The following is a 72,089-nucleotide window of genomic DNA, read 5'->3' as shown; positions in this document are numbered from 1 at the left end:
TTATAACAATGTATCATACACTGCAGTACATCTAGCTTATCTTGACTTCAGCCACTAAAAGCCAGTAGTGCCTCCCAATTATCATGACAAACAAGTTTCACCCAGCTGGGCCTGGTGGCTCACACCTACAATCCCAGCACTTTGGGAGGCTGAGGCAGGTGGATTGCTTGAAGTCAGGAGTTCGAGACCAGCCTGGCCAACATGGTGAAACCCTGTCTCTACTAAAAGTATAAAAATTAGCTGGACCTGGTGGTGTACATCTGTAGGTCCAACTACTCAGGAGGCTGAGGCGGGAGAATCGCTTGAACCTGGGAGGCAAAGGTTGCAGTGAGCCGAGATCGTACCACTGTACTCCAGCTTGGGTGACACAGGGATACTCTATCTCAGAAAAAAAAAACAACCAACCAACCAACAAACAAAAAAACAGTTTCACCCACAATTCTAAAATATCCCACTAACCTAGAGAAACTCTTAAACATATCCACCAGGAGATATGGACAAGAATGTTCAGAATGGGATTTCATAACAGCAAAATATTAAAAAATGACTCAAGTAACCATCAATAGAAGAATACATGCAAGTCTTACAAAGGAATGTTATCCAGCAGTGACGATGAATGGATATGAACTACATCATCAAGATGGATAAAACTAAAGAATAGGTTGGGCACAGTGGCTCACATCTGTGATCCTAGCACTTTGGGAGGGGGAGGCTGGTGGACTGCTTGAGCCCAGGGGTTTGAGACCAGCTGGGGCAACATGGCAAAAACCCATCTCTACAAAAAAGTACAAAAAATAGCCAGGCATGATGGCATGCCCCTGTAGTCCCACCTACTGGGAAGGTTGAGGTGGAAGGATGATTTTATCCCAGGAGACTGAGGCTGCAGTGAGTTGAAACTGTGCCACTGCACTCCAGCCTGGGTGACAGAACAAGACCATCTCAAAAAAATAAAATAAAATAAGTATATACAGTTAAACAAAAAATAAGTTAAAGAAAGATCCATACAATTTGGTATAAATTATTTAGTGCTTTGAAATACACAAAACAATATTGTTTGGGGCTAAACATAATGATATGTAATTATAAAGACATTCATGAGAGTGGTATCAATTTTAAGAAATAGGGGCTATCTCTAGGAGGAGAGAGTCAAGAAGAGAATGAGATCAGGGAAGAATCTGCAAGGGTGTCAACTTTATTCTTAATGCTTTGTACCATCAGCTGGGCAACGGGAGCATGAGTGTTCAATGCATAATACCTTAAATTTTGTATGTTTAAATATTTTTAAGCAAACAAAGATTCATGAGATTTCTGCTTCCAGAGAGATCTGATTTTGAATCCTGGGTCTATTACTTACAAGCTTGTAAGTTGAACAAATCACTGAACTCCTCAAAATGTTAGCTTTTCTGTAAAACGGGGATGAAAATAGAAGCCACAATAAGGGGATGCTCTAGGATATTCAAATGACAGAACACATCTAAAGGTCTCAGCACAGCACCTTCTTCTAGAATAAGAACACCTGGTACCAAGGAGGAATAACCCCTATTCAAACACACCTTACATAGTCTTCATGATTTTCAATTAACAACAATATCCTACCTTCTGTCTGATCGGTTGTCAAAATGTGTGTACCAGCCCTTAATGGAAACACTGAATAGATGTATTCTAGTTATTTGTCAGATAAGTCTCCGTTGTCCAAATCCTATCAAAACCCCATTTATGAGAATAGATATTTATGGAGGATTGTCCAAAGGACATGCTATTCATCTACTTTCTAGAAATGATGAATTTTACCCTTGGATCAGAGCACACCATCTGAGAGCTGTGTATCTGGATGGCATCACTCTGACTGTTGTCAGATTTACTTGACATAATGGAGCTTTGCTGTTCCAATATTGGCTTGCATTGAGGGATGCTGCACGAAGCAACCAAGCAAACTTTGCTCTTCTTGTATTTATTGCTGGGATGGAAGCCAGGAAGATATTCTGTGAATCAAAAAGTGGTTTTTCATGTGAAGACCCAAGGGAGAAGTCTTTTCTCAGCTCAGTAGGATGAAAACCTTAAACAAGTGGGTTGTCTTTTCCTTCTGGACAATATGGGTTTTTTAACTGAACACATTTCCCTACTCACTTTGGCCTCCAGAAAATATACAGCTCAATCTCCTGTATCTCTATAAAATAATCTGGAATACATTCCTGAGGGGTAGGTAAATTTACCCCTGGATTGTTTTGGGTTTTTTTTTTTTTTCTCATATTATCTCTTTGTCCAAATATTTTTAATGATTTATTTTATGAGTAACTTTGGAAGCTGATTCAAATCATTTATAAAACAAGATAGAAGAAAGGGGGAAAAATGAGGGTAGAATCAAGAAAACTGTAGTGTAAATAAGTAACAGATAAAGTAAGTAAAACAATGTCTTTTTTTACCTTTGTATTCCCCAGAACACTTTGCACTGACTTTTACAACTAGTATATGGTTAGTAAATGTTCATTATAGTAAAAAAAATGATTTAAAAAACCTCTCACTCTCCAGAATACCCTTTTTCCTGCTTGTGCATGGCTATAAGGTTGGACTGGAAGTGAAAAAGGCCTAATGGACTCCTGAGAAGCAAAACTAGAATATTTAAATACTTTTTTAGTGACGTTCAACATTTCTAAAGGAATGTCCCAACTACTCTCCAAGGCTCACTCAAATGCCATCTACTTTTATGAAAACACCCCTAGTTGTGAACAAAGACCTCTCCCTCCTCCAAACTCCTTCAGAACTTACTGCCTCTAAGCAGTCATTTAGAATTTGTTTTATGATAACTTACCTTGAGCTGTACATATAAAGACAGATAGAAAGATAGATAGATAGATAGATAGATAGATAGATAGATAGATAGATAGATGATAGATAAATAGACAGATAGATAATTTGGAATGGAAAAAGACCATGATTATGGATACTTATTTGTGTTTATTGAACTTATTGAAATTATGACCAAGCATATTAATGGTCATAATTTTAATAAGTTCAATAAATATTTTTAAATTAGTAAATGAACATCTTTTTCATTGATTGATCTCTTAACTAAACTTGAATTAAAACCTGCTCACATGCAACAATGTGGATGACTCTCAAATGCATTATGCTAAATGAAAGAAGACTGCCTCAAAAGGCTACAGGCTTTAATTACGTTTATATAACATTCTTGCAAAGCAAAACTATAAAGGTAGAAAGCAAATTAGTGTTACCAAGGGCTTGAGGTGAAGGGAGGAGCTGCCTACAAAAGTGTAAGGGGGAATTTGGGGGATAACAAAATTCTTCTGTATCTTGACTGCATGATGGTGGTTACACAACTGTGTGTGTTGTCAAAACTCTCAGAATGCTATCCTAAAAAGTGTAGATTTCACTGTTGGTAAATTATGTATAAGTTAAAAAGAACGAGGGAAAACCCATCATTCAGCAAACCGAAAATACTGAGTAGAGTTTCCAATTTTGTTACTCTAGTAAGTTAACCCATCTCCGAGGCCCAGGACAACAGGATAAGATCTGTATATGTGCTGCCTCTCCTCCCTATTCCCAAAATAGATACTGCTCATCAATCATGCCATTTTTTTTTTTTTTTTTATTGTACGGCAAGACAGGACTTTAAACAAAATCTTCAACAAAACACTCTAGACAGCTACCAATAATATTCTGGAATTGGCATGAAATAAAGCCTATTTTCTGACTGGGACCCATGTTATCCCAAATAGGCAAGACCATTTGCTTCGTTATACCTACCCTAAGTGTAGGAATAATGCTTACGAAGAGTTCATTTAATTTCACATAATTTTGTCTACTTTATCTCAATGTAGTATATTTTTTTCAAAAAAAAATAAGGAAAACATAAATATCAGCACAGGATCTCATTCTGGAAACTACATCCATACAACAATTTTCAGAAGTCAGTCTCTAGCCATACAAGTAAATCAGATGATCCCAGAATGTGACTACAGCACAAGGCAGGAGATTTGGAGCCAGAGCACATGGATGCAACTGCCAGCTAGGACCCTTTAATCGGTGTGTAAGGAGAGAACATGAGGATGGACATAAAAGATTAAAGATGGAAACTGTAACAGATCTCATTTTGAGTCAGACACTATGCTGGGCATAGAATGATGAGCAAAAGAGATGAATTTCCTACCCCATAGATCTTATAATCCAGTGGAAGTAACAGAGATAAAAGAACTAATCTCACAAATAAGTAGACACAAACCATCGTACATGTGATGAAGGAAAGGTACAGGAAAAGAGTAACACAGAGGAATTAACTGAGATACACAGAGGGGGTCCCGGCAAAACCCCTTTTGAAGAAGTGGCTTTTATTCTGAAGGCCAGAGGAAGAAAAGGTGCTGCTCAAGTGACACGAACAAGCATATCACTGGCAGAACCCTGTGCTTAGATCTTGAACTGGGACAAAATATAGAGCCTTCTCCAACTGAAAGACCACTAGTGTTGTAGGAAAACATCGTCCTGGGAGCAGTGTGACTCCAGCTCAGGCAGGGGAGGTGGGCAGGGTAAGGTCCCACAGGCCCCAGTAGCCTACTCTGAAGATTTTAAATATACCCCAAGAGCACTGGAAAGCCGTGAAGTCAGGTCATATCATCATTCATACTCTGGACCAACAGCCATGAAAAAACTTCAAGAAAAAAACATATAAGCTCTAAGATACTCTCAAAAATGAAATAAAATCCAAAACTTAACAGCTTGCATAGCATTTTATGCTTATCACTGAGTGTCACTTGCCACACTATATCAAGATCTGTCTTCTCTACTAGATCAAGGGCTTCTGAAGATCAGCAACCACACATTATGGATTATTTTATGTCCAGGGTTTGATGCATAATAGGTGCTCAATAAATATCTGTTGAAATAAATTAAGCAAAATTTCTAAGCATGCAAATATATAGCATTCCGAAGCCAATTTCATACATGAGTTTCATGTTATGTCCAAAAGTGGTTTCTGCTCTGAGGCTGGAAGCCATGTGTACTGAGAGATGCAAAATTACAGATGCATCTGCCTAAGAATAAAATAACCTTTATAGGCCTGCCATGAATGTATGCTGATCAAAATTACTCTGAAAATTTTCTGTCATGGTTCCAGCAATGTGGAGCAAAACAAAAGACAACGTGGAGATAAAAATTACAGGTTAGGAAGAATTATTTTTGGAATTTGTTCAAAAACCAAGACAAATGCAGCAAGAGCATGAGAACAGCCAGCTAGTGACAGAATTTCCCCTCAACGGATCAAGAAAGAGTCAGAGAAAGTAACGACAGCCCAAGAACAGAGACTAAATCGAGCCAAACTTCTAAAAAAAAAAAAAAGGAAAGGTGTGTGGAGCAGCCTCACAAAGAATTTGAAAATTTCTCAAACCAAAGAGCACTGGCAAAGAGCAAGATGGGACAGAACCAGCAGCAGAGAGAAGTTACTGACAAGCTAATTGTTACAGATTGAATTGTGTCTTCTCTACCAAAATTCTTATTTTGAAGTTCCAACCTTCCCCCATCTCATAATGTGACCTTACGTGGAGATAGGATCTTTACAGAGGCACTAAATTTTAAAATGAGGTCATTAGAATGGACCCTAATCCAATACGACTCAGGTGCTTTTCAAAAGATACAAGTTTTACACAGTGAGATGCAGAGAGGAAAGACACTGGGTGACAAGACATAGAAGATGAGGAGAGAGGCACAGAAGAGGTTTCTCTCTCACAGCTCTCAGAAGGACCAACTCTGCTGACACCTTGGTCTTGGACTTCTAGCTTCCAGAACTATGGGAAAATGCATTTCTGTCATTGAAGCCACTGAGTTTGTGGTACTTTGTTACAGCAGCCCTAGCAAACCAATACAGTAATCAATCTGAAAAATCCTCATTTACCACTGGATTAAAAAAATTAAAGGGGAAAAGCTGGTCACAGTGGCTCATGCCTGTAATCCCAGCACTTTGGGAGGCAGAGGCAGGTGGATCACTGGAGGCCAGGAGTTCAAGACAAGCCTGGCCAACATGGTGAAATCCCGTCTCTACTAAAAATATAAAAGTTAGCCAGGTATGGTGGCATGCGCCTGTAATCCCAGCTGCTCAGGAGGCTGAGGCAGGAGAATCACTTGAAACTGGGAAGTGGAAGCTACAATGAGCCTAGTTCATGCCACTGCACTCCACCTAGGGCGACAAGAGCGAAACTCTGCCTCAAAAAATAAATAAAATAAAAAATTTTTAAAAAGTAAGGGGGTAAAAATATAAACAAGTTAGTAAGTCAAGGGGATAAAAGAGGTCTCCGTGGGCTCATATTTGTATGAAATAGGTGACTTTTGCAGAAACCCATTCACCAGGAACTACTGTACAAGACTGGAATGATAATATCAAACCTGGAATGATAATATCAACTAATAATAATAAATAATAATAATAGGTCTTAACATGTGCCCACCACAGGATCATGTGTTTTACATAAACAATTTTACTTGATCCTTATAAAAATAAGTTTAATTATTTTACCAATAAGAATACTGAGTCTCAGCGAAGTTTAGTTACTTGCCTAAGGTCAGACAGCTAAAGGTGTAGAGGAAGGATTTAAACCATGATGCCTTCCCTCCCTCCTGTCTCCTGCCTTCAGTCCCAGAGAGTCTGGGGGATACCAGGAAGCTTTGATATCACAGAGAGAGCAGGTACACTCTCTCAAGCATCAGATTAATGAAAACTGGAAAGGGTGAATACCAGCATCTCTTTCACAGCCAGTAAATTCTATGTATGAGAGTTAGGCTTTCTCTTTTTCTCCTTCTCCTTTGTCCTCTTCTCTATTTCTCTCTCTATGTCTTTCAACTGCCAAAAACAGAGCCAAAAATAACCCACAGGTTTCTAGATTTCTCTGGATAGCAAACTGATCTATATGAAAAAGTTTCTTCTTTATATGTGAAGGTTTGCAGTCTCACGCCTGTAATCCCAGCACTTTGGGAGGCCGAGGTGGGCGGGTCACCTGAGGTCAGGAGTTCGAGACAGAGAAACCCCGTTTCTTAAAAATAAAAGAAAAAATTAGCTGGGCATGGTGGGGCATGCCCGTAATCCCAGCTACTCAGGAGGCTGAAGCAGAAGAATCGCTTGAACCCAGAAGGTGGAGGTTACAGTGAGCTGAGATCGTGCCATTGAGCTCCAGCCTAGGCAGCAGAGCAAGACTCCATCTAAAAAAATAATAATAATAAAATAAATGAAATAAAATAACAGAGCAAAAAAAAATATTTGACGTAATAATGCCTGACAATTTTTCAAACTTAATGACTTGCACCGAGCAAAACATCCAACAAGCTCAGAGGACACCAAGCAAGATAAGTAAAAAATCTACACTTAGGCATGTTATGTTCAAACTTCAGAAAACCAGAGTCAAAGAGAAAATTTAGAAAGCATCTAGATCTTCATTGTAAAAGAAAGCATTGGAGAAGAAATAAGTGAAGGTAAAATAAAATGTTACCTTTTTCTTATTTTTAATTAGTCTAAAGGCTTTTTAAAGTAATCATATTAAATGTAGTGAGTAACTACAAATATGGAGAAGTGAACTGAATGGCAGCAATATCATAGGGAAGGACAGAAGGAATTGGGAATACTCTGCTATAAGGTAGCCAAACCACATGTTGAGTGGCATAGTGTTATTTGAAGGTAAATTTAGTTCAGTGGAGATTAATTCTGCTCTATCAATAAGCATTTTAAATGTGAATGTTCTAAATACAGGATTACACGCCTGTAATCCCAGCACTTTGGGAGGCTGAGGAGGGTGGATCACGAGGTCAGGAGTTCAAGACCATTCTCGCCAAGATGGTGAAACTTGTCTCTACTGAAAATACAAAAATTAGCCAAGCGTGGTGACAGGCGCCTGTAATCCCAGCTACTCGGGAGGCTGAGGCAGAGTATTCCTTGAACCCAGGAGGTGGAAGTTGCAGTGAGCCATGATCGCGCCACTGCACTCCAGCCTGGGTGACAGAGCAAGACTTCATTTCAAAAAGAAAAGAAAAGGAAGAAATATATACTCTAAATAGGTCCATATTTATTAATGAAATAAAATCAATAATAACTTTTCAGAAAAGAAAGTATCATGCCTAAATGATTTTACTGTTTAATTCATGCAAACACTTAAAAAAAGAATTGATATCAATTATCCACAATCTGTTCCAGGAAGTAGAAGCAGAAGGAACAATTCCTAACTCATTCTATGAGGCTAGAATTACCCTAATACCAAAAGAAGATAAGGACATTACAAGAAAGAAAAAATTAGACAAATATTTCTCATGAAAATGGATTAAAAAATCCTCAAAAATATTATCAAATCCATCCAACCACATAAAAAGAATTATACACCACAATCAAGTGGGATTTCTTGCAAGTATGCAATGCTGGAACATTTGTAAAAAGCGATCAATACAATTCAGCACATCAACAAGCTAAAGGAGAACAAAATCACATAATAATATCAATGGATTCAAAAAAGCTTTTGACAAAATTCAGCACCTATTCATGTTAAAACAAAACTAAACTAATCTAAATCTCTTAGCGAACAAGCAATGGAGGAAAACTTTCTCAATTTCTCAAAGAACATCTACAAAAGAAACTTACAGCTATCATACTTCATGTTGAAAAACTGAATGTTTCTCCCCTAAGACTAAATACAAAGCAAGGATGTCCTCTTTCACCACTCCTATTTAACATCATACTGGAAGTCATAGTTCAAAAGGATAAGAAAAGGACATAAAATGTAGACCGATTGGGAAAGAAGAAATAAAACTGTGTTTGTTCACAGATTAAATAATGTCTATGTGAAAAATCTCAAAGAATTGACAAAATTCTCCTGGAACTAGTAAGGCAGTATATACAGCAAGATCACAGGATGAAATATTATTATATAAAAGTACATTGCATCCATATATAACAGCAACAAACAACTAAAATTTGAAATTAAAAATCATCATAGAATTTACAATAGCACTGAAAAAGGAAATATTTACATGTAAATCTGACAAAATTGTGTTCAGGATTTATATACAGAAACTACAAAACTCTGATTAAAAAAAAAAAAAAAACAAAGATCAAATAAACAGAGAGATATTCCATGTTCATGGATTGGAGGACTCCATTGTTCCAAACTTGATCTGTAGATTCAACACAATCCCAGTCAGAATCCCTGGATTTATGTTCAGTATTGTAACATTGGGCAATACTCTCAGTTGACAAAGAAGAGGTGGAAACACATTTCAAGATCAAAAAGGAAGATTAAGATTTATTCCTAAACATGACCTGTGATAATAATTTACACAACATTAAAACTAGTACAACATAATCCTCACAACAATCATATGACGAAGACTCACACTTTCACCAACAAATCCTACCCCCGAAGCTTCTTTGGTCAAGGACAACAGTAATCTCCACTCCAATGGTCGGTTCTCAGCCCTCATCTTAACTTGCCCCATCTGTAGTGTTTGACACAGTATATCATTCCTCCTCCTTAAAACACTCCTTTACATAGCTACTAGGATATCTCACTTGTCAGTCTTAGCTGATTCTTTCTCTTCTTCCTACCTTTTCCATATCAGAAAGTTCCAGAACTCAGTATGTGATCCTCCTCTCTTCTCTATCTGTTCCCACTGCCTTATTGGGTTCTTAGCATTCCTATGCTTTAAAAACACTTCTATAGTTAATCCCAAATTTATATCTCCAGCCAAGACTTCTCTTCTGAACTCCAAATCCAACACATCCTCACTGTTCCCACTTGGATATTTAATACACATCTCAAATTTAACATGTCCTAAACTGAACTGCTGATCTTCCTCTCGAAGCCTGCTCTATTCACAAACCAGTTCCTAATTTTAATATATAGTAGCCATATCCTTTCAATCTCACAGTCCAAAAACTCCACTGGACTCCATTCCTCCCTGACTCCGTTCTCTGAAATCCAGTGTTCTATCCCTCTACCAGTAACGCTCTTGCCCAAGATAATAATTTAGCTAATTCCCTCTCTTTCTTCAAGTCCTTACTCAAATCACATTCCCAATGAGGCCCACCCCGATTAGCCCTATGTAACATTACGACCTGCTCTCTCACTTTCCCTTGCACTCTTGGCCTCTCCTGGACTACTCTTTTCCTTTGTTCCTTGACACTGTGGCCTACCAGCACACACACAACTTACTCCTTTAATTATTTTCACAGTCTGTCTCTGCTGGACAGAGATCTTCACCCCTTTGTTCACTGATATCCCAAACCCATTAGAAGGCAACTGGTACCTAAGAAGCACTACACAATTATTTGTGAATGTCATTAATATGTGAATGTGATTATTTCTGTTTTATAAGTGAGGTGATGAAACTGCAGGTGTGGCTAATAAATGATGGAATAGAGTCCCAGATATGCTTAACTTCCAAATATCGGTGCTTTCTATCATTATGTTATTTTTCTCCTCTCTTTAGATGCAGTGCATGCTAAAGCTGGCTACACAGCAAAATCATCTGAGAAATTTGAATATAACTAGACCCCTCCGTCAGAGGTGGGGGCCTGTGTGTCTGTATTTTCACTCCCCTAAGTGATTCTGGTGAACATCCAGGTTTGTGGATCACAGCCGTAGATCCCACTCTCTTCTGAGGGCATGTTTCCTTTCTGGAATGCTTAAATAATAAGAAGGGTGTGTATGGAAATCATTAGTTCGCCAATACAGCAGTGGTTACAGAGCATCATAAAGGAATAAGCTGCCTCATATTCATTAACTTCTCATAAAATAGAAGTTTCGCCTTTTAAACACCAAAGTGTTTTTAAGTCATCTGAGATCCAAATCTTTCTGAAATGTAATACCCTTTTCTTTAAAAATAGTGTGTTAAGAGTGGGTGCGGTGGCTCACACCTGTAATCCCAGCACTTTGGGAGGCCGAGATGGGCAGATCATTTGAGTTCAGGAGTTCGAGACCAGCCTGGTGAAACCCCATCTCTACTAAACAAAACAAAACAAAAAAGATAGCTGGGCGTGGTGGTGTGCACCTGCTACTTGGGAGGCTGAGGCAGGAGAATCACTTGAACCCAGGAGACAGAGCTTGCAGTGAGCCAAGATCATGCCACTGCACTCCAGCCTGAGTGACACAGTGAGACTCTGTCTCAAGAAAATGGAAAAAAGTGTGTTAAATAAATTTTAATTTATTTTTATCTAGGTTCTTCCTTCTTCCTGGAATACACCTGGACAATTCCCACTCATTCTTTATGATTAGCCCAAGTGATTCCTCATCTTGGGATTACTTCTCCAAATCTCTCAGATTGGGTGAGGTCCCCCCTTCCCCAGCTACAGATTCCAAGGCACTTCTGCACACGTGTATTATCACGATATGTTATAATAAGTGATCAATTCATCTTGCTCTCATTTTACTCTAGTAAGAACTGTTTTTGTTTCAACAGACAAAAACCCATATTTAATTGCCCTAGGGGAAAAACAGATAATTTATTAGTAATTGAAACACTCATGGGGAGATTTGGCATAATTGGATCTAGGTGCTCATATGATGCATTAAGAAATCTGTTCTCCTCTGTTGTGGCTTCATTCTCAAGCAGTCTCTTCTCGAATAGCAACAAGGATGGCCCCTGAATCTCTAGGCTTTCCTCCTGCCTCTTAGAAACACTGGTAGAAGGCAAAAACTCCCCAGTCCCAAGAGCTCTTGTAAAAATGATGCAATAGAGCAGATGAAATGATGGAGTAGATCCAGGACTGACTCTTTCTGAGACTGAGATGGGTCATGTTCCCTCTCTGAATCAGTCATGACGGCTAGGAAAAAGGTAAAATTTGTTGGACTGTACTCTAATGGCTAGACCTGGCTCATCTGCCCAGCCCTTGAGCCAGGAAATAGAATAAGTTCTTTCCTTCACATCTCTGTGGATAGAAAATGAGAAAGGAGGGTCCCTCGGGAAGAGATTAAGGTGTAATTATCAGATAAGGAGAAACAGATGTTACTCAAGTCACAAACATACTGGACGCCTTGAGAGAAAGAGCCTGCCCCCTTACTCATCCACATATCTTCATCTCCTAACCTAGTACCTAGCATGCATAAGGCAGCTCGTGGTTAGTGAATTCATCATCGAACAAATGAATGCAGTCAGGGTTATCATTAAAATTACCTTGTGTCACAATGCAGGATGTCCTCAGATTAGAGACATGGCATTCCTCTCTACTACTCAGTGCCTGCCGTCTGATGGATGTGGACTACATTGCTACATGGAACACACGCCTCTAGGACAGATCCAAAGATGCTATTTGTTATTTCACAGAGATACAATTCCTAGCGCCAAGTATGACTATTGGTAAAAGCACTGTTGGCCTTTTAATTAGGTATCCCAGGAGATCAGTCTCAAGGTGTTGCAGGAAGACAAAGACAACAAAGAAGGAAGTGGAAATGTCACCCTCGTTAGTGTGGCCATTCATGGGAGGAAGGGCCCTGGTGAGTGTCAGAGGGCAGGTTCCCGCCAAGAGCCCGAAATGAGTGTCAGAGAGAGCAGCTGCAGAGTTTTGGGGTGGAGTGGGGGTGGGGGACTTGTTGAATTCAGATGATAAGGCAGAGGGAGCAAGAACATCTCTAGGGCTGACTCCAGCTCCACCTCCCTCCACAGCTCCCTGGGGATCCTGAGGACTTTCTTTCAAGGTGATTCTGAAATGTGAATGTTGTGGTTATTGCTTATTTATTTCCATTTATATTAATGTACCCTTATTATGGGAAACTTCTAACTATTAAGAAATGGGCCCTCTGACCAAGCAAAAGGGCAAATGAAGGTGCTTTCTGAAGTGTTCCCTGCTATCCCCAAAGTTCTGCCAACTCCCTCCACCCTACTCTGTGCACACACACACCAGCCAACCCACACTGCAGGAGGACAGACTTGATGAGTGCTAACCCATGGACCCTCTCACTGCTCCTGTCACAAACCTGACTGGCCAGGCTGTTGCCAGGATGCTGAAGCTGAGGAAGCTGTGGGTTGTAGGAGAGCAGTGGACTAAAAAAGTCCTGAGTTCAAGTCAAGTCATAGAAACTTGGGCAGGTTGACCCATGTATCTGCTTTTCCTTCCTTCCTTCCTTCCTTCCTTCCTTCCTTCCTTCCTTCCTTCCTTCCTTCCTTCCTTCCTTCCTTCCTTCCTTCCTTTCTTTTTCTCTTTCTTTCTTTCTTTCTTTCTTTCTTTCTTTCTTTCTTTCTTTCTTTCTTTCTTTCTGTCTCTCTCCTTCCTTCCTTCCTTCCTTCCTTCCTTCCTTCCTTCTTTTTTGAGACGGAGTTTCACTCTTGTAACCCAGGCTGGAGTGCAATGGCATAATCTCAGCTCACTGCAACTTCTGCCTCCTGGGTTCAAGCGATTCTTCTGCCTCAGCCTCCCAAGTAGCTGGGATTACAGGTGCCTGCCACCAAGCCCAGCTAATTTTTGTATTGTTGCTGTTGTTGTTGTTGTTTTAGTATAGATGGGGCTTCGCCATGTTGGCCAGGCTGGTCTTGAACGCCTGACCTCAGGTGATCTACCTGCCTCAGCTTCCCGAAGTGCTGGGATTATAGGCATGAGCCACCGCGCCCAGCCTCTTTTGTTTTCTTTTCTTTTTTTTTTCTTTTTTTCTTTTTTTTTTTTTTTTTTTTTTTTGAGACAGGGTCTTGCACTTTTGCCCAGGCTGGAGTGCAGTGGTGCAATCTTAGCTTGATGCAACCTTTACCTCCCAGGCTCAAGCCATCCTCCTACCTCAGCCTCCTGAGTAGCTGAAACCATAGGTGCATGCTACACCAAGCTATTTTTCTTCTTTTGTATTTTTTGTAGAGACAGGGTTTCACCATGTTGCCCAGGCTTCTCTTAAACTCCTGGGCTCAAGCGATCTGCCCACCTGGGCCTCCCTAAATGTTGGGATTACAGGCATGAGTCACCGTGCCTGGCCAGTCCACAGATCTCTTCAATTTCTTCTTCTGTTAAAAATAAAGACAAAAGCAACCACATGGAGGATTCTGTGATCTCTAAAGTCCCTGCCCTGGAATTAATAAAAACTTCAGTAAAAAAATATACACTCCTGCCAACAAGAAATTTAGTTCTGACTAAGTTAAGTATAAAGGATCTCGAGGTTGTATAGCACTGAAGAGAGATTGCTGAGCCAGCCTAGGAACCAAAGCAGATCTAGAAGAAGGCACCTGGGCAACACACTTGTCCCATATTCTGGCTAGGACCTGGCCACTGGGGTTCCCTGGAATGCTGGCCATGCCAAGAGCCATGTCAGGTGTAGGAATCACCTAGCTGGCCAAGGCTGGATCATGGGATGACTGGACCCTGATGACATTTCCATAAGACTGTATCAGAGAAGGAGGAAACAGTGCCTCAAGGGGAATCAGAGGACCCTTTAGAGCAGAAATAGATGTTAAGCATCCAGAAAACATTAGTGAAAGAGGAGAGTCAAATGCTGCCACTGCATCCACAAGTCTAGAATCCTGATAGCCCAGGACATGTGCACCCACGGAGAGCATTCCAGGCCACAGAGGCTCACTCGACCACCAAACAATGGTTCTAATTCTATCTGATTCTCCACTGTCCTTTGCAATTTTTCCATGATGACCAAGAAACCATCCCCCTAGTCATTAGTCCGCCTATCAAGTAACTTAAGTATAAATCTACTGCCTATTTAATGAGCTTAGCCAAGCAGACATCACAGGTAATATTGTCACGGCAAGTGGGCTGCCAAATTTCATTTACAAATAATACGTTAAAATGGTGATCCCTATGAACTCGCAACAATCCCTCTGAAATTTGCAGAATGGGTGTGAGGTGTAATATCAGAGACTAAAATCTGAGTCCCCATTGGCAGTCCTTTGCTTCCTAGCACCCACGCTAGGCAGCAGTTCTGTCTTGTCTTCCCTGTGACTGTACCACACTCTCCACCCCCATCCCTCATTCCTTGCCAGCCCCCCACCAATGTACCTTCACCTTCCACAATATTTTTCAGCCTCTTGGCTTGAATGCAGCATCAGTCCCTGAGGCTGAGCCAAGGACCTACATCTCAGGTTGATGAGAACAAGTTCTCCCCACCTCCCCCTCCCCAACCCCTGGTCTCTGAGGCTGCCTATAGGCCCCACAGGTTAACCAAAGAGGAGATCAGAAATTACCTAAATCACAACAATTCCCTGGCAGCTTTTGTACGATTGCAGAGTCTGGTGAACTAAACTGTCCAGCTGGGTAATTGAAGGAAACATATTTATTGAAATGTTCATGCTTACAGTTATACTTAGCCCCTGGATATCAGCAAAGCTGACCTGAAAGAGAATTAAAAAACCCTTGCAGCATTGCAAGTAATCATTCAGTACAGGCCCTTTGGAGTTTAACTCTCTGGTGGCAAGAGAGAGCTTTGATTTTCCACAGCCCTGGTGCCTCTCGGCTGCTGACAGCAGCCAGTGGGGTTGCCAGGACTGGAGCAGGACATAAAAATGGGACCCACAGATGTTAACACTCCCCCCCATAAAAGGCTTTGCCCAAGAGGTGTCAGCAACATGGCCTTGCTTTTCAAATTTCATTCTATGCTTAGAAAGAGGAGGGCTTTGATCAGCCAGTGAGTTCACTCTGAGTGACAGCTGCAGTTAGTAGCAGATGGGTTTCTAGAATAAGCACCTACAAGCCTACCTGGGCAGGTCACCCTGGGTCCTATGTAGCTTCACTGAGACAAGCTGTAAAAAATACCACATTAAAGCAAAGCATGCTATGTATTACACGTAAATATGTATGTTCCCTTTTAATATAACTAACAGTGATGTTGCTCCCCACCTAGTATGGAATCAAAGTCCTTAAAATGCAAAGAAATGTCCAAGGTCATCAGACTCTGTCTTCTGCCAGATGTTGGAAGCCTTTTCCTAAGCCCCCATGATCTTCACCAGGGTTTTACTTAGGTTTCAATTCAGAAGCCCATCCATAATCAGTGAGGCATCCTACAGTTGAAGTTTGCGAGCCCATATTTGAGTTCATCAAGAATGTCATACGATGTTTGACAAGGGCTCTGGTGGGAACAGCAGCAGCATCTGGGCGAGGCATTTGCTACCTCTGAGCTCAAGTGTCAGCAGTGTTACTGGTAATGAAACCTCATTCTGCTAAATAGGCCTGGCCCCTGTAGCTTAAGGGGTGACATATGACAGGCAGAAACCGGCCTGAATGGAGAATTGTGATGGCTTCATTGGCACCTTGGCCAGCAACTTGTAAGTGGGGAATGAGACACTTCAAATCCAACCACCAGAAGTGTATTGGCAAAGGTTGATGTTGGACCTGTGCCCCAAAGTGGGAGATATTTTTCCTTGGCAATCCTATGCAATAATCTCACCTTTTATTGTTTGTTTGTTTGTTTGTTTGTTTTTTGAGATAGAGTCTGGAGTGCAGTGGCACGATCTTGGCTCACTTTAACCTCCACCTCCCAGGTTCAAGTGATTCTCCTGCCTCAGCCTCCTAGATATTTTATCTCGGACTACAGGCGCACACCACCACACCCGGCTAATTTTTGTATTTTTAGTAGAGACGGGATTTCTCCACGTTGGCCACTATGGTCTGGATCTCTTGACCTCGTGATCCGCCTGCCTTGGCCTCCCAAAATGCTGGAATTACATGTGTGAGCCACTGCACCAGGCCTAGTGTTGGTTTTTTAAAGCACCTTTAGGTATATTATAGCATCCAACTCTAAGCACTGGAAATATCCAGACAGGCCCAAAATCTTGGTACTGAGACTTCTTCCTGCATTCATGCATAATCCCTAATAATAAGCAACAAAAGCTAACACAAATGCTGAAATGACACAAATCCTACTTAATGGGAAAATGGTGAAAGTCAGTATGTGTCATCAAGAGTAACGCAGGCTAGAATCACTAGATAGGCCATCTGTACATAAGGAAGTGTAAAATGTTCTGAAGGAGGAACAGGACCAAATCCCCAAACATAAAAAAGAAGAGAATTAATTACTGGCCAGAGGAGGCTAGACTTCATGGGCACTCAGGCTGTGTCTCCAGCCCTGTGCCTGGGAAGTGAAGAGATCACGTGGATTGCTGTTTGAAATTACACCTAAACTTTGTTGATCAGTTCTCAGTTCAGAGAATGCTTTTGCATTCCCTGCAACAAAAGGGTTCCTGAAGTAAAATACATTGCCTAAATCCTAGTTAAGGGAATTACAAGAACATACTGATTTTAAGGACTTCAGCACACTAATTGTCAGAATAAATATGGATACGACAAATTACCAAGGGGATTCAGAGAGTTTCCGAAATGGTCCTCCAGGACCTTCACTCAGAAACACTTTGTCAGCAATCAGTGGTGTTGTGTGTATATGAAATTGGGTCTAAGAAGTTAATGGCTTTTTTTAAAAAAAGGTAACTCAGAGTAGCCTACTGTCCCCACCCTGGCCAACAGTGGGTTTATTCTGCTTTTAAAAATATCTAATCTAGAAAGATAACCTAGATTTATAAAAGAAGTCATATACAATAAAGAAAAAGATTTGCTGTATGCTATTCCTATGAACAGTAAGCTCTCCTACCGAATCTGAAATTTTATCTTTCCTAAAAATAGGCTTAAGAACAACTGCTTAGGAAGATGTCAGTTATATAAAGTGACTCACATCTATGAGGCAGATTTATATCAGCAAGTTCGGGACATTTTATATGCCCTCTGGTGAAACTTGCCCTGATGTGAAGACAGAGACTGTGGCATTGCGTGGGCTATGGTTGCTCCTGGTTTGCAGGGAACAGGAACTGATCTTCCTTGCTGCTAATTGGAGTGTGTTTTCCTCTGTAGGAGTATCCATTCATTTATGCATCAAGCAAGATTGTATTGAGCACCTGCTATGCACATAATATATGCACAGACATATACCTAGACATGAATATACATGAGGCATGTGGAGTGTGTAGGAAGTCAGTGCCAATCTTTGGGGATTGATAGCGGGACTTTGTTAACGTTTTTGATTGGTACCAACGTCTGCTTCCTCACAACACCCCAATTTTTTTTCCAAGGAGCCCCCCTACTTCTTGGATTCATCATGAGGGGCTGTTGTCAGGTTGCCCACCCCCTCCTGGTCAGGTATTGGGTGGGGCAGTTGGCTGCTTCCTCTCTGAACTGAACTGAAAGTGTTGGCAATTCCAGGTCATCTGTGTGCCACTGTTCTCACTGGGGTGTCCCTGTCACAAAAGGGTACCTGGGCTTCTTCTGCCTAGCCTATACTGTTGCAAGGGTATCTCTCCAGCTTTTCTTCCTTCTGTGACTCTCTGATAGTCTTTCAACAGTCCCTCTAGCAAAGTCAGCCAGAACCATTTTCTCTTGCTTATAACCAAATCACCACATGATACTAGACCTTGAGCCTTGACCCTGTGCATCAGAAACTTTCCCTAGCACAGAAGCTGAGCCTTGCTCCCTCCAGCACCTGTGCATTTTCTAACTGCTTGGAACTCACCTGCTTTGGGTGTCCTTTGCTATAGTTTTAGAGGAAATAGCATCCCTCCTTTTTGAAATTGAGCCTCCACACAGTAAGGTAGCCAGCTCATCTGCATTTGCCTGGGACTTATTGTCCAGTTTTCGCATTGAGAGTCCCATGTCCTGAGAGCTCCGTCAGTCTCAGTAAAACAGGATGCTTGGTCATCCCAACTGACAGCTTTTATCCCGTATCTTTATGCATAATAATGGAAGTTTTCCCCTCCCTCAACCAATCACGCAATATTTTGCTTGGATTACCCAACTTCCCCGCCATCCCCACTTTCTCAGAGAGCTTACAAAGTCGCCACTATAATCCACATCTCCAGTCTTAAAACTATAACCTACCTTCTCTCCAACCACCACTCCGGTCTTCAAGAAGATTTACTCTGCTGACACTTCACACCAACATATGACGAACTGCATTCATTCCCTTCTCACAAACACCAGTTCCCTGTGTGGGTGGCCACTGCCACTTTGAAGGCAACATATCTAAATGACAATATAGCCATCAAGTGAAAACCAGACAGTAAATACCAAAATGCCCCGTTTACTGTACAGAAACACTTGTACATGTGTAAATAAGCAGACACAAGGACATTCATTAGAGGATTGTTTACAATAGCAAAAAAAGAAACTACCCCCCGATATCATATTCATAGAGGGTAATGTACAAATAAACTATGGTAGATCCCTACCGTGGAATCCACACAGCAGTGAAAAATAACAATTGCTAATTTGTGTATAGCTTACTACATTGGGGCAATGTTCTAAGTTCTTAAGCATATGGAGAAAGGTCTATAAAACTACTTCTCAAAACAATGTCTTTACCTCTAATAAGGGAATTGGGTTTATCAGGAGGTAGTCAATAATAACTAATATTTTTATGTTTTACTTAGGATAATATTTGCACATATTATTTGACTAAAAAAAGTATTAAAAAAAAAAAAAAAACTAGGGCCGAGCATGGTGGCTCATGCCTGTAATCTCACCACTTTGGGAGGCTGAGGCGGGTGGATCACAAGGTCAGGAGTTCAAGACCAGCCTAGCCAAGATGGTGAAACCCTGTCTCTACTAAAAATACAAAAATTAGCCGGGTGTAGTGGTGGGCACCTGTAATCCCAGCTTCTTGGGAGGCTGAGGCAGAATTGCTCGAACCTGGGAGGCAGAGGTTGCAGTGAGCCAAAATCAAGCCACTGTACTACAGCCTGGGTGACAGAACAAGACTCTGTCTCAAAAAAAAAAAAAAAAAAAACTAACTAAATTCTCAGACTCCAATCCTCATATCTGCTAATACTGCCATTCTTATTTAATCACTCAGACTCAAATCTTAGTGTTAGTCTCTGACACTTCCCTTTCCTTTATTTCTCCTCTGTAATCAATGAGTTTTCAAGTACTATCAAATCTTTCTTGAGATCAATGTTTGGATCAATGTGCTGGAAATTGCTGTTAATAGGCAAATGTTACCTGAAAGGAATAGCAGATTAAATGTGTAAGCATGCAAATCAATAACAAATAACGAGGTCTGAATTCTTTTATCACATCTGCCCACACAGATTCAGCAATGGCATGAAGGGAAACCTGTAAGTGGGAGATGGGAAGAGTTGTGACCCCTGAGAATCTGATAAGGGGAGGGGGTGGGAATGGGGCTTCAGGAGGTTGAAGAATGAGCCATGAGACATAAGCAGAACTTCTGCTAAGCACTTAGAAAGAGAGGAGATTTATATAGAAGAGATCCTGTAGGAAACTCTCAGTAGGGTTTCTAAACCTCAGGATCGAGCAAATAGTATCTGACTAGAAAGGTTCTGGAGGCTGTCTTGTCTGACCCATCGGATGGTATGTAACTTGAAGCAAAGATCTCTTTTCTCAGCGTCTCTGACGCAGAGGCCTGGCACAGAGCAGAGGCTCAATAAATAGTGGTTGGATGGATGAAATACACAGATCGGGAAACTGAGACACAAGAGGTGTTATTGGTCTCAGCTCCTTAAGCAACAGAGGGCAGAGCCAGGAATCAGCCTTACGTTTCCTTATTCCCTGATCTTAGCTGCTCCCCAATACCATACTGATGCTCTCAGTCACTTCCTCCGGGGCTGCCAGCCTGTCTTCTACATGCAAAGCTTTGGCAGGCACAAGGCCATCCCACGTGATTTTTTCCATGCCACTGTCTTAAGATTCACTTGTAAAATATGAATGCTACTCATCCCTCTCAGTAGCCAAATACTAGACATCAGCTGCTGCACCCTGCTTCTAGCAGAGAGAAAGGGCTTCCTGTCTCTGTTACATTTTATCCTTATAACATGCAATGCTTCCAAACTCCATATCACTCCCACTGGCTGCTTGTAAGACTACCTAAGAGCCCCTGGGCAAAAGGATATTGGAAAGCATATTCATTCAAAGAAATAAAATCATTCCTCTCACCTTCCTTTGGGCTCTGATCTCCAGGTAGTAGGCAGAATAGAAGATCTGTTTCTGGATCAGAAGTCCGGGTTGCAAGGTAAGAGCTACACAGACTCCTAAACAAAACATAATGTGTTTGATCATTCTCCCTATTTCTGAACACACAACATTTCTCTCTCTTTTTTTTTTTTTTTTTTTTTTTTTTTTTTTAAGACAGAGTCTTGCTCTGTCGCCGGGGCTGGAGTGCAGTGGCCGGATCTCAGCTCACTGCAAGCTCCGCCTCCCAGGTTTACACCATTCTCCTGCCTCAGCCTCCAGAGTAGCTGGGACTACTGGCGCCCGCCACCTCGCCCGGCTAGTTTTTTTTGTATTTTTTAGTAGAGACAGGGTTTCATCGTGTTAGCCAGGATGGTCTCGATCTCCTGACCTCGTGATCAGCCCGTCTCGGCCTCCCAAAGTGCTGGGATTACAGGCTTGAGCCACCGCGCCTGGCCAACATTTCTCTTTTCTGTGAGAACCAGAAAGCTGTGAGAGCTTCCCGTTTTCTCCCTCACACCTTCTAAGAGAAGTCATCCTTGCTTCCCGTCAACGACAGATGCAACTGGTCTGTCTAGGCACTGCTGAAAAAAATGTGGCTTTTCTAGGGGTGAGACCTATGCTCCTTAGCACTAAGGGCTCCCTGTGCTACCTACTTGCATTTTTCATGAGGTGCATGTGGACGAAATTTTCAAAAATACTCTCACAGAAGCTGAGCAGAAAACGCTGTGTTATATTGAATTGTGAAGAACATAAATCACAGTGTAAAAGGCCCATTTTCTGCTTACAAATGATGACTTTGACCCAGATGGTCTTCCCTTTAGTCCCAAGAGGGCAGCTGTCACTCCTAAGGCAGAGCAAGAGAATCCAGGTCTCTCCCTAGAGCCTTCAAATCCTGCCCCATCTTTATCTTTACTTCAAGGCAGGGCTTAAGATGAGTAACGATGAAGGGGAGATGCATCTGCTCTAGGTACTACTCAGCAATGGGCGAAGGTGTCACATCAATGCTTACAACAGTCCTCCTGGTACCAGGTCACAAAATTCAGTCGTCTGGCGCTGTTTACTGAAGACAGCACCACATTTGCTCTCCTTAAGCCAACACTCCCAGCGTTTCAGCTTCACTTCTTCTGACCCCTCCAGCCTCCCAGACTCCCAGGAGAAACTCAGCCCAAGGAATACAGTCTAAGGGCACTAATTAAGAGATTTCTGTGGTGCAACAGTAGCTTGATCCTGATTTAACAAATATAATAAATATTTCAAGAATACCAGGCTTCAATATGCAAACAAACAAAAAGTAGCTTTCTTAATAACTAGAGCTGACTTTAATTTCTGGCTCTGAGCCTCCGAACTGCCCTGGAGTAGGTAAAATAATATGATCCACTCAGTTTTCATATTCAAATGTGATTTTTAAAATTAAATCTGGTTGCCGGGCACAGTGGCTCTCACCTGTAATCCCAGCACTTTGGAGGTCCGAGGCAGGTGCATCATTTGAGATCAGGAATTCGAGATCAGCCTGACCAACATGGTGCAACCCTGTCTCTAGTAAAAATACAAACAAAAAATTAGCTGGGTGTGGTGGCACATGCCTGTAGTCCTAGCTACTCTGGAGGCTGAGGCAGGAGAATCACTTGAACTTGGGAGGGGAAGTAGAAGTTGCAGTGAGCCAAAATCGCACCACTGCACTCCAGCCTAAGTGACAGAGCAAGACTCCAACTCAAAAAAAAAAAAAATTATATATATACATATATAATTTTCATGGGAAACCAGCAAATTGTCGTAGGGGAGATTAGTTCCATGGTTCTTATCAGGGCAGGCCTTCCACCAAAAGATTCTAGGGCACTTCCCGTTCTTTCCATCTGTCTTTGGCTGTATACATCTTGAATCCCCCTACAGCATACCTCTGGGGCCCACAGGGTGACAATCTTGACAGATGCTCATGCGTCCTTCCTATTCCTCAACTCAAGACTGACAAATTTGGGAAAACTTATTCTTTCACCTTTGACAAATATGCAAATCTAACAAGGAGTCTGGGTCTTAACTAAGCCTACGTGTTTCACACTACCAGGGATCCTAGGTCAAAAGCCAAGAAATAACCTGTGACCCTTGCTTATTCACAAATACTCTCTTATATCAAACAAGATCATGAGAGGCAGGGAGAAGAGTAAGCAAAGGCTGCCAATAAGGTGTCTTTATGTGAAGCTAACAAAGTTTAAGATTCAAAACCCTTCACCTACACAGGCTACATCCACATTCCTGGAGGAAACCTAGGAATATTTTTCCACACTTTGTTGTTGTGAAATTTTCAAAAATCAAATATTTTAATCTCAATTGGTCAGGACCAGTATTTCTTCTTTGACTTCTCCTCCGTCATACCTTCTTTCATATCTGGTGGCACTGGGATGGCCATGAGAATTTTGGAGATATAGTTAAAGATAAATTGAGTTGGGAATATAATTTGAAGTTAGGGAGATATATTTACATGGTTGGCAGACACTTCCATATATAACAAAGTTGTTGCTAGCTGTCCTGACAGAGTGATGGCTTCCAAGAGGAATCCTGATGTCCACTCTAACAATCATCCAGTGCCTTGACTTTGTACAACAAGGTGCAGGGCCAGAGTTGTGTCACCTGTAACCATGGCCTACAGCTCTCAGCAGAGAAAGCTCAGGGATGGTGGAAGCAAAACGACATTTCAAAGTTGATATGGTTTGGCTCTGTGTCCCCACTCAAATCTCATGTTGAATTGCAATCCCCAATATGTTAGAGGTGGAGCCTGGATGGAGGTAATTGGATCATGGGGGTAGTTACTAATGGTTTAGCACTATCGCTCTATTGCAGTCTCATGATATGGTTCTCATAAGATCTTGAGATCTGCTTGTTTAAAAGTGTGTGCCCCCCACCCCCAACTCTGTCTCTCCTGCTGGCCATGTGAAGATGTGCTTTCTTCCCCTTCCCCTTCTACTATGTAAGTTTCCTAAGGCCCCCCCAGAAGCAGAAGCCTGTATAGCCTACAGAACCATAAGCCAATTAAATCTCTTTTCATTGTAAGTTACCCAGTCTCAGGTATGTCTTTATAGCAGTGTGGGAATGGACTAATACAAAATTCTGTTTCCTACCTGACATGGCATATCTGCTGACCTTTGCACACTCACATTAAGATGGGGCCAGCCCTCCACTGACAGCAAAGGGCTAAACTTGACATTATGAGGCTCAAAGAAGACTTGAAAGTGGATGTGTTTAAGTACAGCTACTTTCACACTCCTATGGTCAAGGTCAGTGGTTCTCACTGAGGGGCAATTTTATCCCCCAGGGGACATTTGGCAATGTCTGATCTTGAGCAGGAAGTATAATATCTCTTGACACTGTCTTATCATCTGTAAACTGGGATAATATCTATCTTGCAAGGCTACTGTGAGAATTACATGAACTAATGTAGTGAAGTGTCCTGTACAGAACTTGGAACATATTAGGGGCTCCATAAACAAATGTTCTATAAACATTTATTTCTTTGATATCCATATAAGCCAAGGCAGAATTATCGTACATGTAGTCTATTTCATTTATATGCAAGTCACTTCTAAGACACAGTTTCCAAGTGTGCATTGTATCTAAAAACGGGACTTTCTGTACCATTAAATGTGGATAAATACAGTAGTCCAGTAGAATCACTGAACTATGGGGATGAACCACTGAAAAGCCTTCTAGGAATGTGGTTGAAATTCCAGACACAGGAAGAAGGAACAGAAAATTGTTCATACATTTCCTCTTATTCAGAAAAATATGAGCTAAAGCAGGAAGTTCAGCTCCTATTGTCGGGAGCAGCAGGGAATATTAGGGGCTGTGTGTGCTGAATATATATTTTTGTGTATTATCTTGTAAAGAGCGGCAAATCTGGCTTCATAACAGTGAGATCAAGCATAACAAATTTACTTAAATTCTTGGAGTGCATTACTGACTCACACAGCTTTTTTATATATTTCACCCCTAGAAAAGAATTTAATAACCTCTGTGCTGCATTCTTTGTCTGGGTAAAAAGCAAGGGAAAAGAGTATGAGTGGATTTGATAAATTACAACTCATCTTGTGCATAGGACAAAGCTCTTTTGGCTGTTGCAAACACAGAAAATTGGCATCTCCTATGGATTAAAAAAAAAGCTGATATAGCTTAGGAGAAAGGTGAGCTTGTCCTCCTGCCCTGTGAAGCCTTAAGAACCCTGCCTGTGGGTTACACCACTGTGAAAATTCCACTGGGACAGAATTTCATGGCTGCCAGTGTTCACTTGAGCAGGTGCTCACAGAACTGGAGAGTGGGGAATATTCTGTTTGACCAAAAGGAATACAGACAAATGTCTGATGCTTGAGTGTGAATGGCTGCAGGTCACATGTGGGAGCCCAGCTGAATGGCAGAGCTTCACAATTCTTTGATTCATTGGGGCTCAGAACTGGCTAGATTGTATAGGACTGTGCTGGACCCAAAAATCTTCTCTTAGCAAAATTTAACTTGCCATGACTGAGGCAGGTTCACAATTCCCAGCACATCACCTCTGACCTCTCTCCAGGTGAAGATGGGTGTAAGAATCTGTGAGTCAGAACACAGGTAACCATGGAATTCTGGCCCAGTGGAATCTTCATAGTGGTGTGCATGTGGCAGGATCCAATGCCCTGGGATTTTATTACCAAATGTTTGCTGAAGTCTCCACTCTGGCTCTTTAGGTAGCAATACTGCAATACTGTAGCCGGAGGTTGAAAGGGACCCGGAAGACAAGCCCAGACATCATTGTCCTAGTCCTTCTCGAATTTGTCCAGTCCCATAAAGGGTTATGTCAGCTTCTCCAGCAGCTGGAAGACTCCAGGATGAAAACAAATCACTTTCTATAACACTATCGACAGCTGCTCCAGATTGGCAGGATTTTTCCTTTGTGGAGGATTAGTTATTTAACTTGGTGAAGGTTAATGACTCATGGGGTTTGAGTCTGTCTGGATCAGTAGCTCACAGTCCTGACTACCCATTAGAAACTCTGGAGGAGCTTTTAAAAAATGTCAATGCCTGTGCTCCACCACTGAAGATTCTAATATAGATGGACTAGGGTGAACCCCAGGGAGCCCAAAGCTTTGAAAGCTCTCCTGGTGTTTCTGATGTGCAATAACTGGCTGGAGAAAGTGCAAAGCATAAGAGAGTGTCTTTACAAGAGACAGCAGGAAGCATTTCTCACCACACACGTAAACACCAACCCAGCAGTTCCCAAACTGCAAGGCCATGGAATATCAGTTTATTTTGCGGCTAATGAAGGATAAATAGACCTTTCCTGAAATTTTCGCTTGGAGGCCCTGATTGTCCTCAACTACTCAGAACTAACTAGTGGTACTTTAAGGGTATGACCTAAAGTAGAGGCTGGGCAAAGGGGGAGGGAATATCAGAAAGGAATGCTATAGACTTCTAGGTTGGATGATTTGGTAATAAGACCTATACCTGGTCCCACCGCTGCCCCAGCCACCTTAATGGACTCAAAATGCAAATAGTTCCTCAATTCTTACCAAGAACCCTTCCATGTTCCCATAAGCAACATGCTCCCCTATTCTTCATATAGACTGAATCAAACCTTTCCTGGTTTTCCTTTTACTCCCTTGACTGGACTTTCTCTGACTCTATTGTTTCATTCTGTTCTTTGTGGTCCTTGGTGTCCTATCCTTTACCCAGTTCTCTTCCCATTCGACCTATTGTGCTTGTGAGATCTCTCCTGCCACATGCAGCTTGCTGGCTCCCACATCCGTTGCCTCCAGCCTATACATCTCCCTGAGATGCACACCCTACCAAGCAAACTCCCTCATTGGCTATCCCACTGACATCTACATTCAATAGTGCAAAGTGGAATTCACCATCTTCCTTTCCAAACTTGTTTCTTCCTCCTGGCTTTCCTAATTTCTTGAAAGATTCACCATCCACCAATACCCAAGGCAGAAACCTGAGAGTCATCAAGGACATCTTTCTGCCTAGTTAACTACTCACTAAATCCTCTTAATTTTATCTGTCAAATGTGTCTCAAATCCAAACATTTTCACCTATGCCAATACCCTAGTTCAGGCTATCATCATCTCACCTGGAACAATTTCGATAGTCTCCTAAAACCTCCCCACATCCTGGCTGGGCGCAGTGGCTCACGCCTGTAATCCCAGCACTTTGGGAGGCCAAGGCAGGCGTATCACGAGGTGAGGAAATCAAGACCATCGTGGCTAACAGGATGAAACCCTGTCTCTACTAAAAATACACAAACAATTAGCCGGGCTTGTTGGCGGACACCTGTAGTCCCAGCTACTCGGGAGGCTGAGGCAGGAGAATGGCGTGAACCAGGGAGACGGAGCTTTCAGTGAGCCAAGATAGTGCCACAGCACTCTAGCCTGAGCGACAGAGCAAGACTCTGTCAAAAAAAAATAATAAAATAAAAAATAAAATAAATAAAAATTTAAAACCTCCCCACCTCCCAAACCTGCCTCTCTCCAACCTATTCTCCATACCAAGGGTTAGAACAATCTTTCTAAATCTGCTCAATTCACTTGTTCACTCTCTTCCTTAAAGCCCCGCAGTAGCTCCCATTGTCTTCAAGATAAAATCCAAACTATTCCACAAAGACCTATGAGGCCCTTTATTACCTGGTTTCTGCTAATCTCTGATGCCTGATCTCCTGCTCCCCATCTCCCATGATATTTCAGTCATACTGATTGCTTGTGTTTTACTTCATCTGGCTAATTCTTGCTCATTCTACTTCTCACTGTTACTAATCACCCTTATTATTTGACTGACAGTTTACTAGCGTGTCTTCCCAAGTAGACTGTGAGCTCCTTTAAGACAGATGCTTAAATGTAAGGATGTCAGTGAGCATGCCCCTCTTTCCTTCAAGGTCAGAATCAACTGAGACAAACATCAGGTGGTAACGACAACATTCAACTTATTTGTGGTAAGACACATGGGGGGAAAATGCTTAGTCCTTGGTGCATAATTACCCTCCACAATGGAAACTACCTCTGAGTTCAGCTTCTATCCCCACTCACACCACCACACATAGCAAGGAGGGAGGCAGGACAGGACTTTTACTAAATGGAGGAAATAAGAATGAGAATGCACGCAGCTAAGATCCTAAACAAAACAAGAAGGGACTAAGCTACACAGGAAAGTTTTCTTTCTCCAATGTTAGCAGTTGGGCAAGTCAACGCCTCCTCCTGGGAGAAGCAACAGCAATGGTGTTGGAAAGAAGGTTGGACTTTTTTTTCCTGTGAGGAGAAGGAGAAACTGATTCCCTTCTACAGCAGCCATTATGTCCATTGTTGTGTGCATAGAGAACTGCCCTGGGGGACACATTCAAGAAGCCCCCAGAAGTTTCTCTGGATGAATAGAAGGAGAGCATTGCTAAAGGAGTTTGCACAAGAAGGAAAGAAATTAATATTCTCCTTCACAGGACACGGTGGTCCTTTCTCTAAATGGAGAGGATGCGGTAGGCTTGTTGATGAGTAATGCAACTGATGTTTCTGAAGATGTTCCCACTAGTCAGCTGAAGTGGAGAGAACCCACCCTGCACTGTGCTTTTAGTTCAGTAGCCAGGGAAACGCAAAGGCTGCCTTCATTCAGCCCTGGCAACATCAACCTTGGGGAACTGTGGCAGCTCTTGGAACCAACATCCAATGCAATCGAGAGAAAACTGACTTTGCAGCACCCGCTGGTTGGCTTTTCAGTGTGACTGCATGACGTGGTTCTGCCGCTTTCTTCCTATTTCAAAGAAGGCATAACATTAACGAAACCCTTAATGTAGTCATTTGGGACTGTAAATTATATGGTCATTCTTAAAAGAAATGTTTCATTTTTCTGTTCATAAATCATTTCTCTGGCTTAGAATTGAAACTGCCATATAACTAAAACTATTTCTCCCCAGATGGGGGAAAAAAAAACTTTGGATTTTAACAAAAGGGAACCTGCCTAATCGACTGGTGGTAAAAATAATAGTAAAAATTCTATGCAGGCTTCCCCTCCCGCTTTCTCTGTGTTGTTTGTCATAGAAGAAAAAAGCTTGACCTATACTCATCTCATCCACAAAATGAAATAAACTTTATCACACATCTCACAAGCCTTCACATACAGGATTGATTCCTACTAAAGTCTCCTTTTTTTCTTCATTCCTTCTCTCCCTCTAACCTTTCCTGCCTTGCTTCCCTACTTCCTTTTCTTCTGTCCATTTGACAATATGTTTTGAAGCCCTACTATGAGCCAGCCACAGTGCGAAACCCAGTGATTTCACAGAGAATATTCCCTGACCTCATAAAAGTTCAGCTCACAGCCCTGAGATTCAGTTTCTCAGCAAAGTCATCAATACCTCACTGATCTCTCTTTCCTTAAAAGGGAAGATAAATTTGGAGAACAATTCCTCTTTGTGAGATCCCAACATACCCGCATTACTCAACTAGAATCCTTTTGTAAAGTTTTGTGAAGTATTTGGTGAAGACTGTGTGTAATCTTAATAAAAACTCTGAAGTTAGATACTGTCATCCTCATTCTATGATGAGGAAAACTGACATATCTAGCTCAGATTGCACAGTTGATAAATTGAAGATGTAAGAATTTTGACCTAGATTTGTGCAAATCTAAATCCCTTTCTTGTTCCAACAGCCAACTGTGCCTCCTCTAAGTAAAACTCTAAGTATAGGACTGAATTAAGGAATGAAGGGATAAAGGGAGGGAGAAAATATGTATTTTTGGAGACACTAAGATGTAAACTTTAGAAAATTTACAAACAGAGTTTCCCTTGATCCAAGAAACTAGACTCTTAGAATGAGTAAGAAGAGAATTCCTGCGGATTCTTCATGTCCACCTTCAAGTCCATCAAATGGATGTGTCGTTTGAAGTCAGAATACAAGCCAGAGGGTCCACCTGGAGTCACCTAGAGAGTGACTCTTTAGTTTTGAAGTTGTAAAGAGGGGCTGAACTCACTCAAGGAATAAGGACGAAAGAAAAAGAAGAGAGCCCGGCTTTAGTCAATAACACTGCTGTGAAGGTTCACATGGTCACATGTGTGTGTTCTTTCTATTTGATTCAACCTCCTCCTGGCTCCTGATGCGTGGAAAAGAGCCCACAGGCATGTCCACCAATGGCTGACAGAGAGTTGTGGGATGTGTGTTTACTCTCAAAATTTTCCTGGGTCGGGTAGGAGACAAAGTACTTCCCTGTATGTCTCAGGACACTGATGCTACTGGGAGAAGAGGGGAATGGTGGCCTGGCCTTGGCACCCAAACAGTGATGCAGTGCTGGGGCAGAGGAGTGCTACTGGGGTTTCTGAAAGCAGCTGAACACAGCAGAACCTCCAAAGAACAGAGATCTGCCTCTCCTGCCCTTGGAAAGGGTGAAGCTGCTGCACCAGCATGAGTGTCTGTTTTCCACCATGTACCCACACAGCCCTGTGCTCCAACACATGTGCCCCAGTGTGTGCATGTGAGCACCTCCCCTCACACTCCTACCTGGGCTCTCAGAGAACTGACAGCAAAGCCTATTGACTTGGTTCTTAAAATATATACCAAATCGGCCAGGCGCGGTGGCTCACGCCTGTAATCCCAGCACTTTGGGAGGCCAAGGAGGGTGGATCACGAAGTCAGGAGATCGAGACCATCCTGGCCAACATGGTGAAACCCCGTCTCTACTAAAAATACAAAAATTAGCTGGGCGTGGTGGCACATGCCTGTAGTCCCAGCTACTCGGGAAGCCAAGGCAGGAAGATCGCTTGAACCTGGGAGGCGGAGGTTGCAGTGAGCCAAGATCATACCAGTGCCTTCCAGCCTGGTGACAGAGTGAGATTCCATCTAAATAAATAAATAAATAAATAAATAAATAAATAAATAAATAAAATATATACCAAATCCAGCAGACATTGCCTTCCCCTCTGGCATCCAGTCTAGGTCCTCATCATTTCAGTCCCAGACCCCTGAAACAGCCTGCTCACTCAGCTCCCTGCTTCCACGCCTGCCCTCCATAGTCTATTGTCAACACCATAGCCAGAGGGATCCTTTTAAAATGGAAATCAGATCATACCTCCCCTCAGCTCTCATCCTTCAGTGGCTCCCATCATGTCTCTGCCCAAAGATCCAAAGCCTGGCCTTTGATTTCCTTTCCAGTCCCCTCTGTGCCCTCCCATCATCTCACTTCTCTCCAGCCACTCTGAGTCTTCATGCTATTCCTTGGAAGGCCAAACACACCCCCACTCAGGACCTCCAAACTTGCTCTCCCTCCTGCTGAAAAGCTCTTTCCTTGAGTACTTACAATCCTTGCTCTCTCACTTCCTCCTGATCTTTCTTAAATGACGCCTCCTCAGACTGGCCTTTCTCTTTCCTCTGCTCCATTTAAATTAATCATTTTTTGCCTTTTATCTGCCTTATTTTTCTTGAAAGCAGTTTTCAGCTCCAGATACATATTAGATGACACATCTAGTTGTTTATTGTCTGTTCATCCCTGCCTCCTCACCAGAATGTAAGCTTCAGGAAGGCAGCAGGTTCTTGACTGTTTTTCCCCTGCTGAATTCCTAAGGTCCACAAGAGTCCTGGCAGGAGTTTCATAAACACTTTGTGAATGAATGATTGAGGGAATGAATGAGAGAGTGAGTGAGTCAGTGAGTGAATAAATGAGTGAGTGAATGAAAGAGTTCGTGAGTGATGAATGAGTAAATAAGTGAATGAATGAATGCGTGAATAAATAAGTGAATGAGTGAGTGAATGGATGAGTGAATAAATAAGTGAATAAGTGAGTAGGTGTGTGAATGAATGAATGAGTGAGTAGGTGTGTGAGTGAATGAGTAAATAAATAAGTGAATAAGTGAGTGAATGAATGAGTGAATAAATAAGTAAATAAGTGAGTAGGTGAGTGAATGAGTGAATGTGTGAGTGAGTGAATACCCAGATGAATAAGTGAGTGAATGAATGAGTGAATGAGTGAGCAGGTGAGTGAATGAATGAGTGAATAAATAAGCAAATGAATGAATAGGTGAGTGAGTGAGTGGTGAGTGACTGAGTGAGTATCCTTCTGCATCATCCTTCACACCATACATTGACTCAGGGGAACAGGAAAATGGTGGATGCTGTTCTGGCATCAGACCCCAGGGAAGTGCAAGACTGCTCCACATCAGGCTGTGTGCGCTCCTTTCCCCTAACCCAAAACAAACAAAAAGACCAACTTTGCTCTCTCTTCACTTCTCTCTACCTCTGGGATGCAGGAGCCCCTCTTCTCCCAGTCACCCCAGACAGCAAGGAAGAAACTTGATACAAGGGTATGGTGCTGAAATACTGACCTGGGAAGCTGGGTGGGATCTCAGGTAGACACACAGAGTTGGAAGGACTGTGATGAAGCCATCCTGGGAATGCCCAGACCCAGAGGTCAGAGAGCAGAGTTGGCCGGATATCTGCCCATGGGCCAAACTCAGATTACAGTTGTATTTTGTTTGTCATGCCCAGCATTTTTGAAGATTTTTAATTAGTCATCAATATTTATAAAGCAGATTTCCCTGAAAATCTAGATTTCCAGCTTTTCTGGAAAACTCAGAAGATGGGTCATGTCTGGGCAGTTAACAATGGCAACGAACTGGAGGAAAGTAGACTTTGGCTCCCTGCAGGCAGACACTTGTTCTCAAGTTTGTTACAGTTCCCACCCAAGCCCTTTGCCCACTTTAGTGACCTGTGGGACCCCTGCTTGTATTTCAGCTGAACTTGAGAGCACTTTAGTCTCAACCACAGGGAGTGAGCTTATTCCTTGTGAGGAGAAGGCTAGTCATAAGTTCTTTTTTTTTTTTTTTTTTTTGAGACAGAGTCTCGCTCTGTGGCCCAGGCTGGAGCGCAGTGGCCGGATCTCAGCTCACTGCAAGCTCCGCCTCCCGGGTTCACGCCATTCTCCTGCCTCAGCCTCCCGAGGAGCTGGGATTACAGGCGCCTGCCACCTCTCCTGGCTAGTTTTTTTTGTATTTTTTAGTAGAGACGGGGTTTCACTGTGTTAGCCAGGATGGTCTCGATCTCCTGACCTCGTGATCCACCCATCTCGGCCTCCCAAAGTGCTGGGATTACAGGCTTGAGCCACCGCGCCCGGCCTAAGTTATTAATGGTAGTTAAAATGTCAATATTTGCAAGTAATTTACTTTTAAGCTGAATCAAAGCAGCACCAAAGTCATCCTTAGAATCATCCTACTCTTGGTCAATTGTATTCCAACATGTTTTCTGGAGAGAGAGAGGAAGGGGGCTGTTAAAGCCAGGATCCATCCGTGGGCATCCATGTTATGGCAAGAGAAGGGTTGAGACTTGCAGGGATAGATAGACCGGCAGCTGCTCTTCTCCCTTAGAGGGGAGAAAAATATTCCAGGAGTTCAAGACACAAAACGTGGAGGGCAGACCCAGTTGGTCTCCCTTGAGAGCACCAGGAAAGAATCCCAGCCAATCCCACCATATGATTCCAGCCCTGGAGGCCCAAAGGCTGGGTGAAGGAGCATGCTCTATCTCAGCACAGGGTCAAGTCTGCTCTTAGGTGAGTCTCACACTGGTCTGCCTGAGAAGATGCTGTGCAGCTCAGGTGAGCTTAAGAAAGAAAGTGTGGACACTTGAGAAAGCAAAATTATGAGTGTCTACAAGTTGAAGCCTAGGGCAGACACAGGTAGGGCAAAGACCTCTGTCTGGTTGTTAGCATGCAGTCAAGTCCCCACCCTGCCCAACCCATTCTGTTCATCTGGGCCAGAGCTCTTTGAGAGAAAGAGCAGACTTCCGTATCTCTCTACCTCCATCTGTTTTCCGGTCCTGTGAACATGCCTGGCTTCTGATGAGCATCATATAAATGTACCTGTGACTTTAACTAACTAAATTTAAGATAACAGGCTGGGCGTGGTGGCTTACGCCTATAATCCCAGCACTTTGGGAGGCCGAGGCAGGTGGATCATGAGGTCAGGAGATTGAGACTATCCTGGCTAACATGGTGAATCCCCGTCTCTACTAAAAATACAAAAAATTAGCCAGGCATGGTGGTGGGGGCCTGTAGTCCCAGCTACTTGGGAGGCTGAGGCAGGAGAATGGCGTGAACCCAGGAGGCGGAGCTTGCAGTGAGTGGAGATCACGCCACTGCACTCCAGCCAGGGCGACAGAGCAAGACTCCATCTCCAAAAAAAAAAAAAAGATAACCAAACTGCTGATATAATTGTTTCCAATTCCTCTTCTCTGATGGAGTTTCACTCTTTTGCCCAGGCTGGAGTGCAGTGGCACGATCTCGGGTCACAGCAACCTCTGCCTCTCGGGTTCAAGCGATACTCCTGCCTCAGCCTCCCAAGTAGTTGAGATTACAGGCACCCACCACCACGCTCAGCTAATTTTTGTAGTTTTAGTTAGTAGAGATGGGGTTTCACCATGTTGGCTAAGCTGGTCTTAAACTCCTGACTTCGTTATCTATCCTCCTTGGCCTCCCAATCCCCTTCTCTCTTAAACCTGCTCCAATTTGTCTTTTGCTTCAATTGTTCCATCAAAAGTGACCTTGTCCAGGCTATTGCTAAATCCAAAAGGGAGTGGAGAGAGTAGGCTACAGGTAGCTGGTGAGGAAGTGGGGCCAACAGGATGTTTTGCCCTGTAAGATGGAACAAGTAACAGCGTGTTACTGGAGAGGGAGAGAAATTGACACTGTGAAAAACAGCAGGGAGCATCATGTGATGTCACAGAGTAGAGAACGGATAGAACGAATGTGTAAAAACAAGATTGGCTTACTAGGGGAACACAGACAGTTCATCGAGAAAAACGGTCCAGAAGGCAGAGCATACAGTGCAGATGCCCTAAGTGGATGAATTTGGTGGAGGGAATTTGAGGAAGCCCTCTTCAGATTGCTTCATTTTCCCAGTGATACAGGCAGTAAGTCATCAGCCAATTGTGTGTGTGTGTGAGGAAGCCTGGGGGATTTCTGAGGTGACAGGAGAATGGATGAACTAGGAAATATATTACTGCTCCCAACATTACTTTTGTAGCCATGAGTCAACAAAAGAATCATCTTAGGTTTATTTTTGGTTGTCTTTTCAAGCCTTATTCAGCTGCATGGGTGCAGGCATGGAGCAGGGAGAATAAAATAGTGTGAGATGTGCAAGGCAGTTGATGGCACATACAAGGAAATAAAAATAATAGTCAGCCATGGACTTTAAACTGGATGAGGAGGGAAGCCATAACATCACGATGCACTGGGCAGGGGAATGATTGGATCAGTGGATGGACTGTCCCTGTGAGATTGGAAAATTGTTAGAGTTAGTTATTAGATATAATGAGCTAAAACATAGGAGGTGGTGGTCAAAAAGAGTTGCATAAAATAGAGATTATGAAAAGTTGCAAGTATTGATCATGATGAGTCCTGGGATAAGGCCACGGGAGTGAATGGCCAAGCTAGGGTAGAATGTAACTTCAAAGGAGGAGAGGAATTCAAGAATGAAGAAAATTATCCAAGGGTTTGTGGAAATCTTCAAGAATTAAGATGGAAGTGGTGCTGGAGACAGTGAGATGGCCTTCAAGGATGCAAAACTGTCAAGAAGTGTGAGACCTGAGTGCTTGGTCAAGAGAAATAGTACTGGAGGGTAGGGTCTGATAATATGAGAGTTCAATGGGGTTTGAATGAAGGTAGGAGAAAGCCTGGTCTGAAAGCAGAAATGAGAAACCAAGAGACTCTGAGGTATAAGGAAAAGGGATGGGAGAGAAGCTAGCCATCACTTAGAGAGTGGCAGAGAAAATTGCCCTCAATGAAAGCCAGGTCCCCATTACAGCAAGAAGAAAAAGAGTTCATCCAGGGGAAAGGTTGAAGACAGAGAATTTGGCTAATGATGGGCCAGGAATTCCTGATGTCACTGTGGATGGTTTCCATGAGATGAGGACAAATAGGAAATGCATGGGGATATGGAGTGCCTTTGGGGAGTTAATGGGCTAAGAAACATGGTAACCTAGGAATCTAGAACCTTGTGTGTAATGGACTTGAACAGAGATACAGGAGAAAATGAGATTTGTTGTGAAGAACTCAGGGCAATTAGGAGTAGTGGGGCTGAAAGTATTGAAGCACAGAGAAGGGTGCTTGTCTAGAACTGACTCTGGACTCTGTCATTGGAGGTGAGGAGGCTGGAAAAGCTCAGTCTCATTCCAAACTCCAGAGGCTCTTTCCTGATCCTTGTCAAGGCTGGATAGGTTTTCTGGGACCTGAGGTCTTAGGCCCACTGCTCGGGGTTCACTCTTGGCTCCTCTTGAGGGAAGGGCAGCCTCGCCACCATTTCCTCATATGAAAAAAGTGAGTCGTAGTTACAACTATTTTTTAAGTAAAAATTATAGCATACCTCATGGAAGAATAAGTTCAAAAATGAATGTAAGAAGCTTAGCACATTGGAAAGACTGCAATCTTTCTCTTTCCTCAACCGCAACTCCATTTAAAAAAATAAATAGACTATTAACTGATGGAAGAGTTATGTTTAGTGAGAAAAATGCAGAAATGAATGGATCATGTGCAAAATGCCTATACTTATCCTAGGTACATATTGGGAAGGTCTAACAGCTGGGCCTCCATCAGTAGGCTACTGTTCTCCCAATGGAAACTAATGCAAGTGCCCAGGAGGAATTAATCAGTCTCTCTAAGACTGGTCTAGGAGCCCACACTTTTTATGTGACATAGATTTCAACTGGTGGCTTACTAAATCTTGTTGATTGACTGGGAAGGCTGGGAGGGCTGGAGCCCAGCTGACAGCTCTATATCGATCGTGGGCTTTTAGCCAAGTTATTAAGTGGTTGGAGTAAGGGGTTGTATGGCAGAGTCCCACATTCCCTCTCTGCCCTCCCCTTCCCCGACATTTCAGCTGAAATCACAGTATTTCCCAAAAGGATATTAGCTCCCATAGACAAAGGGGCTGAATGCATTAAGCAAGACAGGCTTTATTGCACACATCAAATTTTCATGTGCTGTGAGGGGTGCCTGAGTTGTGCTCAGAACAGCTTACCACTCACTTAAAAACCTGAGAGGAGTACAGGAGCCTGTGTGGCTTAGACATTTGGGGAAAGAGCAAAGAAGTCACCTTCAGAAAGGACTCAGTGGATGTTTGGCCTTCTGTAGCAGGGAAATTAGTGTGCAAAATCCTTCACCAGTTCTAGGAATTCCCTCTTTCTAAGTCAGAAGGAAATAAATTAATCTATGGAATGTTTCCCCTGAGCAGATTCAGCTTCCATCTGCTTAGCATTGAGAAAAACAGTAAATCTATCAATAAATAAATAAATGAAAGGGCCAGTATTATTGAGTGTGAACTAAGGGTTAAGACTGGCTTGGGAATGTTCACATAGAATCCCTCAGCTTTGGTCTCTGCATTAGTCTATAATACTAAAGCAAGCTCACGTTTTTCCTCCTGTAAAACTCTCTAATCTCATTATCTTGTCCCATGAGATGGTTCTAGTTCATCTGGATATAAGAGAGCATATTCAGATCTTCTCCCATAATAACAGTGAGTCCAATATCAAGATTTATAGAGTTATTAATGCATCTTCCCCACTGAATCTCCTCTTGGGGAATAAGAATTATGCTGCAGGAAGATTCCTCTTCTACTGAGTGTAAGTATGAGGGAAAATGATGAAAATGGTGCACACAGGAGACTTAGGTGGGACCCCTCCTATATGGGAGAGGGAGCAAAGAGCACAAGCTCAAAGAAGAAGCCTTCTCTGAGTACTGGCCTGTTTCCTCCAGGTGAGCCCCTGCCTTTTACCTCTTGACCTTCAAATAAATGTAGGATGGTCAATTGTGGATAAGTCCCAACTCCAACTCTTCCCATGCTGAGTCCAACCCTTGAGGACCCCTTCACAAGCACAGAGGTTCAAGTGGAAGGAAAACTGGAAAATCCACAGAATCAATAAGAGAGAAACGCTTTGGATTAGAGCCCAAGGTGAAACTTGATGATAAAACCTTGGATGTTTCACCTGAGCAGTCTGCCTTTTTGCTGCCTTTCCCCAGTTATTTAGCATCCCACAAGGTTCCAAGAGTCAAGGGTGTTGGGGACAAAAATCTAGAATGGCTGAGTAAATGCTAACAAAAGATTTGAGGTGGGGATAATGGGCAACAAAAGCCATTAGGACAAAGCCAGGTGCAGTGACTCACGCTTGTAATCCCAGCACTTTGGGAGGCCAAGGCAGGCGGATCACTTGAGGTCAGGAGTTCAAGACCAGCCTGGCCAACATGGTGAAACCCCACCTCTACTAAAAATACAGCTGGGTATGGTGGCGGGCACTTGTAATCTCAGCTATTCAGAAGGCTGAAGCAGGAGAATTGCTGGAACCCAGGAGGCGGAGGTTGCAGTGAGCCAAGATCATGCCATTGCACTCCAGCCTGGGAGACAGAGCGAGACTCCATCTCAAACAAACAAACAAAAAGCCATTAGGACAGATAATGCTGAATAATGAATGGCCATTGTTGAGTGAAGGCCCACTCACCTTTCTTTAATCACAGGTGGTGTAATTTCAGTGGTGACTGTGCACATTTTGTTTATTCATACTGTTCCAATGTGGGCAGGTCTGTGCAAACCTACTCCTAACGTCCAAGGAAGTTGAAAGGCCAAAGAAAGAGGCTGACAAATTCAGTCTCTCAGGAACATTTAATAGGGACTTACAAACAGAAACCATGACTGTGTGTCAGGAAGCAGCAAGTAAGATGGTAGATCCTTGTGTCATTACCCCCACAGAGACAGGGCTTATATACCATAAAGAAAAGGTGATTCAGAAGGGATGTGTAGAACACTGTACTGTTCTCACATCTGTAATCTTACAGAAGTACCGTAATCTCAAGGTTGTTTGACCTAAGGGCAGGATTTATGATAAGTACTTGCTCTTACACAAGGAACAATGGATAAACCAGAAATCTTAGAGGCGTTCTCCGAACAGGGGTTAATCAGAAGCCAACATAGCTGATTGGCGTCCAAGTTTCTCCGGCCTACACACTCCATCTGCAATCTGGCTCTTAGAATCTCACATTCCCCGCTCTTCCACAGTGGCCCCTGAGCCTTTAGGGAGGCTGCTTGATGTGGTATATCTTTAGCAGCTGTGCTTTGCCAATGAAAAACAGATCAGACCCAGTGGGATTCCAAATCAAGGAGATTCACAGGCTGTTTAATCAGCTCTAGTCTTCAGAATACGGTGCCTTTTTTTTTCTCAGAAGTAAAACAGTGAGATAAATAACGTTAATAATTTAAATAGTAGTGTCGAGAAAAAGGATCAAACTCTATAAAATATTTTAAGAGATTTAGTCTGAGCCAAACAATGAGTGACCATGGCCTGTGGGATTAATGGAAAGGAATGTTCAGGTTAAGATAAAGGATTGTGGAGACCAAGTTTTATTATGCAGAGGAATCCTCAGATATCAGACTTCAGAGAGAGAGCAGGTTGTAAAATGTTTCTTATTAGACCTAAAAGGGTACCTGGCTCTTAGTTGATTATCTCCTGGATCTACAAAGGAAGAAAGGAAAACAAAGGGAAAAGGAGATTCTCTATAGAATGTGGATTGTTCCCACAAGAGACTTTGAAGGGCAATTTCAAGGTATGGCAAGGAAATATATTTTGGGGTTAAATATTTTTTCCTTGTCTTGTAATGTTGTGCCATGGCTGAGCACAGCGGCTCACACCTGTAATCCCAGCACTTTGGGAGACTTGAGGTCAGGAGTTCGAGACCAGCTTGGCCAACATGGTGAAACCCTGTCTGTACTAAAAATACAAACATTAGCCAGGTGTGGTGGCAGGTGCCTATAATCCCAGCTATTCGGGAGGCTGAGCTAGGAGAATCAGTTGAACCTCAAAGACGGAGGTTGCAGTGAGCCCAGATCACGCCACTGTACTCTACACTCCAGCCTGGGTGACAACAGTGAGACTCTCTCCAAAAGAAAAAAAAAGGAAAGAAAGAAAAGAAAAGTAAGTCACTACATATAGGGTCAAATAAAACCCATCTGATGAGAATTTGTGGTTTGTAGGGCATGACTTCCTAGACCCCTTAGGTAGGAATTTGGGCTAGATAAAAATCAGAGCTTAGTCCTCAGTAGAAATATAATGCTCACAAGGATTACAATGAAAAGAGAATCTGTAAGCCAGATCAGCAAAAAAAGAACACATTCCATTAAGAAGGCAACTAAAAGCTTTGTGGAAAAAAAAAAATTAAACCTGGTTCTTCTTTAGAGACTTGTTGCAGCCAGAAAATAATTCAGGATCAGCCCAAACTGTAGGCAAATAATAAAAACTTGTAAACAATGGCCAGGACCAGAATCTAAATTTTACTCTCTCCAGTCTCCCCATTTCTGCCAAGGATAAATCATAGTAGGACAGATCTATTTGCAAAATTAATTTTAGTCTTATTCTACTTTGGCTGATTATTTGTATAAAGTGTGAAAAAATAGTGATCAGTCACATGGGCTCCTTTTAAGTTGGCTTTTCCGAAACTTTTGTAGGAAGTTTTGGATTCCCTCAAGGCCAAAAGTCAAGCCAAACACTTACCATTAGACTGTGCTTCTAATACCTGTATGAATTCCTCTCTTCCCAAAGTCCCAAAATATTCCTCTCTTCCCAAAGTCACCAGTCAGAATGCTTTTCATAAAAACATTTAAGGAAAGAAGACACAACTACTTCACATAAAGCCTGTTTAAATATTCTAACCTTCATACTCCTATTAACCTTTCCATTTTATTTTCTAGTCCCAGAAACTTTTCTTCCCCAAGACCAACTTTCTTTGAGACCATTTAACCCTCTCTTGAGAAAAAGACTTTGGGTTTCCAGCAGGCAGTTGAGCCAAGGGATCCAGGCCCTTTCTCCCTCTTTATCTTGATTAATCTTCTTCAACATTGCTCCAGGCAATTGTTGGTCATCTTTTTCCTTGAAATTTTTGCCTTCTGATTTTTTCCCCCTCCAATCTGGGGTAAATATAGAAAACCAGTCTGAGGTCCTTTAATATTGGTGAACTAGCAGGGGCTCATTTGGGTCCACTCAACCTTCTGTAGCATTGTATTAAGACCTTTGTTTTAACCCATTAATTTCCATTTTACTCACTGCATTTCTTAATAACTATTTTCCAAATTTCCATTGATTCTCTCCTTTCCTTTTTCCTTTGAGTTTCACTCCATCAATGTTTTGGACATTGATGTTAGCAACTGGGAAATTGAGACAGGAAATTTAGATAAGGCTTCCTGGACTGTCTTTTGGTTTTGCAGCAATAATGAGGTGCCCAAGCAAAAGGGGTTCCCTTAACCCCTTAACCACAGCATTTACCACGACCTGGGGAATGGGCACATTCAGTGGGTGAATATCCCTCTCATTATAAATTAGCCAATCCTACATGGCTTGGATACAAAACACATCAGCTGCCTTACCTGGGATCTCCACTTGGCATTTGTGGGTGGAGTTGAGCAGTCCACCTTCTCAGGGTAAACAGACCTTACAGGGCCTTTTATCCAGTCCATGAGGCTGGCTGTTCCCTCAGGAATACCCATCTGCATGTCTAAATCACATATCTGCGATTATTCAATAGTAAGCTGTGGGGCCTGAATCAACCCAAACGTGTTTCTACTCGGCAGCATTTAAAAGCAAAGACACAGATCTCAGCTACGTTACTGTCACTACCCATTTTAGTAAAGGTTCCTCTGATGATGATACCAATCTACTAAATGGAACAATTCCTTCACACTAGCACCTCTGGTTTCCATAGTTACTTGGTTTTGCCCTCCCCTACATTGACTACCTTTTTGGTAATCACAGATCTCTTGCCCTGGGCATAATTTTCCCCTTTGTGAGTAGCTTTGAGGCTAGTGACATGAGCTCAGATAGACCCACATCAACCTCAAGGCCCAATCCAGCACCCTTTCACTTGGGATGAATTTTGCTTATAACTTAACTTTGAGGCAAGGGTGATAGTAACCCCTTCCTAAAACTGACCCCTTTCTTATTCAGGGATTGAAACTTGCCTTTATAAGACTAATGAAAGGCCACAAGATTAGGATTCTGGGAGGGGCCTGCATTCTGCTAAAATGTAGGCATAGCTTGCCTTTCTATGGTCATTGACTATGATAGAGATCACAAGATTTGTAACTTCCCCAATTGCTCCTACAGATAACATCGCTATTGTAGAACCTAAGATTGGTCTTTTGAGATATTTTTCAGACTTCTGCATTCTGGCAACCTACTGACTCCACCAGGACCCATAATTCATGGCGCTCCAGCCAGAGGCTAACTCAGTGCACAAGGACCATTTTCCACTAGATCCATAACTCATGACTCCCCAGGCAGATGCTAACTCAGTGCACAAGGACCATTTTCCACTAGACCCATAACTCATGACTCCCCAGCCAGAGGCTAACTCAGTGCATGAGGACCATTTTCCATGAGACCCTAACTCATGACTCTCCAGCCAGAGGCTAACTCAGTGCATGAGGACCATTTTCCACAAGACCCATAACTCATGGCTCCACAACCAGAGGCTAACTCAGTACACGAGAACCATTTTCCATGAGATCCATAACTCATGACTCCCCAGCCAGAGGCCAACTCAGTACACGAGGACCATTTTCCATGAGATCCATAACTCATGGCTCCCCGGCCAGAGGCTAACTCAGTGCACAAGGACCATTTTCCACGCCCTTATGATTTCTCCCCCAACCAATCAGCAGCACCCATTCCCTAGCCCCTGCCTGCCAAATTGTCCATAAAAACCCTAGCCTCTGAGTTCTCAGGGAGATGATTTGAGTAATAAACTCTCATCTTCTGCCTGAGTAGCCTTGCATTAATTAAACCATTTCTTTAATGCAATACCACTAACTCAGTGAATTGACTCTGTATGTGCAGTGGGCAAGAAGAACCCACCAGGCAATTACATTAACCTACTCAGCTTCTATTTAAAAATTTAATGACTCCCATTGTTCTCTCCTTAATTGGCAAAACAGGACACTTGTGCAATAGGGACTTGTTAGAGAGTATACTGTGAAAGGTAATGGTGCTCAAGTCTTAATAAAAACCTGATGAAGACTAATTGTTCAAATTTAACCATAATTGAACAACATTAATTGTTCAACTCAGATTCCCAAGAAGACTGAGAAAAGGTAGAACCCCACAATTCTTAAACCCAAGATTGATTGATAAACACCTACCAAAACAGAGAACTGGGGTTCATCTTAATAGTAGATGGAAGTGGACTCAGAAAATCCTTCCTTGGCTTCACCTCCTGGTACCCCTTGTCTTCACCCTTTGAAAATGCCTGGGAAAAGTTAAAAAGGTGTTTCAATTTTTTTGAGGAAATTCCCATCATTGGTCTAGTTCAGAGACTCAGGGTCTCTACCAGTCAGTTCTTTCTTATCCCTAAGATTTTAGCTAAAACACTTCCTTAAACCCACAGTTGAAAGTAGTGATTTTCTATTCTTATTTATTTATTTTTTTTTGAGACAGATTCTCACTTTGTCAGGCTGGAGTGCAGTGGTGCAATCTCGGCTCACTGCAACCTCCACTTCCTGGGTTCAAGCAATTCTCCTGCCTCAGCCTCCCACATATCTGGGATTACAGGCATCTGCCACCATGCCTGGCTAATTTTTGTATTTTTAGTAGAGACAGGATTGACCTGGCTGGTCTCGAACTCCTGACCTCAGGTGATCTGCCCACCACGGCCTCCCAAAGTGCTTGGGTTACAGGGATGAGCCACTGCGCCCGGCCAAAAGCGGTAATTTTCTAGCACAAGAGTTTATCTATTTTCTACTAAACATTTAATTCAATAAATACGATCTTGTTTAAATGTTTCCTTATTCACAGTCTGTGCCCCTCCATTAGAATGTAAGCCACATGGGAGCAGGCACTGTGTCTCCCTTGGTCACAGCTGCTTCCATAGCAACTAGAGCAGGACATGGTAGAATTCACCACTAGATAAATACTTATATAATGTGTATGTACAAACATGTACACTTAAGAATCTTTGGCCGGGCACGGTGGCTCACACCTGTAATCCTAGTACTTTGGGAGGCCAAGGCGGGCAGATCACAAGGTCAGGAGATCGAGACCATCCTGGCTAACATGGTGAAACCCCGTCTCTACTAAAAAATACAAAAAATTAGCCAGGCATGGTGGCGGGCGCCTGTAGTCCCAGCTACTCGGGAGGCTGAGGTAGGAGAATGGCATGAACCCAGGAGGCGGAGCTTGCACTGAACCAAGATCATGCCACTGCACTCCAGCCTGGGCGATAGAGCGAGACTCCGTCTCAAAACAAACCAACAAACAAACAAAAGAATCTTCAAAATAGTGAAAACTTGAAAACAATCTAAATGTCCAAGCTAAATAAATGCATGGATATTATGAACTACACGCAGCAATTTAAAAAATTGAGCTAAATCAATATGTATTGACATGCAAAGATGTTTAAAGTGTATGATAATTAAAAGAAAACAAAGTCAGCGGGCGCAGTGGCTCAAGCCTGTAATCTCAGCACTTTGGGAGTCCAAGACAGGCGGATCACGAGGTCAGGAGATCGAGACCATCCTGGCTAACACGGTGAAACCCCGTCTCTACTAAAAAAAACACAAAAAGCTAGCTGGGCGAGGTGGCGGGCGCCTGTAATCCCAGCTACTCGGGAGGCTGAGGCAGGAGAATGGCGTGAACCTAGGTGGCGGAGCTTGCAGTGAGTCAAGATCGTGCCACTACACTCCAGCCTGGGTGACAGAGCGAAACTGTCTAAAGAAAACGGTGGGGCAGGAGGGACTTTCCTTGAAGAAATGTCAGATTTCTAGTTGGTTACAAAAGATAAAAGAGGCAAACGTTTTTCTGCATGTTTTCACAGTTGGTTTCAATTCTGTCACATGTTAAGACAGTGTGAGATTTCTGCATGCATTTTGTTGTTGTTGTTGTTGTTGTTGTTGTTGTGTTTTTGAGACAGAGTTTTGCTCTTGTTGCCCAGACTGGAATGCAATGGCACGATCTTGACTCACCGCAAGCCCCGCCTCCCAGGTTCAAGCAAGTCTCCTGCCTCAGCCTCCTAGGTAGTTGGGATTAAAGGCATGTGCCACCACACCCGGCTAATTTTGTATTTTCAGTAAAGACGGGGTTTCTCCATGTTGGGCAGGCTGGTCTCGAACCCCCGACCTCAGGTGATCTGCCTGCCTCAGCCTCCCAAGTGCTGGGATTACAGGTGTGAACCACCATGCCCGGCCTGAGATTTCTGCATGTTTAATAATCACTCTCCATCATAGCAGGCCCTGGTAACCGTCTTACACTCGTCAGCAGAGGCTGCAGAAGCTTATGCAAATCTAGTTCACAGGACATCAACTAATTCCTGAGACATATCCACATCCACTGCTCTCTAATGATGGCAGATGGCATTCTGCAGATAAAAGTGCAAGACTTCAAGAAAGAAACTATCACATCTTACATAATCCATCTAGGAATGTGTGGAATAAATAAATAAATAACAATAGTATCAATGGGAGCAAAACTTAAGTAGCTATGCATTGATTTTACATAAATTTCCCAGCAGCAGAATAGGCAGATTAGAAGGAAGAAGAATATCACTTAGAAGCCAGCCACAATGTCCCTCCATATCTGTGCGTCACAGCCCAGGCTCGCACTGGGGCTGTGCAGGGAATGGCAATAGCTCCTTCCTACTCCCTGATGGCTCAGAGGCGGCTCCGGAAGAGGCTGAAGCAAACACCAGCTGCTCAGAATTCATTTTTCCCTCCTGACTTTATCCTTGTGCTTTGCTCAAACTCTGGAATGGAGATAATGATGGCGTCATGGCTCTGTCTGTGAGAAAACCTCAGATGGAGGTTAGCCTTAATTTTTTTTTTTCCTTGGGATGGAGTCTGGCTCTGTTGCCCAGGCTGGAGTGCAGTGCTGCGATCCCAGCTCCCTGCAACCTCCGCCTCCCAGATTCAAGCGATTCTCCTGCCTCAGCCTTCCGAATAGCTGGAATTACAGGTGTGCGCCACCCGCCTGGCTAATTTTTGTATTTTTAGTGGAGACAGGGTTTCACCATGTTGGCCAGGCTCATCTCAAACTCCTGACCTCAGATGATCCACCTGTCTCACCCTCCCAAAGTGCTGGGATTATAAGCATGAGCCACCATGCCCGGCCAAGGTTAGCCTTACTTTTCAACCACCACCACAATAAATCATTAACTTTTCCACATGAAACCTACAGTACTAGGGAGCTCGCCCCATGAAAGGGTCAGACCAGAGCATCTAAAAACAGGAGACAAAAGGAGGAGAGACCCCCCCAAGCAAGAAACCCAGCCTTCCTGAGGCCTCTTCCCTCTGAGTTCCCCATCCCTCGCACCCACCTCATGACCTGTAGGCAGCTCCGTTATCATTTACTTCCTGCAGGAGTACCCACACAGTTGTCTAAGTAGCTTGTGCATATAAAATGTGGTCCCTGCTCCCAGGGCCAGCTAAAGGAAAAGTATCAAAGGAATTTCCAAGTATCAAGGCAGATTGACACAAACATATAACCTGACTGATCCCTGCTCCCCATCCCATTCCTGACTTCCCAAATTGCAACTAAAACTATCAGCAGAATATCAGAATATGGGGAAATTACATAAGAAAGCTGAAAAAGAATGACACCCACATACCATTCATTCAGCAAGTTCCAGGCACTTCCCTGGGTGCTGTGCTGTATACTGTATAACGTTCAGCTATCTCTGCTAAATACAGAGGAGAAGCCACGAGCCTAACGAATAGGACTTTGAAATAGATATTCTCTTCCTGGGATCCTCTAATGAAAGGCGTGTTGGAAAACCCATTCACCGACTGTGAGCTCCCTGACAATCTGTGCACACACATCCACATGGCCTCTAATAAATTTTTATTGTCTCTCTTTAAAAAGTAAACTGAAAGAGCCAAGAGCATTGGCACATGCCTGTTGTCCCAGCTACTCAGGAGGCTCAGGCAGGGGGATCGCTTGAATCCAGGAGTTTGAAGCTATAGTGCACTATGATCACGCCTGTGAAGAGCCACTGCACTCTAGTCTGGGCAATACAGAGACCCCATTTCCAAAAAAAAAAGTAAACCAAAAGAATTGAAATCAGGGACTTGAACTGATCTTTGTACACCCATGTTCATTACAGTATTATTCACAATAATCAAAAGGTGGAGGCAACCCATGCCCATCAGTGGATGAATGGATACACAAAGTATGGTCCAGACATACAATGGAATATTATTCAGTCTTGAAAAAGAATGAATTTCTGATACTTGCTACAGCATGGGTGATCCTTAAAAATATTTGCTAAGTGAAATAAGTCAGGCACAAAAAGGATAAATATGGGATGATTCCACTTATATGAAGTGCTTCAACTAGTTAAATTCATTGAGAAAGAGGAATCATGCTTACCAGGGGCTGCGGGGAGCGGGGAATGGGGAGTTAGAGTTTAATGGGTACACAGTTTCAGTTTGAGATGATGAAAGAAAATGGCCAGCAAAGGATAACCAGACACTTGAAAAGTCCTCTAATCGACAGAGAGAAAACCAAACTAGTATAAATGAGGAATCTGGCTCATGCAGAAATGACTCCAGGAACAGAGGAAAGATCTACATTTTTATCTGGATCTGTACCAGCATTTTTAGCAGAGTGAAAGGAGATATTGCCCCCCTGGACCACGAATTGCAAAAGAAACAGCATTCCACACAAAAGAAGTGTCCAAGAACAAGGAAAGAACTTTTAGAAATTAAAGTATTTGATAACTAAAATTTGATAATAGAATATGAAATTGAGGGAATAGCCCATAAATAGGTGAAAAGATCAGGAGGTAGACAATAGTGGAGAAAAGAAAGAAGTATTTTTCAGAAATTGCAATATCTAAATAATTGGACTTAAAACAGCAAAGAAAACAAAGAAAAGGAAATCATTGAGGGAAATAATAGCAAAACATTCTTCAGAATTGAAAGGCGTAACTCCAGATGGAAGAAGCCCATAAAATGCTATGCATGATGAATACTAAAAAGTCAAACAAGGCACACCACTTTGAAATTTCAGAACCCCAGGGATTTTTACAAAAGGCTCTAAAAGTAAGCACAGAGGAAACATTAATAGGTCATATACTAAGAATAAGAAATCAGAAACACAACCTCTTATGAGCAACATTAGATGCTGGAATATAATGAAGCAAAGCCTTAAAAATTCTGAGGGAAAACTTATTGCCTAGAATTTTATACCCCCCTAAACTATAAATTGAGTATGAGAAAGAATGCAAATGTTTTAAAAGACATGTAAAAACTGAAAAATTTCCTTGCTTTGTGACCTTTTTTAGCTATGAAGGAAAAAGGAAAACGGCAAATCTAACATAGAATAGTGAAGAAGTCACAGGTAACAACTGCGCTTTGTGGTTTTTGGTGCAGGTTTAAATTCTGCAATTGGACTTTAACATCCTTATTTCTCTTGACGTCAAAGCAACACTCACTTTCATTATCTCATCTAATCTTTCCAATGAACCCTATAAAGTCAGTATGATTTTAAACTCCACGTGAGCTAAAGGTTAGCTAGGCTGAATGTCAGGGGACTGAACAGGTTTTGAGGGGAAGATAAGTACTTCTTTTTGATACACAAAACATGACAACAGTTGGATGTATGGATCTGAAGTTTAGGGTAGAGGTCTGGGCTAGAGAAAAACGTTTTATAAGGAAAATAAAGTTATGGGAGGGGAAAAAATGAACTATGGAAAGTAAACATATTTTAGTTTTTTTGTTTTGTGTTTCGTCAAAAAGACAGAGCCTCACTCTGTTACCCAGGCTGGAGTACAGTGTCATGATCATAGCACACTGCAGCCTCAAATTCCTAGGCTCAAGTCATCCTCCCACTTTAGCCTCCTGCGTAGCTGGGGCTACAGGCACGTGTCACCACGCCCAGCAATTTTTTAATTTTTTTGTAGAGACGGGGTCTTGCTATGTTTCTAGGCTGTTCTCAAACTCTTGACCTCAAGAAATCCTCCTGCCTCAGCCTCCCAACGTGCTGGGATTACAGATATGAGCCACCGCAGCCAAAAGTCAACATATTTTAAAAATAGAGTTTAAAACCATAAGAGAAATGATAATAAATAAGATAATAGGTCAGAACCAATAGACTAGAAATTGTAATCAAAGTTATCTTAGAAGAAAGAATCTGTGACCTGTAGGCATAGTGGAAGCTACCAATGAAAAGATTTTTGTTACATAGCTGGAAAAATAAGTGAACAGAGACCAAGGTCAAGAGTTGTCTTAGTTAAAGTGTTGTATTAAAAAGACAAGAGAGGGCCGGGCGCGGTGGCTCAAGCCTGTAATCCCGGCACTTTGGGAGGCCGAGACGGGCGGATCACGAGGTCAGGAGATCGAGACCATCCTGGCTAATAACACAGTGAAACCCCGTCTCTACTAAAAAAATACAAAAAATTAGCTGGGCGAGGTGGCGGGCGCCTGGGGTCCCAGCTACTCCGGAGGCTGAGGCAGGAGAATCGCATAAACCCGGGAGGCGGAGCTTGCAGTGAATTGAGATCCGGCCACTGCACTCCAGCCTGGGCGATAGAGCGAGACTCTGTCTCAAAAAAAAAAAAAAAAAAAAAAAACAGAGAGACAGAGAGATAAGAACATGTTTCCAGACAGAAAGTGCTGATTACTATTAAAAGAATCAATCTCCCCACTAGTCTTATAGTTCTGTGGGGAAGAATTTTTATGAGAATAACACTCCCGAACTTTTTCTCTACCTCGTGGTTTCTCTGCATAAGAAGAGCAGCAATTTGTAAGTGAAAAAAAAAAAAAAAAAAAGAACAGTAAGATAAGTGCATTTGAGAGAAGTAACCAAAGAAGTAACTAAACTGAAGACTCAGACCTTGCCCCTGTCTGATCAGATCTTACATCAGCTGTAAGAAGTATGCCCCTATCTCCTTACCTGCCAGGTGGTAACAGTCCAGCCCACAGGGCACAGCCAGGCAATGGTACTCATGACTATGCCCAGGATTCTGTCAATTTTAGGAGGTAGGGGTTAGTAAGCCCTTTTGGCCACAGATCTAAAGCCTCTTTCTCCAATCAGTTTTAAGGTAACACAAGTAACATTTTGATTTGCCTTTTTCTATCTCCTGTGTTCTCAAGTTTATTCCAAAGTGTGTAACCCAAGTTAGTACCAACTTGGGAGGGAAAGAGGAAGTAACTTAAAACACCAATGGTTACCCACAGAAGATTACAAATACATGAGAAGACAGTAGCAAAATTCACCAAGTGCTGGTTCTTAAGCAAAATATAGCCCAGGTGTGTGTGCTGTTTGGTGATTTGACTTGGCATGTACAATGTTTGAAGTGGCCATATAATTAGGCAGGCATGATATTTGATTGTAACACACCTTTCTCCTGGGCATCACATTTAGGTTTCCCACATAATGGATGTAGAATTTGGGTTTGCTCCCCTGCAATGTTGACAGAATCAAAAGTTAAAGAGAATTCAGTAGATCTATAAGCACCAATATGGCTAGACCTCCAAGCCAACTGTTGACTGAAAAAGCAACGTGCAGAACAATTGCATACAGCTCTTTCTAGAACCTTAAGGGATCTTTTTATGTATTCATCTTTTGAATTTCATGTTCATATGCTTATGGATATGAGAGATGAAATCTCTGTCCTCTCTTATATTCCAATAAAGTTCATTCCAATGAACTTACATTCCAATAAGTGAGGCAGCCAATAAACGACATAATAGAATACATATGTAATATGACAGGAATTGATAAATTAAGAATAAATAAATCCGAGCAAGGGCTCTCTCTCTCTTCCTGAGGTTGTTTCTGAGCTCTTGATGATTCATATAGGGCAGAACCATCCTACGTGGAGAGAGAGGCACATTGCTGAGTGGAACTTTGACAAACTGCCAAACCACCTTCCCAAACGGCAACACGGTTTGTAATCCTCCCAGCAATAGATTACAGATATTCCCCAATTTGAAAGACACAAAGTATTGTATCCATTTTCATTTCCCCGATTAATTTGCGGTTGGTTTCTTGTTGTTCTTGCCCCTCTTTTCTACTGGGTTGTCCAGCTGATTCGTATTTCACCTTCACAGACCCAGTTTCCAGTTCCAAATTTGTTGGTCCTCCCCCATGGTGCTTTTACCAGAATCCTTACTGGAAAGTAGACACGAAGCTCTCCTTAATCAAGTTTGACTCAATCACTCAACTTGTAAATACAACTAGATGACAATTTGTAATGCCTCCCCCTAGACTAAATTAGGTGATTTGCCAAGATCTTATTTAAGCCTTATTACATGAAAAGGTAAGTGATAGTATCGTCACTGCACAGATAAGCAAACAGTCTTGAGATAAATGATTTACTTCAAGGTCCCACAACAAATAATTACAGAAGCCAGAACTCAAAACTGTGTCTGATGATTTGTAAAGCAATGCTTATCTCCCATCAATACATTCCTCATTAGACATGGAGCACAAAAGTGACTCTGCTATGGCATTGGCTATTTCAAAGTTCAGCTAAATTCAGATCGATGCACTGCACTAGATGCATCTAGATCAAGCACTAGATGCAGCTCACAAAAATAAAGATTTTGCAGTTGTCCACAGATCTTCTTAGGTCATCTTCCACCCCAATCCAATGCTATTTTATCTCTGAAAAACAAGATATCTCTTTCCACCCAGATTCTAGGTCCGTCCTCCTAATTCTAGGTCTTAAATTACCCTCAGCATACCTTGACATTAGTCCAGATTATTTTCATAAAATTGTCTTCAATTGTTGCTTCCTTAAATGATATAAACCAGGAAAATATCTAAGACAGATTTTTTTCAGCTTTCCACATCCTTTTCTTCTGTACAAACATTCATTTAAACATGTTTAAAATCAAATGACATGTCAGTTTCTCAGGTCCCAGACAAATGGTGGTTACTCAGATATCATGTAAAGTTTAACATCACAGACTCCTAAAACATTGAAGCTGCAAGGAATTGCAAAGTCAACCCAGTCCAAGGATGGCCAGCAGAGTCTATAACTGGAAGCAGGTGCCAGGGAAGCTGGGGTTGCATCCAGGTTCTTCAGGAAGGAGTGCTATGCTCCATTAGTAATGTCTGCCCTGGACAGCTGCAGGAACTCAAGCCTTTGGGGCAGCTGCTGGAAAATGCTGATGCAAAAGAAACACTAAAACGTCACTGGGATAGACTAGTTAAATGTAATTTGTTCCACTCCCTCCAAAGCAGACAGCACTCTGAAGTGAAACTTTAGAAAGCACGCCTCTGCTTATGTCTTTTGCAACTTGCTCATGGAGTCCCACTTTGTTAAAATTCTCAATCGAAATATCTCATGATATAGTACCTTTTGCTCAGAAAAAGAAATTTGTTGTATTAAATACATTTCAAAAGTTGTAATATAACTCCCAAGAAATGGACTAAAGAAATCGGGGAGAGAACAAGAACACACAAAAAAGGGAATATTTTAGAGAGTTTTTCAGTGACTCTGCTTAGCCTTGTTGAAGTAAAGTAGCAATATAATTTTTATTAATACAATTTTTTTTGAGACAGAGGCTCGCTCTGTCACCCAGGCTGGAGTGCAGTGGTGTGATCTCGGCTCACTGCAGGCTCTGCCTCCCAGGTTCACTGCATTCTCCTGCCTCAGCCTCCCGAGTAGCTGGGACTACAGGCACCCGCCACCATGCCCAGCTAATTTTTTGTATTTTTAGTAGAGACAGGGTTTCACCGTGTTAGTCAGGATGGTCTCAATCTCCTGGCTCGTGATAAACCCACCTTGGTCTCTGAAAGTTCTGGGATTACAGGCGTGAGTCACCGCGCCTGGCCAATACACATTTTTTTCTTTCTTTTTTTTTTTTTTTTTTTTGAGACGGAGTCTTGCTCTGTCGCCCAGGGTGGAGTGCAGTGGCAGGATCTCAGCTCACTGCAACCTCCACCTCCCGGGTTCACGCCATTCCCCTGCCTCAGCCTCCCGAGTAGCTGGGACTACAGGCGCCCGCCACCTCGCCCAGCTAATTTTTTGTATTTTTAGTAGAGACGGGGTTTCACCGTGTTAGCCAGGATGGTCTCGATCTCCTGACCTCGTGATCCGCCCGTCTCGGCCTCCCAAAGTGCTGGGATTACAGGCTTGAGCCACCGCACCCGGCTACATTTTTTTCTTTCAACTTTTCCCTCCTCCCTAGATAAATAAATATTGAACAACTTTGTAAATAATATTGGTTGGATGAGGGCCAATTAACCTGGAGTGCCCACACTTCAACATCTGGCCCTGCTGCCTGTTGTGTGAGAATGGGCATGCCATATATTCATTATATTTAACATCATCCAAATCCTACATTTTATGGAGTAGGAAACTGAGGCTCAGTTAGACTGAGCCATTTATCCATAAACATCCAACTAGTTAATGGTGAAGCTAGAATTTGAATTGGTGCCAATCGTAATCTCTGATGTGGTTTGGCTCTGTGTCCCCACCCAAATCTTATCTCAAATTGTAATCCCCATAATCCCAGGGTGTTGAGGGAGGAACCTGGTGCGAGTTGATTGGATCACGGAGGTGGTTTCCCCCATGTTGTGCTCATGATAGTGAGTGAGTTCTCACGAGATCTAATGGCTTTGTAAGTGTTTGACAGTTCCCTTTTCATGGGCTCTCTCTCACCTGCCACCATGTAAGATGTGCTTGCTTCCCCTTCTGCCATGATTGTAAGTTTCCTGAGGCCTCCCCAGCCATGCACAACGGTGAGTCAATTAAAACTTTTTCCTTTATAAATCACCCAGTCTCGGGTAATATCTTTATAGCAGTGTGAAAACAGACTAATACAGTCCCTAAAGACACAGTTCCCAATGATTAAATCCTGAAAGCCAAACTCTGGGGAAGAGATTAGTGTGTTTTCAGTTGTATTAGGGGTAGTTGCATTATATTAGTTGCAGCACATTAGGTGGAACTGTTACCTTGTTACTGTCTTTATTTGCAAATTAAGTATGGTTTAAGGAGATGCATACGGATGCCAAGTTGACAAGGGGTGGATTTGTGAACCTAATTTTAGTTGTCAACTTGACTGAATTAAGGAATACCTAGAAACCGGATAAAGCATTATTTTGGGTGAGTCAGTAAGGGAGTTTCCAGAGGAGAACAGTGTGTGAATCTGAGTGGAGCAAGTAGGGGAAGATCTGCCCTCAGTGCAGGTAGGCACCAGGGAGTTGGCTGGGGATCCAGAGAGAAAAATGTAGACAACAAACTGAGAGCTGGGACAGACTTTTCTTCTGCTGCCTGGAACATCAGAAATTTGACTCCACCAAAGTGCGTCATCACAACATTGACTTTGTGTGTCAGCATGGTGCATGTATTTAAAAACGTTGAAACTTCCTCGGCAAATGAAGAGATGTCCTCTATGTGCATCTTCATTTGTGAAAGGTAAAATTTCTCAAGATCTTTGCTCTTTGGGTGATTGCATAGGCAGTGGTGACTCATCACTCTTTTTGATGGATTTCGTGGAAAGATTTAGGTTTGTCACAGTATTTCAGGTGAACACAGGTATAAAGCTGGATGCACACAACACCATCCATAGTAATATGTATCTATACGTTTCACTTTTTGACGTGATTCGTTATGAATATGGTTCGTCTGCTGCTCATAAGTGTTATACTCATGTGACTGTTGTTAGTAAGCCTGGGTGTTTATGCTTGCAATAATATGTATGTTGTTCTTGCGTATTTTGTTGTATCAAGTGGCCTATGAAGTGTTCTGTTGTGTTTTTATGTTTCTTAAATACATCCTCTTTTTTTAAAAAATGTAAATAAATATCATTCTTTTTTTTTTCTGAGACAGAGTCTTGCTCAGTCACCCAGGCTGGAATGCAATGAGTGGCGCAATCTTGGCTCACCGCAACCACACCCTCCTGGGTTCAAGCGATTCTCTTGCCTCAGCCTCCTGAGTGGCTGGGATTACAGGAACCCGCCACCATGCCCGGCTAATTCTTGTATTTTCAGTAGAGATGGGTTTTCACCATGTTGGCCAGACTGGTCTCCAACTCCTAACCTCATGATCTCCCGCTTTGGCCTCCCAAAATGCTGGCATTACAGGCATGAGCCACTGTGCCTGGCCTAATAAATATCTTTTAAATATTTTTTTAAATTAATTTTTTAAGAATCATGTTTTTGGGATTTTGATGTTTCAGGATTGCGATTTTCAGGATTTCAACCATCGAATTACAGCATTTGGGATTGTGTCTTTTGGGATTATAGCCCAAGCCCACTTGTAATCCATTTCTGCTGCCTCCTGGTTTAGTACTTTAACCCTAGCTCATTGTTCAACAAGTAGACATAAATTTAGGAGACAGAACTAAAATGGCACAGACCTGGGTGGTCCTAGGATGCTCACAGCCTGATAGCAGGCAAACCAGCAACTCTGCAAGCCCCTCGGCTTTCCTGAGGAATGCAGTCCAAAGTCTTTAAAATTCCCAAGTTCACCATTGCATTTAGACCCCTTTGCTCTCCTACCAACACTAGAAATCAACTTCCCTTCTGGAGTCTTTTTATGACAAAGAAACCTATCTTTAACACCTTGTGAGAGTTATCCTGCACCAAACAATAGAGAGCCACAAAATAACCAAGCTCATTCCTGCCTTGGGGTCTTTGCACCAGCTATTTGTTCTCGTAGGAACGTCACCTCCCCACCGTCTTCACGTGGCCAGTTTTTGCAAGAAACTTGTTATTGCAAGTTTCTTTTCTTAATTTGTTTTTAACTGTGGTAAAATATACATAATATAAAGTTTGCCATTTTTCCCATTTTTAAGTGCACAAGCCAGTGGCATTAAGTATATTGACAATGTTGTGCAACCCTCACCACTATCTCTTTCCAAAACTTGTTATCACCCCAAACAGAAACTCTGTACCCACTAAGCAATATTCCCTGTGACTTCCCTCTCCCCAGCACCTGGCGATTTCTGATCTGCTTCCTATCTCTATGAGTTGCCTATTCTAGATATTTCACATAAGCAGAATCATACGATAGTTGTCCCTTTGTGTTAGCTGATTTCACTTAGCACAATGCCCTCAAGGTTCATCCATGTTGCAGCATGCATGAGCACTTCCTTTCTTTTTTTTCTGTTTTTTTTTTTTTTTTTTGAGATGGAGTTTCACTCTTATAAGGAAGGAGACCACTACTACTCTTGCTGCCCTCCTCCCCGCACCTTGCCTAGTTCACAAGACAGAAAGAAAGAGAGGAAGCAAAAAGTTAGAAAGAAAGAAAAGTAAGATAAATAGCCAGACAACCTTGGCACCACCACCTGGCCCTAGGAGTTAAAAAAAGTAATAATAATAACATCAACCCCTGACCTAAACTACTTGTGTTATCTGTACATTCCAGACACTGTATGAAAAAAAAGCATTGTAAAACTTTTTGTTCTGTTAGCTGATGCATGTAGCCCCCATTCACATTTCCCATGCTTGCTCGATTTATCACGACCCTTTCACGTAGACCCCTGAAAGTTGTAAGCCTTTAAAAAGGCCAAGAATTTCTTTTTCGAGGAGCTCCACTTTTAAGACGCGAATCTTAAGACGCTCCCGGACGAATGAAAAACCTATTCCTTCTTTAATCCATTGTCTGAGGAGTTTTGTCTGCGGCTCGTCCTGCCACAGTTGCCCAGGCTGGAGTGCAGTGGTGTGATCTCAGCTCACCACGACCTCCACCTCCCGGGTTCAAGCGATTCTCCCTCCTGCCTCAGTCTCTCCAGTAGCTGGGACTACAGCCGTGTGTCACCATATCCAGCTAATTTTGTATTTTTAGTAGAGACGAGGTTTCTCCATGTTGGTCAGGCTGGTCTCAAACTCCCAACCTCAGGTGATCTGCCCACCTCGGCCTCCCAAAGTGCTGCGATTACAGGTGTGAGCCACCGTGCCCGGCCCTGCACTTCCTTTCTTTTTAAGGCTGAATAATATTCCACTGTACGGATAGACCACACTTTGTTTATCTATTCATCTGTTGCTGGACATTTGGATGGTCCCACTATTTGGCTACTCTGAGTAACACTGCAGGGCTCCCTTCTTTTTTCTTAATTTTTAATTTAATTTTATTTTAAGTTCCGGGACACCTGTCTGGGTTGGGCAGGCTTGTTACATAGGTAAACATGTACCATGGTGGTTTGCTGCACCTGTCAACCCATCATCTAGGTATTAAGCCCAGCGTGCTTTAGCTATTTATCCTGATGCTCTCTCCCTCCCCATACTGGTTCCCCCAACAGGCCCCAGTGTGTGTTGTTCCCCTCCCTGTATCCATATATCTTCATTCTTCAGCTCCCACTTGTAAGTGAGAACATGCAGTGTTGGGTTTTCTGTTCCTGCGTTAGTTTGCTGAGGATAATGGCTTCCAACTTCATCCACGTCAGGGGTCTCTTCTAACGCTGACTACTCTTCCTCCTTCTCATTTTCCATCACGTCACTCTGTTTTATTTTCATCACAGAACATACCATCACATAAAATAAAATTATTTGTTTGTCTTCACCCCTTCAGCCTCCTTCCAAAAGGACAGTCCATGGGAACAGAGAACCTTTTCATTCATCACTGGATCTCCAACTAGAAGTCCTAGCTTGAGGTCTGACAGATAGTAGGTACTCAACAAATTTTTTTTAACAAATGAATTTAAAAAACAATGAAATGAAAAGACTGGCCAGGTAACCAGGCTCACTAACTTGCTAACTAACTCCAGCCCTCCCATTGCAGAGCAATGCATACAGATTCATATCTTAGCAAGATAACCAGTGACTACCTATCATAGGTCTTTGGGATGTGATGCATAAAGTATAACTCAAAACAATAAATCATCAACACCAAGGATCTACCACATCATATGGTTGTAAGTTGCTATAATGCTGATGTGGGCGAAGGATCCAGGACACAAAAACGCCAGTGAGTAAAAGAAGTAGGATGAAGAGAAAAAAGAAGCTTTGCATAGCTCTGTGCCCGGAAAAAAAAAAAAAAAAAAGACTGCTCATGTCTTTATACAAGGCGAGAATCTCCAGCATCGTTGGCCCAGAGAGGCACACAAGAACGCAGCCCACCCTGGCAGCTCTGTGTCACCTTCTGCCCTGATTTAACAGGGCTCTCTTTATCCCCAAGGATGAGACCACACATCTCTCTGAGAGAGCCTTCTTCCCGCTGATCTCCACCCTGGGGGATTATAGAGAATTTCAGTCGGTGCACGTTGTTCCCATTATTGCTTACTACATGACTATTTCCTGGGGCAGGGAGATAATCCAATTCTGTTCCTTTCCCACACACAGGCATAAAACCATAATATATAATAAATGATGTCAGATGCAGCTCTATCCATTTCAGCATTCTGTCCTTAACACCAGGAGCAAGGAATATTTTGTGAGCAGCTCTAGTACTTACTTGTTCCACTTGACACAGATTCCACATCCTGCTCTTTCACCCCAAAGTCCTACTGTGTCCCTGAGTCCTACTGTCCCGTTCTCTCTGGACCATGTGCACATCATCCCTGCTGGTTCCACTCAGCATATGCCCACTGGCCTCCTGCAGTGTTCCAGGATCTGTGTTGGGAAATGAGAGAGACAATGAGGGATAAGTCATGACCTCTGTCCTCAAGGGTTTCACCAAGAAGCAGGAAAGGCAGACAATAAATCAGTTCCCATAAGACACTTGAGTAAGTGCTTAATTAGAGTTTGTTATTATGCTCTACGGGAATATAAATGGATAAAGAGGGTCAGAGAGCCCTGACATTTTATTTAGACCTTGCAGGTAAGTAGAAGGTCACCAGGGAGTTAGAAGGGTAGGAAGGGAGTCCAGGTTTCCAAGCACAGAGGCACTAAAGATTAAATGCGTGTGCAGTGAACAGTGTGCTTCTGCATGAGGAAACTGAGGGGCAAGGAGTAGCTGGCAGCAGGACCAGAGAGGCAGACTGGAAGCAAATTGTGGATGCTCTTCTCATGCAGGATACAGGATTTGAACTTCATCTTGTTGCAAACTGAGGTTTCCAAGCAGAATGTGACTGCAGTGACAACTGAATCTTTGTTAGCCAATCAGATGCACATGTGAAGGAAGGAAAAATGTCAGTGATGCCTCCAAGTATTGGTAGCTTGGCCAATTTAGTGGGAGCAGGAGGAATGCTGAGCACATTAATAGAAAAGGAACAGAGAAGTCAAGAGAAGAAAGGGATGGGAGTGGATGGCACTGCTGCTGAAGAATGTGTAAAGTGAAATAAAGTGGGTTAGCACAGAGACACCAAGAGAGGCAAAGAAGTCAAGTAGGGCAATGAAAGAGAAATCTAAGTGGGAAGAGAGCTGGGAGAGAACATTGCCTTGGAAGTCCACAAGGTTGAAAATGTACATTAAGAATCACAGGCTTCATAAACGTTGAATAGCCTGAGACTTGAAGGTGGTGACAGAATTGTGGAATGAAGAAATCTTTGGTGACCTTAGGAAGTTCATTTTCAGTATAGAGGTAGCAAAAAGAAGATGGATTGACATAGGCTGGGATTTGAATACAAGCAGAGGGAACAGTGGCTCTCAGCCATGGCTGCGTATTAGAGATACTTGGGAAGCTTTTGAAAATGCAAACACCTGGGCCCCAAACCCAGAGATTTTGGTTTAATTGTCCTGGGATAAGGAATAACCATGGGGATTTTTTTTTTTTTTTTTTTCTGACAGAGTCACCCAGGCTGAAGTACACTGGCACAATCTCAGCTGGCTGCAACCTCCACCTTCCGGGTGTTAAGCGATTCTCCTGCCTCAGCCTCCCCAGTAGCTGGGATTACAGGCACACACCACCACACCCAGCTAATTTTTGTGTTTTCAGTAGAGATGATGTTTCGCCATGTTGGCCAGGCTGGTCTCAAACTCCTGACCTCAAGTGATCCACCCTCCTCGGCCTCCCGAAGTGCTGGGATTACAGGCATGAGCCACAATGCCCACCCAATCATGGGGATGTTTTTTAAAGCTCCCCCATAGGATTCCACTGGGCTGCAAAGGTCAAGGACCACTGGACAAATGACTAAGAGAGGAACACACAGGGCAGATCTTGAAAAGGAAGCAAAGTAGAAAGAAATGGGGAAAAAGCATGTGAAAGGGGAAAGGAATACATAATAGTATGTGGTGGGGGAAAGCCCGGAGAAAGAAAGAGACAGTGAAGATGTGAGAGTAGAATAACTTCAGATATAATGATGAAGGAAATAAAACTAGGTAAAAATATAGACAAATTTGGAAGTAAAAACTTATGAGAGACATACATGAAATAAATCACTTCTGCTGACCTCCATATTCTCTGCAGAGCCTCAGCTGGGAATGGGGGGTGATGAGTTGCGGGGAGCAAGGGGAGGTCAGGGCAGCCACTGAAGGGAAAGGGAGAGAAAGTCAACAAGAGATGATTACAAGGTGACTGAGCAGGGCTGGCAGCACAGCTGAGGCTGGGAAGCTCATAAATTTGTAATGGAACCAATTCAGCATGGTTATGTGATTTTTCTCTAGCATTGGAAGGCAAGGGAGGAGAAAACAAGCAGTTGGATTGACACAGCATTGGGGATGGAAAGGAGGCACAGCTGTGGAAGGAGAACAAGGAGATGAAGGAGATGGAGGCATGGATGAGAGTGCCCTTGCAGGGACGGGTGATTAAATCTAGCCAAGGAAGGGGAGAAGGGCAAGGCCAAGTGAGGTCTGACAGCCTGTAAAATCAGGTGCCAGTTACATCAGAACACATATGTCCATATAAGGTTTTGTATTTGTAGGCTTTGACTAGATACAAATCAGGGTTCCCCAGAGAAACAGAATCAATAGATATAGATACAGATAGAGATAGAGAGAAGAATGTTTATGATTAAGAACATTTATAATAAAGAACATTTATAATATATCATGTATATACGTGATTTATTATGAAGTTATTGTAAAGAACTGGCTCACACAATTAGTGGCTGAGATGTCCCATGATTGGCCATCTTCAAAGACCCAGGAAAACCAATGGTGTAAATTCCAGTCCATGTCCAAAAGTCTGAGCACTGATAATGTAAGTTCCAGTCCAAGTGCAGAAGACCATTGTCTCAGGCAGAAAGAGAGGGAGAGTTCAACCTTCCTCTGCCTCTTTGTTCTATCTGGGCCCTCAACAGGATGAGCCATGCCCTCCTCCCCACATTGGGAGGGGCCGTCTGCTTTGCTCAGTCTACCAATTCAAAAACTAATCTCTTCCCTCACAGACACACTCAGAGATAATGTTTAGCCAGATATGTGGGCATCCCGTAGTCCTGTCTGGTTGACACATGAAATCAACCATCACAGACTTGATAGCAGTAGCTCTCATTGTAACCCTTGGGATTTATGCACCAGGTATCATGCTAAGAGCTTTACACGTAGGGTTTCATTTAGTACTCTCTCACTTTGCAGAAGAGTAACTACAGTTCATAAAAGTCAGATAACTGTGGACTTCTCTGACTTTAAGGCTCAGGCCCATGAATGTATGGCCCAAAAGGGTTGCAGAGCTAGACTTCTAAGCATATGGATTTTGTAGTTTGGGTCATCCCAAGTGATGGGGATGAACAAGGTATAGGAGGTGACAACAGGACCGGATTGGTGAAGTGAATGGAAGCTGAGTCATTGACACTGAGGAAGTCAGAGCCGTCTGTGGCCAGAGAAAGGAATACTTCAACAACAAGGGTGCTGAATTTGTGCCAGTGGTCCAGGAATCGGGGACCGCAGAGATCACAAGGAAAATTTAACTTCCCAGAAGCGGTAACCTGAAGAAGAACCAGCCTAAAGCCAACTGGAATAAATGTTTAAAGGCCAGGGAGATTCTGAGACTTGGCAAGAGGTGGCATCTCTCTTTTTGCAGCGTTCTCAGTTGTGGTGAGGGTCCCCCAGACCATCCTCAGGTTCAGTGATTCACTAGAAGGACTCACAAAACTCAGAAAAGCTGTTATATTCATGGCTGTGGTTTATTACACTGAAAGGATTCAGATTCAAAATGTGTAAAAATAAAATAAAAATGGCATAGGGTGGCATACAAGAGAAACAAGACGTGAGCTTCCAGTTGTCCTCTCTCAGTGGAAAAACACAGACAGGGTTTAATTCTCTCTGCAATGATATGTGCCTATGCACAAAATATTACCAGCCAGGGAAGTTCACCCAAGCCTTGATGTCCAGGGTTTCTATGGGGATCAGTCATGTGGGCATGGAACACCCACGTGGTATACAAAGACCTTCTTATCAGGCAGAGTATTCCAAGCATTTCTATCACTTACATTCTGATAATGCCTCTTGAGCAGAGACGAAAATAAGTGGTTCCCTTACACCTAGCATTCTAGGCCGTGGACAATACTCAGCTTGTCTTGTCCATGATGTAGTCCACTCTAATATTCGTGAGTGCCTCCTGTTTTATAATTCTCAATGAGTAACTCTTTTGTGGAGGGATATTCTATTAGAGATTACCCATGAGAGTTTTGCCTGGGGACTGCTTTATGCCTACCTTTCCTCGACCAACAGGGGACCATTCTATTCCAACTGCCCTTGGGGAAGGGTATTACAGCAGCAAAAAGGAAAAAGAAAAAAAAAATCATGCTTAGATTTCCTTTTCCAAATGAGCATTTCAACTTATGGCAGAGACAGAAGTTTGATAGGAAAGGTATTTTGGAATTCCAAAGCAGAGCCTAGGAAGACTCAGGGCATAAAGTTTAGTTAAGCAAAAAGATTTCATGACCAGTCAGAGCCAGCTTTTACCTCCACTCTTATTAGATTAAAAAATCTTAAGTAGAAAGAGGGTGAAACTAGGAGTGGTCTGAGAGAAGCCTCTGTGTCCTGATTCTCTGGGGTCAAGTCCATGAGCAGACTCATAAGAACCATAAGCCCAAGAGCAGAAGGAACCCACATTTACCTGCTGAGCAGGGCTGAGGCAAATAAATAAGGTCTGGGAATTCTCCATCTGTATCCTACCATGGAGCCACAGTAATGGAGAATTGCCTTGAAGGGTCCAGGGAGACAGGCTTGACCTCCCAGGCCCCTATAAAAAAATAAGCCAGATGCTTCCCATTCAATCTTTTTGTTTTTGTTTTTGTTTTGAGACAGAATGTCACTCTGTCACCCAGGCTGGAGTGCAGTGGCACCATCTCAGTTCACTGCAACCTCTACCTCCCAGGATCAAGCAATTCTAGTGCCTCAGCCCTCTGAGTAGCTGGGATTACAGGTGTATGGCACCATACCTGGCTAAGTTTTGTATTTTTAGTAGACAGGTTTTTGCCATGTTGACCAGGCTGGTCTCAAACTCCTGGCCTCAAGTGATCTGCCTGCCTTGGCCTCCCAAAGTGTTGGTATTACAGGAGTGAGCCACTGCACCTGGCCTCCCATTAGATTTTTAGGGTTCATGAGCCCTAATGTCCCCTTGTTTTCTTGTGAGGCTACAAAGTGAACTTTATGGACTAACCACGGGGAAAAAATGAAAACTCGGATATCGCAAAGGTGGTCAGCAAAGATGGGCAGCGACCACAGAGCCAATGGGAACAAGGGTGTGGTAGAGATGCAGAAGAGAATATGTGGTGGTCAAGAATCAGAAACCACTCCCAACGGCTTCCCAGTAGTCAGGTCTCCTGGAAATAAGACATAATTGCAGAGGGAGGAGGAAAGAGGGGAGCTGTGATCTGGTTGAGAAAAATCTTGAATCAATTAGTTTTCCTAAAATGGCTAAGATTGAATATTCATTGTCAGTGACATGGAGCTGGAGGTAGAAATCAAATTCAGTTATGGAAATAAAAAGAGAGTTGTCTTTTATTTTGTAAACCTGAGTTTGAGGTCTAGGAATGAGCACCTGCCACATTTCAACCTCTTGGAAGTTCACAGATAAGAGGATAGGTAACGTCATTGGTAGTAGCAAGAGCAGCAGGAGTTTTTTCATGCTATGTATACAGATGTCAGTTTTTCCAAATTGAAAGTTGAGATGCGTTGTTCTGACCATGGAGCACATCTGTAAGGGACTGCCTTCAAAAACATGACAGTGTGTGCCTAGGATATCTTCTTCCTGAATCAAGAGCACAACCATTCCTGAGCAGGCCGATATAGTGACCGTGCATTTCAAAAGGGAAGATGTGTACAACTTCTGGATGTGTGAAATTGTCTCAGAGATGCAGACTGGGCCCCAAAATGTTGGAACATCTGAAACAATTCATGGAATAAAACCAAACTCCCTAGTACAAAAAACGAAGCTTTTCAAGTTATGGCCTTGGTTTCCTGACCCACCTCTCTGAGGTTTCCCAGCGGCACTCTGATCACGATGTGTGCTGGAAAGCCTCTAAACCTGCTGTGTGCACCTGCTTCGGGGACTTTGCACAGCCTATTCCCTTTGCTTGAATTGTCATCCCCACCCTTGTTGGTCTGGCTACCCCTATTTATCCTTCATGGCTCAAGTTGAACTTACCTCTTGGTCTTAATCAGTTTGGGCAATTGTTTAAAAAAATACCATAAACTAGATTGCTTAGAAACTATAGAAACTTGCTGCTCGCAGTTCTGGAGATTGGGAAGTCCAAGATCAATGTGCTGGAAGATTCGATGTCTGGTGAAAGTCCCCTTCCTGATTCACCAACAGTGCTTTCTGGCTATGTCCTTATATGGTGGAAGGGATGAGGTCTACGTCAGACCTCACTTACAAGGGAACTAATCCCATTTATGAGGGCTCTGCCTTCATGATCTAATCATCTCCTAGAGGATCCACTTCTTAATGCTTTGGGGATTAAGATTTCAACATATGTTTGACTTCCTCTCATTATTGGGTATATACCCAAAGAAATATAAACTGTTCTATTAAAAAGACATGTGCACATGTATGCTCATTGCAGCACTATTCACAATAGCAAAGACATAGAAGTAACCCAAATGCTCATAATGGTAAACTGGATAAAGAAAATGTGGTACATATAAACCATGGAATACTATGCAGCCATAAAAAAGAACAAGATCATGTCCTTTGCAGAAATATGGATGAAGCTAGAGGCCATTATCCTTAGCAAACTAATTCAGGAACAGAAAACCAAGTACTGCATGTTCTCACTTATGAGTGGGAGCTAAATGATGAGAACACATGGACACATAGAGGGGAAAAACACACACTAGGGCCTACCCTTGTGTGGAGGGTGGAAGGAGGGAGAGAATCAGGAAGAATAACTAATGGGTACTAAGCTTAATACCTGGATGATGAAATAATCTCTACAACAAACTCCTGTGAAACAAGTTTACCTCTATAACAAACACGTGCATTTACCCCTGAATTTAATTTAAAATTTAACAAAAAAAGATTTCAACATATGAATTCTGAAGAGACACAAACATGCAGATCATAGCACTCTTTCAGAAAGCCTTCCCAAATTTTCCCAAAGTGGTTTCATTGCCCTTCCCATGAACTCCCATGGGATCCTGGGCCTTCCCTGGCCGTAGCAGGACTTAGAAGAATGTATTTAATTGTCCATCTACTTATTCATCTCCCTCACTAGACTGTCAGCTACTTGAGGTGTATCTTGATCATCATTGCATCCCCAGAGCCTAACGCTGCCCAGGGCAATGAGAATCTGCCCAATACATACTTATTACCTCAACAGAGTTAATGACTCATGGAGAAGGAATAGCTTTGACCTGAACTACTTTAGAAAATCCAGGCTTACCAGTCCACTTCCCAAAGGGAAATAGCCCCCAGGAAATAGACATCAGAATCAGGGTTGTGGCCAAATAATTTTTCTTCACTTATTTCCTGGCAGAAATTAATGCCCTGAGCAGCAGTGTGATACTTGTTATTCTTGGAGGAAGAGAAATCCCCGAGGGGAGTCAACCCAAATCAACAGGTGCACAGCCACTCTCTCTGGAGGGTCTGTTTGTGCCAGTTCCAGAAGGCAGAACCTCAGCATCCCCACTCCTGAGGCTATGGTTCAGAGACTGGGCTGTTGGGGTTGACTGTGTGGGCACTCCCCATGGGCTTGTTCTTTGCTCAGGGGCTTTTCTTATGAATGTCCTAAACAGAAAGACTCACTGGAAACCTTCCCGATGGAGGCTCTGTGCCGGGCACTCACACAGAGCATATGATTTAATCCTCACAAAAACACTGAGAGATAAAACCGTTACTCTCAGATTCATTGAGGTAAAAACTGAGGCTCAGAGAGGTTAAATAGCTCACTTGAAGATCAGCTAGTCAGAGGGTAAGTTGTTCTTGAGAAAAATAAATAAACAACCTCCATCATGTGGCTGTTCTGTTTTTACACTGCTGTGGCAAAAAAAAATAAAATAAAATAAAAACATGCAATACTCCACTACGTGTTTTCAAAAGCTTTCGGTGACACACACACACACACACACACACACACCATTAAGAGTCCAGCAGGTGATAATTGGTGTTGCTACAGCATGAAAGACAAAAGGGAACTGTGAAACTCTCCACTATCCTGGGAAAGAATCGGGCATTTTCTATTTGGTTAACCATGGCATAAGGTAAAGATTTAAGCAATAGTTGCCCATGCTTCTGACTTAAGTTTAAAGTTTCCAGGAAGAGCAGAATGTGTCAGTTAGTTAACTCTTTGCCTTTTTTTTTTTTTTTTTTTTTTTTTGAGATTATGTAAGCTGTTTACTCTCACAAATAGCCAGGTGAGTTTGAGTGCTGTTCGCTGGCTCACACATCAATGTTGCATGCAGTCATTAATTGTTCACAGATTACTTTATTCTCTGCACATGCCCTCTAATGTTCTTTTATCTTAGTTGGTTGGCTTGAGTTATAAGTTCCAATGCCTATGAGAAGTAGACCCATAATATAGAAGAGTCCCCACCATCCCCATTTAGCATAGTACTGGAAGTCCTAGCCAAAGAAATCAGGCAATAGAAATAAATAAAAGGCATTCAAATAGGAAAAGAAGAAGTCAAGTTTCTTTGCTGCTGATATGATTCTATACCTAGAAAACCCTAAAGACTGTGACAAAAGGCCCTGGAGCTCTAAAATGACTTTGGTAAAGTTTCAGAATGCAAAATCAATGTCAAAAATCAGTAGCATTTCTATACACCAATAACATTCAAGCTGAGAGCCAAATCAGGAACACATTCCTACTTACAATAGCCACAAAAGAATAAAATATTTAGGAATATAGTCAACCAAAGAGGTGAAAGATCTCTACAAAGAAACTTACAAAATACTGCTGAAAGAAATCACAGACTACACAAATAAATGTAAAAACATCCCAAGCTAATGGATTGGAAGAATCAACATCATTAAAATGACCATACTGCCCAAAGTAATTTACAGGTCCAACACTATTCCAAACTATCAAAGTTATTTTTCACAGAATTAGAAAAATCTATTCTAAAATTCACATGAAACCAAAAACCAGCCTGACCATACTGCCCAAAGCAATCTACAGATTCAATGCTATTCCTATCAAGTGACCGATGTCATTTTTTACAGAGTTAGCACAAAAAAAAATTCTAAAATTCATCTGGAAACAAAACAGAGCCCAAATAGCCAAGGAAATGCTAATCAAAAAGAACAAAGCTGGAGGCATCATGCTACCCAACTTTAAACTATACTATAAGGTAACAGTAATCAAAGCAGCATGGTACAGGTACAAAAATAGACACATAGACCAATGGAACAGAATAGAGAACTCAGAAATAAAGCTGCACACCTACAACCATCTGATCTTTGACAAAGTTTAGAAAAATAAGCAATGGGGAAGGGAATCCCTATTCAATAAATGGTACTGGGATAACTGGCTAGCCATATGCAGAAGAATGAAACTGGACCTCTACCTTTCACCACATACAAAAATTAACTCAAGATGGACTAAAGACTTAAAGGTAAGACCTCAAACTGTAAGAATCCTAGAAGAAAACCTAGGAAACACCATTCTGGACATAAGCCTTGGGAAAGAATTTATGACTAAGTCCTCAGAAGCAATTGCAGCAAAAACAAAAATTGATAATGGGGACCTAATGAAACTAAAGAGCTTTTACACAGCAAAAGAAATTACCAACAGAGTAAACAGACAACCTATGCAATGGGAGAAAATATTTACAAGCTATGCATCCAACCAAGGTCAAATATCCAGAATCCATAAGGAACTTAAACAAATCAACAAGCAAAAAACAAATAACCTCCTTAAAAAGTGGGCAAAGGACATGGGCAGATACTTCTCATAAGAAGACATACAAGTAGCCAACAAACATATGGAAAAATGCTCATTATCATTGATCAGCAGATAAATGCAAGTCAAACCACAATGAGATAGCATCTCACATCAGTCAGAATGGCCATTATTAAAAAGTCAAAAAACAGCAGATGCTGGAGAGGCTGCGGAGAAAGGAAAATGCCTATACATTGTTGGTGGGAATGTAAATTAGTTCAGTTACTCTGGAAAGCTGTTTGCAGACTTCTCAAAGAACTTAAAATAGAACTGCCATTGAACCTAGTAGTCCCATTACTGGATGTATATTCAAAAGAAATAAATCATTCTACCAAAAAGACACAAGCCTACAGCCATACCATCCTGAACATGCCCGATCTCATCTGATCTCAGAAGCTAAGCAGGGTCAGGCCTGGTTAGTACTTGGATGGGTGACACATGTACATGTATGTTCATCACAGCACTATTCACAATAGCAAAGACAGGGAATCAACCCATGTGCCCATCAATGACAGTTTGGATAAATAAAATGTGATACATATATATCATGGAATGCAATGCAGCCATAAAAAAGAACAAAACCATGTCCTTTGAAGCAACATGGATGCAACTGGAGGCCATATCCTAAGTGGATTAATGCAGGAACAGAAAAACAAATACTGCATGGGAGCTAAACAAGGGGTATTCACAGACATAAATAAGGGAACAGTAAACACTAGGAACCACTAGAGGGGAAAGAGAGGGAGGCAAAGGTTGAAAAACTAACTATTGGATACTATGCTCACTATCTGCATGATAGGATCAGTCATACCCACACCTCAACATCATGCAACATGTCCAAGTAACAAACCTGAACATATACCCCCTGATTCTAAAATAAAAGTTGAAAAGAAATACACAGCCATGTATGGGTGTTCCTAAGCAGAAAATAGAATCTTGTATTTATTTTGGCACCTTAAAAAAAAATTGGGCCAGGCGTGGTTGCTCACGCCTGTAATCCCAGCACTTTGGGAGGCCAAGGTGGGCAGATCGCCTGACATCAGGAGTTCAAGACCAGCGTGACCAACATGTTGAAACCTTACCTAAAAATACAAAAAATTAGCTGGGCATGGTGGCAGGCACCAGTAATCCCAGCTACTTGGGAGGCTGAGACAGGAGAATCACTTGAACCTGGGAGGTAGAGGTTGCAGTAAGCCGAGATCACACCATTGCACTCTGACCTGGGCAACAAGAGTGAAACTCCATTCAAAAAAAAAAAAATTAACAGTCCCAAGAGGCTTACTTGGAGGGATACGTAATGACTTAGAGTATGTACTCCATCTGCAGGGGGCACCATGACTCACCTCCAGCCAATGGTTGCTACGTAGAATCCCAGAGTCCCTGTGCCTGGGCCTTCTGATTTGCCCCCGCCCACCAAAAAAAAAAAAAAAAGTCATTAATTTGGAATTTTGTATGAAATTTCCTGATTTGTAAAACACTATGTGGTCCAAACAGCATTTGCCTGCGGGTAATTTTCTATCCAGTCTGTGATTCCTGTAATAACATCTGCAACAGACCCCAGGATCCAGGTCTTGAGTGAGCTCACCAGAGAGCTCAGACAGCCCTGAGCAGGTGTGGAGGCACAGCAGCAGGAAGGTTCTGTGTCTGATGAAGTCTTAAGCATTGAGCCAAGGAAGAAAGGAATGATCTGTCCTGTCGGAAAACTACAATGCTCAACAAGTCCTTATGGTCTCCATTTTAATATTTTTGGTTATCACTGCAATGGTAGCATCTGCTCAGGCAATACGAGACAGGGCTCTGGGAACATTATGTGACACCTTTTATCTCAGCCCTGGGTGAGGTGAACTGCAAGTACAACTATTTACAAGCAAGACAATCACAGGTACAAAGGTGTGCCAACCTGCTCAGTGAAATTCAGAGGGAATCTGACCAAGAGCTTAAACAGATTTCCAAAAGGGTAGTGTAAGGTGTTAGAAGAAGCAGAGCTGATAGGAAAACTCATAACAGCATGTTCCTCCTCAGAAGCATCTTTTGTTTATTTGCAAGGATGCAGTGAGGGCTTGGCTAGACCCCAGGGATATGCCAGTGAACCACACTGACCATGTTCATCAGTGGAAGTCAAAGTCAAGAGGAGGTCCCTGAGTTCTGCACTGTCCAGGCAAGATCACCCTTCACCCAGCCCTGCCATTCTGACAGCAGGACTCCCTAAACTCATCCCTCAGTACCCTGCCTTTCTTCCCCTAAACTTCTGTGAACCCCAGATCTGACCACCCCCAACTTCCCAAACCCACTCACTGGGTCACTGGAATGCATGATCTATTATCAGCAAAATCACTTTATCTTCAATTGCGACTCTAAACATTCCCTTCACCTTTCTGTCCTCACAGAATAAGGAGCCCATCAAGAGCAGAATGTGATGAAACAATAATTATATCAACACCAAACATTTATATGTGCAACCACTGTCCCAAGCCTAGTGCAAGCACAGCTCCTATAGCTATTCCTCGAACTTCACAACAATTCCATAAGCCTATTACCATTCTATCTTCTGATGAGGAAACGGAAGCACAAAGAGGTCAATTAATTAGCCCAAGATCACAGAGTTGAGAAGTAGTGCATTAGAAACACAGGACTTGAATCGAGACAGTTGGAGCCCAAACCCTGTGTATGTAATCACTGTTATATACAGTGGTACAGAATGGTCTGTGGTCAAAGATGCAACTCCAAGAAGCAGCAACAGAGGCAAGAACAGGGAGGAAGCATTAGGAGGGCTCCGCATCCATTAGGTTCCAGAACTAGCCCCTAAGAAAATCTCAAAGCTCCTGCAAAGACGCCGTTTCCCCTGCTGTCCTCTGAACAGGCAGCTGATTTTTTCATTCCCATTGCCCCTTGTTCCACTGGGCCTGGAGGTGAGGCAGGGCTCCTTTTTGCCTGTTACTGATCTTCCACACCACTGCCCCCAACACTCCCGGCTTTAAGGGTCATGTCTCCATACTGCACAACCCACTACCCTCCTTGTCATAGTCAACTATTGAGCCCTGCGTCATTCCCCTCATTTCTACAAGATCCTGGCACCTGGGTCATGGTCACCCTCTCCAATACTACTTCAGCTGTGATTCTCAGTGATTTCACTTCCCATAGAGAAATCCCTGCAAAGCGCTGGACTGTCCATCCCATGACCTCCTCTTTTCAGGGGATTGTTTTCCTCCATCCTGACACAGTCACTCCCTCTTATACTCATACCCTAGACATTTTTACCCAAGCAGTTGCACTCCTCTATTATCTCAGTTCTAAGAATCCTACTTTCCAACCACCACTTCTCGTTTTTAGTTTGCCAGTTCCAAAAATTATTGACCCCTCTGTAAACTAAATATATGATTATACCTAAATATATGATCAATACATGGTTGTACTGTCCCTCAACTCCTCCATTGCCTCACTCTTCTTATCCAGCTTCCATTCAAGTAGGTGCTCTTACCATACTCCCTAGAATACACTCCAGCTCCTTTTTCCCTCACTCCCTAATTCTCACCTAGGGAAAAAATCCTCAGCCCTCATTAAATCTCACTCTATAACTATTCTGAACCTGTATTCAAGCAGCTGAACTTGGTGGGAGAAAAATATGCAGACATATTGACTGACTTATTTCAAATGCATGAGATCCTACCTCAAGAGGCCCAAATGCTACCTTCCAGTCCTATTCCATTTCACAAGTCATCCATTCATATGCTTTTCTGCCTAGTGTGATTGGAGAAAATCCAATTAAGGGACCAAACTATTATTTCATAACTTCTTTCTCCCCCTCACTCTGGACTAAGAAAATAGAAGCAATCAGAAGAAAATGTTGCAGGCTTCCACCAACACATCTACCACCCTCAGGGCATTTTTCCTGTAAGCTCTTCATTCCCACTCAACACCACAGATGAACTGAAGGCTCTAAGGCCAGCCCTTCTCCTTGAACCCTAGGTCCTCATTCTCTTTTTCAATACCAAGGTCATTGATCAGTCAGCCATGCTGTCTCCTGCACCATCAAATTTTCTCTCTCTTCTTGACCTTTTCCATCCAATACAAAACACAAACCCTTTG

Source organism: Piliocolobus tephrosceles, chromosome 16 (assembly GCF_002776525.5).
Source record: "Piliocolobus tephrosceles isolate RC106 chromosome 16, ASM277652v3, whole genome shotgun sequence".
Lineage (NCBI taxonomy): Eukaryota > Metazoa > Chordata > Mammalia > Primates > Cercopithecidae > Piliocolobus > Piliocolobus tephrosceles.
This window is presented reverse-complemented; position numbering follows the sequence as displayed.